Here is a 72,089-nt window from a genome sequence, read left to right as displayed (position 1 = left end):
AATTTCAATAAATTTCAACTCAGATTTTGCCTTTTGTCAAACTATTTCAACTATCATTCTTTTACAAAATCGCCCTACAAGGGCCAACTCTTTTCAAAATTTCTGTTTTACCAATTAGCCCAGATTTTATAAAAATTCCAAAAAGAAGTTGTTGTTTTATCCCTATTTCAATAAAGAAGCAATGTGGGACCCACACTGAGGTGGTGTCACACAGGTTTTTCTTTTGAAAAATTTGAATTTTGAAAAACCCAAAAAATAGGAGCCTTGTCCCCTGGATTGGCGCCACTTGTCTTTTCTCTCTCCTCCCATTTACCTGCCAATTGTCAGTGTGGGGTTCACCTAGAGGTGGCATCACATGTCATTTTCTCTCTCCTTCCATCCTCCGACACGTGTCAGTGTGGGGCCATCTTAAGATGCCGCCACATGTCATTAGACATCCTCTTCATTTTATGCCACGTGTCAGTGTCCACCATCTTCACCCTGTGCCATGTGTCATTCCAAGGTCACCATGAGATGCCACGTGTCATGTGTTGTCCTGTTCACAAAAAGTAGAGCTTGTCTCCCCTGAGGTGGCACCATTTGAATTATGTCTCCTGCAAGTAACACATGTCATCCTCTGCTCTTCTTAGAAAAACCAAATGACACATGTCATTCGCTGCTCTTCTCAGAAAAAGCAAATGACACATGTCATTCTCTGCTCTTCTCAGAAAAAGCAGACTGACACATGTCATTCTCTGCTCTTCTTAGAAAAAGTAGAGGACTTATGTCATTTTCTGCCTCCTTCAGAAAAAGCAACAATTCAAATATTCAAACTCCAGGATGAGGTGGCGCAAATCTTGAACTTCACCTTTTCTATTTTGTCTGAGATGGTGCCACGTGTTCTTTTCCCTCCTTTTCCTCCCTCTTGCCACATGGCATCATAGGAGCCACTCTGAGGAAATGCCACATGTCCATCCTTCATTCCTCCAGAGCCAACCTCCATTTGAAATTCAAATTCACCTTCTGAGGTGGCGCCATTTGAGAAGGCCTCACCAGACAGCTGACACTTGTCTGCCACATGTCCAGACCTCCCTGCATCAGAAAAAGTAGAAAAACTCCCCCTCTGAGGTGGCGCATTTTGCTTCCTCCATTCATGTTCTCCTGCCACATGGCATCGTAGGAGCCACTCTGAGGAAATGCCACATGTCGGCCTCTCCTTTCCTGCAGAAAAGTAGAATTTGAATTCCTCTGAGGTGGCACAGTCTGCTTCCTCCACTCTTGTCCTTCTGACACATGTCAAGAGCATCCAGAGGTGGCGCCACATGGCATGCTCCAATCGTTTCCAGCTTTACACCTCAAATCTCCTTTTGAGGTGGTGCCAATCCAGAGTCCCACTTGGCTTCCTCTCTTTTATTTAATATATTCTTTTTATAAAAATAGCCCCATGAGGTGGCACCACCTGAGGGCTCCCTGCAAAAGCCAAATTCGAATTTCAAACCCCCAGATAGCACCCCCTGAGATGGCGCCACATGGAGGGCTCAGATTGAGCCTGTTTGAAATTCAAATTTTTCAGAAAAATCTATAAAAACAAGGCTCCACGCCCAGCCTAGGGGGACCATCTTTTGAGAACTCCTGTTGGACTTGAAAATTCGACCTAGCCTTCTTGAGAACCCGATTTTTTGCACTTTGGAATTCACGCCCCCTTTGGCTCAGTGAAGAAGGCACGGTGGGACGATTTTGGTGAATCATCCGAAGCTCGGATCGAAGGACGAACGAAGCCCGTAATAGCCGTCCCTTTCAAGAGCTTCAACGCTGCCTAACGAAGCAAGGTGCACCTCTTTTCTTCTTGATTTGATTTCATAATTCGATTCGAGAGTCGTTTGAAGAAAGAGCTCATCCGAGAGATGGATTGAGCTATTCTCATGAAACGGCATATATAAAAATACATGATTATGCTTCCTTGATGATTTTTAACATTCATGCATTTAGATAGATTTAATTTGCATTTTATTTCATTAATTTAACACGTTTCATGAATTAATTAGGATTAATTTAGCATTTATTTCAATTCTGCTCATTTTCAGTAGTTCTCTGTTTTTGTCAGTCAGTCCACACGTCATTTCATGCATTTATTTTTTATTAAAAATCTCAAACAAATCACGGAATGCGTCCTTAGGTGTCCCTAGAATTGTGCCGAAAATTCGGAAGCATTTGAATTTGTTTACTATGGTAAACATTCAAAATGGCAAGTCGGGTTTTGTTACCCGGGATGCGTTTTAAAAATTATTTTCCGACTTGTAAAATCGAGATCTCCCTCATGGGAGATCCGATTTTCGATCCGAAATATGTTATGAACTCGGGAGAATGTCTAGTTTTAACCTGATTTTCTCAAGTGTTTTTTATTTTATTTTATTTTATGTCTGACACAAATCCGATAGTTTGGGACACGTGTCAGAGCCTGATTTGGGCCTCTAAGATTTTGGATCGACTTAGGGCTATGGGTTCTCTTTGTGTGTTGCTCCAAATCCAAAACTGTAAAAAGTGAAAGTTATGTCTGAGGTATCCTCTGTTTGCATCTGAGAGCCTGTGATGTTTAGAACAGTCGTGATACCTGTTTCTGATTTTTCTTGTTAGTCCTCTGTTTTGTGACATTTGTCTGTTCTGTTGATTTAGGCAGAAAAAGTTATATTTTTATCTGTGTTTCTGTTGATCAAATGCCAAAGTCATAAACATAAAAGTTGTCCATGTAGGTGTCATGAGTATCTCTGTTAAATATTAGAAATTTCCATGGCTATTTTCTATTTATTTAGCATTTTATATTAGATTAGGTTGATTTTTACCTCCATCAGAACCAAATCCCTGTTACCGAACTCACCATGGCTCAAATCCCGAGGCTGTAAAAACCAAAAATGTCCCATTTCGGGTCCTTTAGCAGTCTGCAAAATATCAAAAGTTTTCATGGTGTAAATATTGCATTATCAGGTTAAGCATTGCATTTGGTTCGGATCCATAGGCAAAATCCACCATTTTAGGATTTCCTTTAAATTTTAGCATTTAAATCATATCATTTCGTGATTTTTAGCATTCTAGACTGTTTATCAGAGTAAGTAGATGCTTCATACCGAATTTGGTGCAATTTGGAATCCATTTGAGGTTCGGATTAGCCATAATATCAAAACAGGGCCCTGGGGACCCGGATCCAAGTGAAAAACAAGTGAAATTCATTATTTTGGATAAATTGCAAAATGTTAAATTCTGATTTTACAGTCTTAATGTGTTTATCAGCATGTCATCATGTCTCTTACTGCATTTTTTTTATTCAATTTGAATTTCAAAATCTCAATTTTATCAAAATTTCCTTCAAAAACCCTGATTTTAAAGGTATAACTTTAATTTTAGGGGTATTTTGGTCATTTTGACCCCAATTCCGAATTTCAAACTATTTTCCACCGAATTTCCTGCATTTACATCATTTCAAATATCAAGGAAGCATGAGATTAGGGTTTATATCCAATTAAATCCAATAATTTCACAATATTATTGGAAAATCTTGGGAAAACCCACATATTTGAGCTAACCCCATTTCAATTTTGACAGGTACATTCAAAAGAAGGAGCTGAAGCCTGCAAAATTTCCATTTATTTCATTTACTTAGTGATGTAATAATGTAAATTTTGGAATAAGATTTTAATTTCCTGCTTAGACTAGGATGCATATCATATAGTTTAAATTTATGCAATATCCTGCTTATATGATTCATGCATTTTTATTTCAAAAGCACTATGGATGTACATGAATGACACGTGCATCAACTCTTAGGGAGTTGATGAACTCGGTGGAGTCCATATTTACGGCCCTAGTCGGAATATGGACGATACCCAGATCCAACATCTTTCTACTAGTCACATTGAGCCTACACTCTTAGGCTATCTTAAAATCCACATCATATTTCTAATATTTTCAAAGCATTGTGAATTAAATCAATTAAACTCGGAACATATTCATGGCCACAGTCAGAATATGTGAAGGATTTATTTTGACTTAATACACATTTTTCCAACAAATCTCTTAGAAAATCTTTTCAAAGTGCATTCATTCACTCATATCATGTGCATCATGAAATCATTGGTTTTCTCATGATTTTCTCAAGAAAACTTCATTCTCAAGAAAATCGATTTCTCAAGAAACTCTGAGGATTTTCCAAATCGGTTTTTCCAGATCAAAGTTTTCCTGTGATTTTCCTTGAAAATATTATTTTCTTAAGATGCTTTTGAAAAGAATTTCTCATCTTTCTCCAAGATCAAAATCGACTTCCAAGTATTTCAAGGGTAAAATTCCCAGGATTTCAATTTTCCAAGTTTGAATTTCCTTCTCCAATGAGTTATCCTATAAATTTTTCATCGTTTTCTTAAGAAAATTCTCAAAGTCTAAATTTTCCTGAGAAGAGTTTCCCTTTTCAAATGCTCACCTTTTCTCAAGAATCACTTCCATTTTCCCAGGATTTTCGACTATTCATGATTTTCCCACATCTTTATGAGCTTTCTCATGATTTCAAAAACCCCTTTTCTTCTGAGTTTCTTGAGAAATTGACTTTCATCTTTTTCCTGAGAGATTCTTTTCAACTCCAAATATTTTCCAAGCATACATCATGTTTTCCCAAGCTGCATTTTCCAAAATCTCATAGCACATGCCTGAATTCTATGTGCATTTAGGATAGAACACAATTTCAATGATTTTACTAAGTCAAGCATAATTTTGGTCCTTGGTTCGATTACCCCTGTTAAAGGCGGCAGGAACGGTCGAACCTCGTACTGACAGGTCGAGCCCCATCCCATGGATTTTCTCGCAATTTTCAAAACAGAGGCGAGTATTTCAAAACAATTTTCAAAATCCGGTCAAGTTTGAAGCGTGAAATCATTTTCCTCTTTCTCTCTTCCGCAAGGAAGGGAAGACGAGAAAAAATTTGCGACGATAACACGCCCCCCTGCCTCATTTTTTTATTCAGGTAGGGGGTCAGCCCCCCTACTTTTTCGGCAGGGGGGGACCCTGCCTCATTTTTTTTTCGGCAAGGGGTCGCCCCTCCTGCCTTATTTTTTTTTTTCGGCAAGGGGGTGACGTGCTGGGTGGCTTTCGGCGATCGCCGGGTTCCTGAACCACGGCATCACCTTGTGCCTGCTGCTTCGGGGGACGATCACTGCCTTCGGAGACCTCATGCTGCTGTCGTATATCGCTGGCCTACTGACTAGCCGGTCAAACTTGAGGGCGGTCAGGCCGAACAGAGAGGTGGTCAACGCCTGGGAGGCGTTCTGCCTCGCCAAAATCTCGTTCGACTTTGATATTTATTCTAATTTTTCCTTTCGGCAGATGGTGACTTCATTTTAACATAGTGTCTTTTGCAGATTTCTCAACGGATCTCGCTTGTGCCCCACCACTCGTGGTAAGTAAGTGACAAAAACAATGCAAATCGGGTAAATACCCATGGTGATTAAGTGATGCAAGCGCATCACATGTTATTTAATTTATTGGATGCAACACTTTACTGTTCACACACTCACTTAGTTGTTGATATCTAGGACTGTTTTTTTGAAGTTTGGAGATTATGTTGAGCATGATTTTAATTTATGAGAATAGATGTGTTCTTATTTTTAGAGTACGAATTTCATGCTAGGCATGGTAGTAGTTAGCGAGATATTGGAGTGTGTTTGTTGCAGGTACATGTTTGACATTTTTTTGATATGAATGTTTTCGATGTATTGCAATGTTTGATGTGATTATATCCATGCTTGCATGTAGTTACTTTCAATTTGATTATGACTTACATGTAAAATTGTATAATAAAAGCATGCTTCAAATGAATGTATTGTGTTATGAATAGTTTGTACATGAAAGTATTAAGTTATCAATGCACTCATCATAATTCTTGTGATTGTATGACATCATATATTGCATGATAAATTTGATATTTTCTTCATCATACTGATGATTCTCTTTTAACTGGTTAGGATACTATTCGTAACATCATACGATAAAATGACTGCAAACCGTAAATGGATATACCGTAGGATAGTTGACAATGAGTTATCGCATGAATATATGGATGGTGTTGAAAGTTTAATTAAATTTGCAATGGCAAGTGTCAGTACAGTGGATCCTACAGGTCAGATTATGTGTCCCTGCAAGATTTGTAGGAACAATCGATTTGTAGAACCTCATGGCGTTAGACATCACCTATACATGAAGGGTTTTGTGAGCGATTATCAGAATTGGACGTTTCATGGTGAAGAATTTAGAAATAATTTTGATGCACGGGTGAATGTGGTGCACGATAATCCATATATGGATTTGATATTTGATGTCACAGGAAGAGAATTGGGTTCTGCTATGGGTCCTAATGATGTAACAAGTGCAGTAGATGAAGAATCACCAAATGATGCAACTAGTAGATTTTATGATTTACTTAGAGATGCTGATGAGCCACTTTAGAACGGTTGCGAGAGTCACACTGTCTTGTCTGCAGTTCTTCAACTAATGAATTTGAAGTCCGAGTATAATTTGAGTCAATCATGTTTTGACCGTTTGTGCATGATTGTGAAGAGTTTGTTGCCCAAAGATGAGAAATTGCCACAAAATTTCTATCGTGCGAAGGTTATGGTCAACGCTCTAGGTATGTGGTATAAAAAGATAGATGCTTGTCTAAATCACTGCATGTATTTCAAGGATTAGGAAAATAATATATCATGCCCGTCATGTGGGCATCCTCGGTTCAAGCCAAAGATAAGAGGCAATGGTAGCACGAGATCAAAAGAAGTTTCATACAAGTCGCTCAGCTACTTTCCTATCACTCTTAGATTGTAATGATTGTATATGCCTTCAAGGACAGCTAAACACATGAGATGACATGCAAATAAAGTTCGACATGATGAAGACAAGATCACGCATCCTGTTGATGCGGAAGCTTGGAAGCACTTTGATCGTACTCATCAGAACTTCGTAATGAAAGTGAGAAATGTTAGACTCGGTCTATGTACAAATGGATTTAATCCATTTGGGGGTAGATTAACTTCATACTCATGTTGGCCAGTATTTGTAACTTCATACAACCTTCCACCAAGCTTGTGTATGAAGCATCCAAATCTTTTCTTATCTCTATTGATCCCTGGTCTGACCTCACCTGGCCAAAATCTTGATGTATATTTAAGGCCATTGATTGATGAACTAAAAGTATTGTGGGATGACGGTGTTACTACGTATGATGGCCACAAAAAATAAAATTTCAATATGAAGGTCGTTGTTCAATGGACAATTAGTGACTTCCCTGCATATTGTATGTTATCTGGTTGTAGCACACATGGGAGGTTGGCATGTCCGTACTGCATGGAGGATACAAAAACTTTTAAATTGACGCACAAAAGGAAGCCTTGCTGGTTTGAGTGTCATCGTCGATTTCTACCCAGCGACCATCTGTTCCGATGACAAAGGAATGTGTTTCGAGCAGGTACAACTGAAATGGAAGGTCCACCCACAAGATTGTCTGGCATAGAGATTTTAAGAAGATTGTGATACTTTTCAGATGTATTGCAATACTTGATGTGAATGATTTGAATGTATTGTAATACTTGATGTGAATGATTTGAATGTATTGCAATGATATGTGAATGATTTACAGGTATTCCAATGTTTTGAATGATTTGAATGTATTGCAATACTTGATGTGAATGATTTGAATATATTGTAATACTTGATGTGAATGATTTGAATGTATTGCAATGATGTGAATGATTTGCAGATATTCTAATGATTTGAATGTATTACAATACTTGATTTGAATTATTTGAATATATTGAAATGTATTGCATTGATGTGAATGATTTGAAACAATTTGAATGTATTGTATGATATTTTTTATTTGTTAGAATATGGTTCGTGGAGCTTACAGTGGTCGTTCATCCGGTAGTAGCCAGGCTCAACCTTCATCTTCAAGGGCTCCTTTGATAGGTATATCATTTAACTAATTGGATGCTTGATTAGTTGAAATGCGCATTCTGAGAATTTTTAACATATTTTTTTATAGATGATGTTTCGCGTGTACATGACCCACCTACACCAGTTGATCATATAAGTCACGAGCCAACACAGGATGCAGAGTCTTCTCAGTCTGGCACAAGAAGACTCATTCAAATAGTATATATCAATAATCGACTGTAAGTATTTCATTTTCACTTATTGCATATCTTATAAATATTGTATATTGATATTTACTGTGTACCAATTCATGTGCAGCACAAGGTTTGAGCCACAAGAAGTAGTATGCGATATTAGGAATTCACTTCTTCAACATCTGCCAGGACCAGTCGCTCAATGGAAAGAGTATCTAAAAGAGGTGATAGACAGATTGTGGTCCTCATTCACGGTATACAGTCATTCATCATAGTTATTGTGTTTCATATTTAATTTTTTGTTATAGTCATGTCTACTAACTTTCTAAAAATATATATAGGCTTTGAATCGCTTCGCGACTACGATGGAGGAACATGATGCAAGGAAGGTGTGGCAGAAGGTGGTTGTCAATCGATTTGCAGACATGATGCACAATATAAAGACTGCAGGAAAAAAGTATCTGGCAGAATAGATGATCCACTACAGTGGAAGGGCCATGACCCTATTACTGTCAGGAGAGATTATTGGGAGGGAATGTGCGACAATTGGGTGGGGGGTGCATTTCAAAATCGCTCAGCGAAGGCTGCACAAAATCGAGCAAAAATGCCTGTAGCCCATCTACACAAAGGTAGATCTAGGACTTTTAGGAGCCACCTGAAGAAAATGGTAACTCATCATATATATATATATATATATATATATATATATATATATATATATATATATATATTGTCAATTTTATAAGTATTGTTGCAAACCTGTTAACTAAATCTTTTATCATTTCACTTTGAATGAAGCAGAAAAAGGAGGCATTGTACCATACAAGGATGTGTATGTTGAAACACATAAATGTAAGACCATGGGAGAGTTCGTATCAGAGAAGGCGAGAACGACAACAGTATGTATTTATTGTATTAATAATCATTGTAATATATAAGTTATCATAAACATTGTAATTCTTAATTATTAATGCATACTGTAAACATTATTTTGTAAGAGACATATGAGCAACAGATGGTAGAGCGATATGGCGATGACTCTACTCACCATCCATCATTTGATCCTACATCATGGGTGACTGTAGCAGGTGAACGCAAAAAGGGTCGTGTGTTCGGGTTTGGGAGTAATATGAACACCTCACCAGTCGTTGTTTCCTCCAGTCACGGCTCAGAGACTTCTTCCGTCGACATCAGCTCCAAGCATCCTATTTTTTCGGTGATGATGTACGCGAGATCGTTAAGGACACAATGCGTGACTACTTCCATGGAACAATTGCCGACGTTCTTCGAGATGAGTTCAACAGTTTTTTGCAGAACAGGGAAATTTTGATTGCAGGTGCCTCTCAGGTATGAAAGTTTCATGTGATATATTGCATGTTATTAGATTTCATATAACTTTGATTGCCTTAACTTAGGTGCATTGGATATAATTTATTTCAGTAAATTTTGCTTATCAATACTGACCTTTTATATAATATTTTAGTATAATATTTTTACTGCCTTTGAACACATATGAGTACGATAGAATCGCATATATAGTTTTTTACTGCCTTAGAACATATATGAGCATGATAGAATGACATATACAGTTTTTTTACTGCCTTTGAACACATATGAGCATGATAGAATCACAAAAATCATTTTTTTACTGCCTTTAGAATACATATGAGCATGATTGAATCACATATAAAGTTTTTTAACTGCCTTAGAACACATATGAGCATGGTAGAATCACATATACATTTTTTTGCCTGCCTTAGAACACATATGAGCATGATAGAATCACATATACATTTTTTTACTGCCTTAGAGCACATATGAGCATGATAAAATCACATATACAGTTTTTTGTCTGCCTTAGAACACATATAAGCATGATAGAATCACATATAAAGTTTTTTGACTGCCTTACAACACATATGAGCATGATAGAATCACATATACAGTTTTTTTGACTGCCTTAGAACACATATGAGCATGATATAACCACATATACAGTTTTTTGCCTGCCTTAAAACACATATGATCATGATAGAATCACATATAAAGTTTTTTTACTGCCTTAGAACACATATGAGCATGGTAGAATCACATGTAGAGTTTTTTTTACTGCCTTAGAACACATATGAGCATGATATAATCACATATATAGTTTTTTGTCTGCCTTAGAACACATATGAGCATGATAGAATCATATATAAAGTTTTTTGACTGCCTTAGAGCACATATGAGTATGATAGAATCACATATACAGTTTTTTTGACTACCTTACAACACATATGAGCATGATATAATCACATATACAGTTTTTTGCCTGCCTTAAAACACATATGAGCATGATAGAATCACATATAAAGTTTTTTTACTGCCTTAGAACACATATGAGCATGGTAGAATCACATATAGAGTTTTTTTGACTGCCTTAGAACACATATGAGCATGATATAATCACATATATAGTTTTTTGTCTGCCTTAGAACACATATGAACATGATAGAATCACATATAAAGTTTTTTGACTGCCTTAGAGCATATATGAGCATGATAGAATCACATATACAGTTTTTTTTTACTGCCTTAGAGCACATATGAGCATGATTGAACCACATATAAGTTTTTTTTACTGCCTTAAGAACACATATGAGCATGATAGAATCACATATACAGTTTTTTTACTGCCTTAGAACACATATGAGCATGATTGAATCACATATAAAGTTTTTTTACTGCCTTAGAACACATATGAGCATGGTAGAATCACATATACATTTTTTTGACTACCTTAGAGCACATATGAGCATGATTGAATCACATATAGGTTTTTTTTACTGCTTTAAGAGCATATATGAGTATGATAAAATCACATATACAGTTTTTCTTACTGCCTTAGAACACATATGAGCATGATAGAATCATATATACAGTTTTTTTACTGCCTTAGAACACATATGAGGATGATAGAATCACATATAAAGTATAATTTATTTCAATATATTTTGTTTATCAATACTGACCTTTCTTTTCTTGTGTAGGTTGCTGGCGATAATCAACGTAGTGGAGCTGAAGGGACAGATCAAGACAATAAACAAGAGGACGCATAAAATCTTGGCGATGATTAGATTCATGTGTTGAATTTGTTCTACCTTCTTTTTGTTTCAAAAATATAAATGTTGAATTGTAAGTAATTAGAACTTGCGAATTTTAAAGTGGATCGATTAATTGTTTTAGTTTCTTTTTATATGTATTTTGATGTGTGCTTTGTTTTTTATTCACAAGAAATATAAATTATACAGGAAATATAAATTGTATCATGAGAATTTTTTTATCGATATTTAATTTTCAAATATATTTTTTAAAATTTTTTCTTTGTTTGCGACGGATATATCTGTCGCTAATTAATATTACCATTAAATGTAGCGACAGATTAGCGATGACTATAAATACGTCACCAAATCAAAGTCGTTGTATAGTAACGATGGCCTTGCGACGGATGTTGGCATTCGTTATTTCGTCGCAACTTAGCGATGAAACTGGCGACAGATACAGTCCATCGCTACTTAGCAACAGAATGGGTGACAGATATATCCGTCGCTATTTAGCATCAAAAAATTTATGATGAAAGATATCCGTCGCTAATGCATCGCTAATCCATCGCTAAGCTGTTTAGTGACGGATTAACGATGGATTAGCGACGGATTTAGGTCATCACTAATCAACAGGTTTCTTGTAGTGAGGAAGTTGAGGTCCCATGAGCTGAAAAAGATATCTTTGACCGAGCAGGTGAGTGCGATGTTACATCACCAAATCCCACCAAAGCTCAAGGGCCCAGTGACTCTTATTATTTTGCGTGTCATAGGAGACATCACTATTGAGCATATCTTGCTTAACCTTGAGGCAAGTGTGAATATCTTGTCAGGTTTCTTTTATGATAAATTTGAACTAAAAGAGATAAAGCTGACACCTATGGCTCTGTAGTTGACTGACAGATCGATCAAGGTCTTGCGAGGAATTCTTGAAGATTATCTGTTCAAGGTGAAAGACTTCTACTTTTTTGTTGTATTTATCATCTTGGATATGGAGGGAGTGGATGATATGAGGTAGACCCCCATCATTTTAGGTCACCCTTTCCTGGCCACTGCCAATGCGTGCATCAATTGCCGCACAGGTGCAATGGATGTTTCATTCGACAATAGGAAGATGAGGCTAAATATTTTCTACACCACGATGGGCCCTGCGGGCGATGATGCTTCTTTTGAGGTCGATCTCATTCAGGACCTCGTATAAGCGGAGCATGTTTGGACGTTGAGTGATCCATCTCAGGAAGAGGATGAATCACTAGAGGGAGAGAGCCTTGGATTGATTGATAGATGGTCCAGTGAGCTGAATTGGACCTGGCACTTCGACCCACTCCCTGAGTTGGCAGAGAAGCCTGACCGACTTTCATTGAGAGTTCGTCCAAACTTGAGTTAAAACCCTTACCAGCTTCGCTTAAGTATGCCTTTTTTGGCAAGGATGAGACTCTCTCTGTCATCATTTTCACAGACCTGACTGACACGCAGGAGTGTCAGCTTCTTCAGGTTTTGCATAAGCATAAAAGAGATGATTGGATGGTCGGTAGCATATCTGAAGGGGATAGACCCTTCCTTTTGCATACATTAGATTATCATGGATGAGGGTGCTAAGCCCTAAAGAGAGATGTAAAGGAGGGTAAATCCCCATATGAAGGAGGTGGTGAAAAATGAGGTAGTTAAGTGGTTGGATGCAGGGATCATTTATCCCATCTCCGATAGTCAGTGGGTGAGCCTCACCTAGGTTGTTCCTAAGAAGTTTGGGCTCACCGTTATGGTTAACAAGAAAGGAGAAAACATCCCCATGAGTACTACCACGAGGTGGCGAGTGTGTATTGATTACAAGAAGTTGAACAATGCAACATGGAAGGATCACTTCTCGTTGCTGTTCATCGACTAGATTTTGGAGAGACTCACAGGCCAACATTATTTCTGCTTCTTGGATGATTGTTCAGAATACAATCAGGTGGTCGTTCACCCTGAGGACCAGGAGAAGACGACGTTCACCTGTCTGTATGGCACCTTTGCATTTAGGAGAATGCCGTTTGGGCTCTGCAATGCCCTGACAACATTTTAGCGGTGCATGATGGCGATCTTTTCTCATATGGTAGATGATATCCTTGAGATTTTTATGGATGACTTTTAGGTTTATGGCTCTTCATTTGAAGATTGTCTTCAGAAGTTATCAAGAATGTTGAAGTGTTGTATGGAGGCAAATCTTGTGCTCAACTGGGAGAATAGTCATTTTACGGTACAACATGTGATTGTTCTTGGATATATTGTGTCCAAGAAAGGGATCGAGGTCGACAAGGCCAAAGTAGAGTCCATTGCTAAATTATCTCTACTGATCTTAGTACGGCAAGTGCGTTCATTCTTAGAGCATGCATGTTTCTATCGGCGATTTATCAAGAATTTTAGCAAGATTTCTAGACCGTTGCAAAACAAAAGGTCAGTCTTCTTTTATTTAGTTAAATCAGAAAATCCAGCATGTTCTTAATTTGCAAAAAAATCATAAAAAAAAGAAGGAAGAGGGTTCGACCCTCTTCGGGATTTTTGTTTTTGTTTTTTTAAAGAAGAAAGGAAAACCACCACCGGCGGTGGACCGGTCCTTTTGACCCTTTCCCTCTGTGCGCCGGACCATCCGATTTTTGGTGGTCGCAATGCCAAAAAAGAAAACAAATTTTTTTTTAGAGAAAAAGGGTTTGACTCCCTCTTTCCTCTCTCTCTTTTCTAAGGGGCTAGAACCAGGTGGAAGATGTCCAAAGAGTCGTCAGTTGAATACATAAAAAAAAATTGCTCACCTTACAGTCGAAGGTCAAATTGGTCATCGATTTTTTTTTTTAGGGTCACTGTTGATAAGAGGTGTCGTCGGACAGGCTGCCTGCAGCTACGTGCAACGATCATTGAACACCCTGTCCTGTGCAACATCCTACCGCCAGTTGATAGCTGGGTGCCGTCAGATGTTGTGTGCACTTGTCGAAACGTCGACCGATATCGACTCCCTTTTCCGTCTGCAAAGACATCATAAAAAAAAAACAGAAAAGAAGGGAGAAGAAGGTGTGGGTGTCCCTGGACAAACCGGGGGAGGTCGCCGAAAGGTCTCCTGTCGGATAAACTAGCATCACCCGACACTGCCCCGACGATGGGTTTTTCCTCTCCTTTAGAACAAAATGAAACAGAGAACCCTAAATTGGGTTTTCCCCTTTCATTTTTATCGTATACCTTTTTTACTTAAAAATAAAAAAATTAATTTAGACCCAGAATTTTGCAAAAATTCTGATAAAAAGGGATTAGAGGTATAACGACTTTTCTGATATTGCAGAAAAGTGTTTTTTATTTTTTGTTTAACTCAATTTCCTTTGAAGTCTTTCTATTTTTCCATTTTTACTCAAAGAGGGTCCTAACTTTTTAAAATATACAGAAAAGTTGTTTATCTTTTCTAATTAACTCAAAATTTTTATAAAGTGTTCTGTTTTATTGAGTTTTTACAGAACAGGGTCTTTGAACTTTTCTAATATTGCAGAAAAGTTCCCAAACTTTTTGATTAACTCAGAATGTTGCAAAAACATGTTCCTGTGATTTTTGTTTAAACAAAACCTCTCGCATTACTTTCTGAAATTGCAGAAAAGTGACTCTAGGTTTCGAAAAACCACTTGCTACTTATTTTTTATATTAGTTGAAAAACCTTTATTAATTCTATTATTTATTTGTAATTAAGAATATGGCAAATCGAATTGTTATGGTCAAGTTATCGAAAATCAAATAATTAAATAGAATGAATTTTGGAATGTGGAGAAGAAAAATAGAATATCTATTGACACATGACAAGACTATACATATTAAACAATATAGAATCTTCACCAACTGATAAGTCGACCAAAAAAGAGAAGAAAACTCATAACAAGTTTATTGAAGATGACCAACTTGCTCGAGCAACACTTCTAACGTTTATGAAGATGACCTCATCCGAGTGTTTGAGGACTTTGATACTGCGAAGAGAATGATGGATGAAGTTAAGAAGAAGTACGATATGACTTCAGAGACTCATATTCAACTTCTTCTCGAACAGTACAATTCTTGCAGGATGAAAGAGTCGGATAACGTGGTCAATCAAGTGAATCGAATGTTGATAATGTCTAAAGATTTAGCCATAGTAGGAAATGATATTCTCGAGCACATGCAAATCTCTACCATATTAAATAGCCTTCCTTTATCATGGAAAATAGTGTTGATTGCCATGAGATTGCTTTCGCTTTTTGCTATTTAGGGTCAGTTTGCTCGAGAACTAGCAAACGATAAGCATGGGAGAGTTTGATCATGCATAATTTTTGTATTTTAAATACATATTTTTATGCATGATTCATCAAAAAAATGAATTAAAAGCTCATTCTTGTCAATATTTTTGAGAAACTGCTTTAAAGTCGAAAATGAGGAAAAAATGCTAATTTCAACCTTCCCTACGTGTTTTACAGTGTTTTAATTAGTTTAGGAGTTTTGAGTCATATTTTAATTAGTTTAGGATTGAGTCTTTCTGAAAATTAGTTTTTAGTAAGGTAGTTTTTAGAAATTTTGAAAATTAAATAGGAGTTTTTAGAAATGTATTGTTTTAACCTAGATTTTTATTGTAAATAATATTTTTCAAGGTAGAAGGGTCATCCTCCCTTTGGAAAAAATGCAGGTGCTCTTCTCTCCCTCTCCTCTTCGTTTCTTCCCTCTTTTCTTCATTCGATCAGTTCTCCCTCTTCTCTTCCCTTCTTCAATCTCATTTTCATCTTTCTTCGAACCCTTGCTTTCGTTGGTGCCTTCTTGCCTCATCCTTGGAGTACACGTTCAACCATGAGAGCGATCGTTCTACTTCTCAACCCCTCCATCGAAAGTGGCTGCGAGATTTACTTCTTCTCCCTCATCTCTTTACTTTATTATAAGTATTTAGATTTCTTTTGAGTCGTTGTATCCATATAATCATGTTTTAGATTCACATGTAGCATAGAGTAAATTTTTTTGCTGCATCATTACAAGTAGCATAGCGTAAAACTTATTGAGTAGTTTGTTTCTTTTTCTGCGTAGACTGATTTTTTTTTGGAGTATATATTGTTGTAGTTCCATCTACGTGAGAGCATAATCAGGTCTGTCATTGTTGACATGTTCGATTGCTCATTACACAGACGCAATACCGGGCTGATCAAAGTTCAATCACGTCTATACCCCAACTATCTCTTGAGTTCAGATTGTGCACGCTCTACAGAGCATTGTGTTCTTGATCACTGTGTTACAGATCACGCACTTTGACATAATCAACAACACTTGCGTGAATTGAAGATCATGTTTGGTCTATATTTTGCTGCAGACTGTTTCATCAACACAATCACATTTTATAGTTTTCTTTGCTAGGCTAAGTAACTTTTTTTTTTGCAGCATCACCCGATCATGCAAAGCACACACACTCATGCGTGAACAGTTAACATTTATTAATGCCAATCATGCACCAGCGTGATTCACATTAATAAAACAATTATTTTTTTCAGCAAGTATTTCGTAGATATCTAGTTACTTTAGGCTTTTAGTTTGTTATTGCTGCATCTTAGTTAAGTTAGACATTATTTCATTGTTTTACATTAAAAGTAGTAATATGGTTTAATGATTTTTATAGTAGTAGTTAAGTAAGTATTTCCCAATCAAGTAGTTAGATCAGAATTTATTGTTTTATGTCAGTAGACTGGTTTACATTAGGGAGATAGTTTGCTGAATTAATGTCTTGTAGTAATTAGTTTGTTTCAAATTGTTAACATTATAGTTAAATAGTGCACATTTTAGTTGACGTTTTCTTCTTCAGCATTAATTACTTGTTAAAATTAGTTTAATTAGTGAGATTAGATTTCTTGATGCTCATATTTTTAATTAGTTAATTTAAAACTCTAATTAGTTTATATTCAATGTTTTATGTGTGATTTGTAGTTAGTTAGTTTGTTGAACAACTTGTTACATTTTAATTTTAGTTACTTTGTTTCATAGTTAATTGGAAGCCTGATGTATGCAATGCTTTGTACTAGACCTGATTTAAGTTTCGCGGTAAGTCTAGTGAGTAGATATCAAAGTAATCCTGGGCTCTCTTACTGAGAAGCTTTTTTTTTTTTGATATCTAAGAGGAACTAAGGAACTCAAGCTATGTTATCAATCAAATAATTTAAAGGTTATAGGCTATTCAGATGCTGACTTTGTTGGTGATAGAGATGAAGCAAAGTTCACCTCTGGTTGTCTATTCATGTTAGGAGGTAGGGCAATTGCATGGTCATGTAAAAAGCAAAGGTGTGTGCCATAACATACCCAGAAAGCTGAGTATATTGCATTTAACATGGTAGCTACATTTGGTGTGCGGATAAATCATTTCCTAAATGAGTTGAAATTGGATATTCCAAAAGATCCGGTTCAACTATATTATAACAATAAAGCTGCTATAAGACTAATACAAACAAGAGTTGATAGCTCTAAAAGTAAGCATATTGAAGTTAAAATATCAATATATTCATGATATGCTTATGAAAAATAAAATAGCAGTTGATCATATTCTTTCAAGTGACACTACAACAGAGCAGTAGATTAGCGACGACCACCTTCCGTCGCTAATCCGTCGCTAATCCGTCGCTAACCATGTTAGCGACGGATTAGCGACAACGCGGCGACAGTATGCTTACGTCGCGAATATTTCGACGCTAACTGGCGACAGAATAATTCCGTCGCCAAGTCCGTCGCTAATTGCGACGGAATAACGAGCGCTATATTCCGTCGCCAATCCGCCGGTACTAAACGGCGACCACGGCGTGGCGACGGATTTAATTCCGTCGCTAAGCCGTCGCTAGATTAATATGAATAGCGACAGAATCATCCGTCGCTAATCCGTCGCAAAAACGAAAAAAAATCAAAAAAAATTTATTTAAAAATTAATTACGGAGAACTGTACAATTTATATTTCCTGTACAATTTATATTTTCTGTAAATAAAAAACAAACCACACAAAAAAATTCATATAACAAGTATCTATAATAATTAATCGTTCCACCTTAAAACTAAGAAGTTTAATTATTTACAATTCAACAATTACAATTAGGAAAAATAAAAAAAATAGAACTTCTTCAACACAGTCCTCTAATCATCGCCAAGATTTTGTGCGTCTTCTTGTTCATTGTCTTTATCTGTCCCTTCAGCTCCACTACCCTGATTATCGCTAGCAGCCTACACAAGAAAAGAACAGTCAGTATTGATAAACAAAATATAATGAAATAAATTACACACTATATGTGATTCTATCATGTGCTCATGTGTGATCTAAGGCAATAAAAAAACTCTATATGTGATTCTATCATGCTCATATGTGTGCTAAGGCAGTCAAAAAATTGAATATGTGATTATAGCATGTTCATATGTGTTCTAAGGCATATAAAAAAACTCTATATGTGATTCTACCATGCTCAGATGTGCTTTAAGGCAAGCAAAAAACTATATATGTGATTCGATCATGCTCGTATGTGTGCTAAGGCAGTAAAAAAATTGAATATGTGAATATAGCATGCTCATATGTGCTCTAAGGCAGGCAAAGCCAAAAATTTTATATGTGATTCTATCATAAATGATATATAACATGTTCATATGTGTTCTAAGGCAGTTAAAAAACTCTATATGTTATTATAGCATGTTCATATGTGTGCTAAGGCAGTCAAAAAACAGAATATGTGATTATAATATGCTCATATGTGTTCTTAGGCAGTAAAAAAACTGAATATGTGATTATAGCATGCTTATGTGTTCTAATGCAATAAAAAAAACTTTATATGTGATTCTATCATGCTCATATGTGCTCTAAGACAGACAAAAAGTTAAATATATATATATATGTGATTCTATCATGCTCATATGTGTGCTAAGGCAGTAAAAAAATTGAATATGTGATTATAGCATGTTCATATGTGTTCTAAGGCATCTAGAAAAACTCTATATGTGATTCTATCATGCTCAGATGTGCTTTAAGATAGTCAAAAAAACTATATATGTGATTATACCTGAGAGGGACCTGGAATCGAAGATCCCCTATCCTGAACAGCGGCCTTGATCTCATTTCGGAGAAAGGGGGCGACGGTGTATTGGAAGTAGTTATTCAGTGATTCATTAATGATCTCGCGTACATCATCACCGGAAAGAATAGTCGGCTGCTTGGAGCTTATGTCGGCGCAAGAAGTTGGTGAGCCGTAACTGGAAGAACCAATAACTGGTGAAGTGTTCATATTACTCCCAAACCCGAACACGCGACCTTTTTTGGGTTCACCTGCTGCAGTCACCCATGTTGTAGGATCAAATGATGGATGCTGAGTAGCGTCTTCACCATATCGCTCTACCATTTGTTGCTCATATGCCTCCTACAAAATAATGTTTAAAGTATTCATTAATAATTAATGATAACATTATGATGACTTGCATATATATTGCAATGATTATTAATAGAATTAATACATACCGTTGTCGTTCTCGCCTTCTCTGATACGAAGACTCCCGTGGTCTTCCGTTTATGTGTTTCTACAAACACATCCTTATATGGTACACTGCCTCCTTTTTCTGCTTCCTGCGAAGTTAAATGACAAAAGATTTAGTACACAAATTTGCAACTATACTTATAAAATTAATATTATATATTGATGAGTTACCATTTTCTTTAGGTGGCTCCCAAATGTCTTAGATCCACCTGTGTGTAGATGGGCTTCGGGCATCTTCGATCGATTTTGTGAAGCCTTCGCAGAGCGATTTTTAAATGCATCTCCCGCCCACATATCGCACATTTCATCCCAGTAATCTCTCCTGATAGTAATAGGACCATGGCCCTTCCACAGTAATGGATCATCTACTACGCCAGATGCTTTTTTTGCTGCAGTCTTCATAGTGTGCAGCATGTCTGCAAATCGATTGGCAGCCACCTTCTGCCACACCTTCCTTGCATCATTTTCTTCCACCGTAGTTGCAAAGCGATTCGAAGCCTACAAATATTTTCAGAAAGTTAGTAGACATTGCTTAAATAAATTAAATATGAAACACATTAACTATGAGGAACAACTGTATACCATGAATGAGGACCACAATCTGTCTAATACCTCCTTTGGGTACTCTTTCCATTGAGCAACTGGTCCTGGTAGATGTTGAAGAAGTGAATTCCTAATCTCCCGTACTACTTCTTGTGGCTCAAACCTCGTGCTGCACATGAATTGTTACACAGTAAATATCAATATAAAATATTTAAAAGATATGCAATAATTGAAAACAAAATACTTACGGTCGATTATCGATATACACTATTCGAATGAGTCTTCTTGTGCCAGCCTGTGAAGACCCTGTTTCCTGTGTTGGCTGTTGACTTGTGCGATCAACTGGTGTAGGTGGGTCGTATACAGGCGCAACATCATCTGTAAAAAAATACACACCAAGTTCTCAGAATGTGCATTTGAACTAATCAAGCATCTAATTAGTTATATGATATACCTATCACAGGAGCCCGTGAAGATGAAGGTTGAGCCTGGCTACTACTGGATGAGCGACCACTATAACCTCCACGAACCATATTCTAACAAATAACATATGTCATACAATACATTCAAATAATTCACATCAAGTATTACAATGCATTCAAGTCATTCACATCAAGCATTGCAATGCATTCAAATAATTCAAATCATTGACATCAAGTATTGCACTAATTCAAATCATTCGTTAATTGCATAAATTATAATACATTCAGATAAATTACAATGCATTTGAATCATTCGTATCAAGTATTACAATACATTGAAATAAAATTTTTAATCATTCACACCAAGTATTGCAATACAACTCACATCAAGTATTACAATGCATTTAAATAGAGGTTTGTAGTATAAGATTTTTTTCACTAGCTTGAGAATTCTTCCTCGTCACTAGTTTGACTTTCTTCTTCTTCTTCTTCTTCTTCTTCTTCTTCTTCTTCTTCTTCTTCTTCATTGTTTGCCCATCCACTTGGTACATCATTTGGATCACATTCCTCTATGAATGTTTCATCAGCTAATGGAGATATGACATGCATATCATGCGCAACATCGTGACCATAAGCGAAGTCACAGACATCATCTGATTGATAGTAATCACTGTCTTCAGCTAACTCATCTTCTTGTAACTGATCATACTCGGGGTATAGTTTGGATTTCACCTTGCAAACTGCCCACCATTCATTTCTATCTGACTTTTTTATACTCGGATATGAAGTATAATAAACTTGTTGAGCTTGCGAGGCTAATATGAATGGTTCATATGTTCCAAACCTGGATTTATGATTCACCTCCACAATGCCTGAAGCTTTGTCGAGTCTTGTTGCAGTTGGATCAAACCAATGACACTTGAATACCGTAACCCTGTTATTCATGCCTAAGTAAGTCAACTCCATTATTTCCTCTATAACACCGTAGTAATCATGTTCATTTTCACCGTAGCTGCTACCCTTGACACACACGCCACTATTTATCATTGATTTGTTTATACCGTAGTCTTTTGTATGGAATCGATAACCATTTACGATATACCCGTTGTAGCATTGCACAACTTTGGTCGGACCATTTTCTAAATCACATATTCCTTGATCTTTAACATCACCATGGCGAACCTACGCACAGACATAAACAATTATTGTGATCACGATCAATTAAGTAACTTAGTGTTGTTTATAAGTACAAAATTTATGTTAGCTTCTTTACCAACTGTTTCAACCACTCCACAAACTTAGTTTCACGTTCTTTTTGTACTTCTGCATTAGTGAGATGTGAAACATTGCTTTGCAACTCCAGATCAAATCGTCTGCAAACCACAAATACTTATATTACCGAGCCATGTATCCACATATAGAACATAAAAGGATTTATAATTGAGTTGCATATACATATACTTACTCGATGTATGGGTCGATCGCTGAACAATTAAAAAGAATATAGATGTGTGCTGCATCTTGCTCTCGATCTGTCAATAGCCTTGATCGGCAACTACCAAATGCATGCCCAAGTCGTTGAAATATCGACAGCTTGTCAGCTATAGTTACTTGTTCTCCATCATCGTTACGGGGCGGGCATGTGTAACGTGTTGAAATATGAGGTTCGAAGTACATAGATGAGAAATTTGAAATCTCTTCTAAAGTGTACGCCTCACAAATAGAGCCTTCTACTCTTGCTTTATTACGAACCTTTTTTTTTAGGTCGAACATGCATCTGACAAGAATATACATTTCAAATTTTAAATATCTGTCATTAAAGAGACAAATATAAAAAAACATATACCTTTCAAATGGGTACATCCATCGATATTGCACAGGGCCACCAACCCTTAGTTCATATGGCAAATGTATGATCAAATGTTCCATAACATCGAAAAATGCTGGCGTAAATATCTTTTCTAACAGACAAACAGTGGTGATGACAGAGTCCTCGAGATTCTTTACATCTGATACAATGACCTCCGATGCGCACAATGTTCTGAAAAATCCGCTCAACTCAGACAATACCCCCCATATAGGTTTGTCTAACATATCATGGAATGCTAGGGGTATCAATCGTTGCATAAAGATATGACAATCATGGCTCTTCAACCCATATAACTGTCCATCGTCAATCTTCACAGCCCGAGCAATGTTAGAGACATATCCATCTGGAAATCTCAGTTGTCTCAACCATTGACATACATGTTTTATTTGATCAGGTCCGAGCACGTACTTCGCCTTTGGTTTCAGTACTTTGCCATTATACTCTTTGAGTTCCAATTCTGGTCTTTTACATATTAATTTTAAATCCATACGGGCCTTCGGATTATCCTTCGTTTTTCCTTTAATATTCATTACTATATTGAACACATTATCAAACACATTTTTCTCTACATGCATCACATCCAAATTATGTCGTATCAATAGGGTCGGCCAATACGGTAGTTCCCAAAAAATAGATTTTTTCGTCCAATTGTGTTCCTTCCCAAATCCACGGAAGGGTGTAGGACTGCGGGCATCTGTTAATACATCTGGAAAGTATCGCAATCTTCTTAAAATCTCTATGCCAGACAATCTTGAGGATGGACCTTCCATTTCAGTTGTGCCTGCTGTAAATGCATTCTTTTGACGTCGGAACGGATGATCGCTGGGTAGAAATCGACGATGGCAATCAAACCAGCAAGGCTTCCTTCCATGCCTCAATCTAAAAGCTTTGGAATCCTCCATGCAGTACGGACAAGCCAACCTCCCATGTGTGCTCCAACCAGATAACATACCATATGCAGGGAAGTCACTGATTGTCCATAGAACAACGGCCTTCATGTTGAAATTTTGTTTTTTGTGGGCATCATACGTGGTAACACCGTCATCCCACAGCACTTTTAATTCATCAATCAATGGCCAGGTGAGGTCGGACCAGGGATCAACAGAGACAAGAAAAGATTTGGACGTTTCATACACAAGCTTGGTGGAAGGTTGTATGGAGTTACAAATACTGGCCAGCATGAGTATGGAGTTGATCTACCCCCAAATGGATTAAATCCATCTGTACATAGACCGAGTCTAACATTTCGCACTTCCATTGCGAAGTTCTGATGAGTACGATCAAAGTGCTTCCAAGCTTCAGCGTCAACAGGATGCGTGATCTTGTTTTCATCGTGTTGAACTTTATTTGCATGCCATCTCATGTGTTTAGCTGTCTTTGAAGACATATACAATCGCTGCAATCTAGGAGTGATAGGAAAGTAGCGGAGCGACTTGTATGAAACTTCCTTTGATCTCGTGCTACCATTGCCTCTTGTCTTTGGCTTGAACCGAGGATGCCCACATGACGGGCATGATATGTCGTTTTCCTGCTCCTTGAAATACAACATGCAGTGATTTGGACAAGCATCAATCTTTTTGTAACCCATACCTAGAGCGTTGACCATAACTTTCGCACGATAGAAATTTTGTGGCAATTTCTCATCTTTAGGCAACATACTCTTCACAATCATGCACAAACGGTCAAAACATGATTGACTCAAATTATACTCGGACTTCAAATTCATTAGTTGAAGAACTGCAGACAAGATAGTGTGACTCTCACAACCGTTCCAAAGTGGCTCATCAGCATCTTTAAGTAAATCATAAAATCTACTAGCTGCATCGTTTGGTGATTCTTCATCTACGGCAGTTCTTACATCACTAGAACTCATAGCAGAACCCAGTTCTGTTCCTGCAGCATCAAATATCAAATCCGTATATGGATTATCGTGCACCACATTCACCCGTGCATCAAAATCGTTTCTAAATTCTTCTCCATGAAACGTCCAGTTCTGATAATCACTCACAAAACCCTTCCTGTATAGGTGATGTCTAACGCCATGAGGTTCTACAAATCGATTATTCTTACAAATCTTGCAGGGACACCTAATCCGACCTGTGAGATCTACCGTACTGACACTTGCCGTTGCAAATTGAATAAAACTGTCGACACCATCCATATATTCATGCGATAACTCATTGTCCACTATCCTACGGTACATCCATTCACGGTTTGCAGTCATTCTGTCGTATGATGTTACGAATAGTATCCTAACCAGTTAAAAGAGAACCATCAAAATGCTATGATGAAGAAAATATCAAATTTATCATGCAATATATGATGTCATACAATCACAAGAATTATGATGCATGCATTGATAACTTAATATTTTCATGTGCAAACTATTCATGACACGATACATTCATTTGAAGCATGCTTTCAGTATACAATTTCACATGGAAGACATAATCAAATTGAAAGTAACTACATGTAAGCATGGATACAATCACATCAAACATTGCAATACATCGAAATAATTCATATCAAACAAATGTCAAACATGTACCTGCAGCAAACACACTTCAATATCCCACTAACTACTACCACGCATAGCATGGACTCCGTACTCCAAAAATAAGAACACTTCCATATTCATACATTAAAATCATGCTCAGCATGATCTCCGAACTCCAACAAAGCAGTCCTAGATATCAACAACTAAGTGAGTGTGTGAACAATAAAGTGTTACATTCAATAAATTAAATAACATGTGATGCGCTTGCCTCACTTACTCACCACGAGTATTTACCCGATTTGCATTGTTTTTGTCACTTACTTACCACGGGTGGCGGGGCACAAGCGAGTTCCGTTGAGAAATCTGCACAAAAAAACAATTTTTTAAAATGAAGTCACCACGGAAAAAAAACTGTTCTGACAAGGGGTCGACTCCCCTGCTGTTCCGACAGGGGGTCGACCCCCTGCCCGGGTCGACCCCCTACCGGAAAGGCAAGGGGCAAGGGTCCTCTGCCGAAAAATGCAGGGGGTTAACCCCCTTCCGGAAAACGCGGGGGTTAACCCTCTGCCGGAAAACGCGGGGGTTAACCCCCTCCGTTTTCTGGAAGGGGGTTAACCCCCTGTGAACCGGGAGGGGGTTAACCCCCTGCCGGAAACGGGAGGGGGTTAACCCCCTGTGAACCGGGAGGGGGTTAACCCCCTGCCGGAAATGGCAGGGGGTTAACCCCCTGCGTGAAAATGGGGGTTAACCCCCTGCGTGAACCGGAAGGGGGTTAACCCCCTGCCGAAAACGGCAGGGGGTTAACCCCTTACGTCAAAACGGGGGTTAACCCCCTGCCGGAAACGACAGGGGGTTAACCCCCTGTGTGAACCGGGAGGGGGTTAACCCCCTGCCAGAAACGGCAGGGGGTTAACCCCCTGCGTGAAAATGGGGGTTAACCCCCTGCCGGAAACGGCAGGGGGTTAACCCCCTATGTGAACCGGGAGGGGGTTAACCCCCTGCCAGAAACGGTAGGGGGTTAACCCCCTGTGTGAAAACGGGGGTTAACCCCCTGCCGGAAACGGCAGGGGGTTAACCCCCTGTGTGAACCGGGAGGGGGTTAACCCCCTGCGTGAACCGGGAGGGGGTTAACCCCCTGCCGTTTCCGGCAGGGGGTTAACCCCCTGCGTTTTCCGGCAGGGGGTTAACCCCTTGCCGGAAACGGGAGGGGGAGGGCGTTACCTTTCTCCGGGCGGCGAACGGTGGGACCAGCGGACGGTGGGACCGGCGGACGGTGGGACCGGCGAACGGCGGGACCGGCGAACGGCGGGACCGGTGAACGGCGGGAGCGGGACCGGCGCAGGAGCAGCGAAAGAAGAAAAGGAAAACCTGGTTGGGATTAGGGTTATTCGAAAGTTAGCGACGGATTAATTCCGTCGCTAAGCCAACGTAAAATCAAATTCGCGAAAATAGCGACGGATTATATTCTGTCGCCACATCCGTCGCTAGTTAGCGACGGACTAGTTTCCGTCGCTAACGTCGTCGGTAAATGGTGCGATCGTACCGACAAAACAATCTGTCGCAACATCCGTCGCTAATTAGCGACGGACTAGGCGACGGACTATCTTCCGTCGCTACTTTCATAAGATTCAGTGATAATAGCGACGAATATTTGTCGTTCGCCAATCCGTCGCTAACTAGCGACGGAATCTTTCCGTCGCTAACGTCCGTCGCTAACAACCTATTTTCTTGTAGTGTGACATGGTAGCAGACCTGCTAACCAAGGCAGTCACTGGGAATGTTTTCACTAGACATATAAGTCAGATGGGACTTAGATATGTCTAAGTGGTAAATGAGAGTAAAGATTACTCAGAAAGTGTGTATGCAAGGTTCCGGTTGAGAACAAGCATATAAACACAATGACAGTAAAGATTACTTGAAAAATATATATACAAGGTTCCGATTGAGAACAAACATATAAACACAGAAAATCCCTTATGGCCAAGTGGGAGATGTAAGGTTGTGTGGCCATAAGGTGACTCTTGGGGGCTTTCCAACCGTCACAATATTCAAATTCAAGAGACGTGCCTCTTGAGGAATGAAGGGATTTCTCCCAGGGGTTATATATGTCCAAAAACTAGAACTCTTCACTAAGTATAAAATGCAGTGAAAGAATATGATTAAAAAGGTATGAATGACATACAAGAAATCATACATGAATGTTTGTGAATGAGTTGAGAGTTTGGACGGCGAAGTCTTCATCCCGCTGCAAATCCGGTGTTGTAGAGTTTGATTTTTTTACACCTACTAGAAACCAATTTCAGATCAAAAATGTCATAAAATGAGTCTGGACTCGGATCTGGATGTGAACAAAACTTTTAATAAATTTTTTTTTTTTTCATAAGGAACGGAGAAACCACCTCCAATATCAGAGGCCTAGTCGTTTAAGCCTGATGTACTTACTGTTGCTTTTTCGGCAGTGTAAACCTGTGGTGCACCCCTATACCCAAAAGAGTCGCCATGCTTCGACAGGCGTAAGGGGCATTATACCATTCCCCTCTCTGATGTGCAAAGGGCCAACTTCCGTTAAAATAATTTATTTGGCACAACTGCTTTTTTTTTTGCTGCAAATAAACAAGTAAGCCCTAGATATTGGCAATAGGGATGTCTCTCATCAAGGAGCACGGTGCACATAAGCTATTATATGAAAACATCATTTTGCTAAGCACGAGAAAGCAAGCTTGTACTTTAAACGAGAGCAATTAGCTAATTATTTATGTCCTTGAAACCAGCAAAAGCAATGGGTTGAAACTTTAAGACGGGGAAGGGAGGTTCTAAAGCCGATGTGTGCTGCTGGTGAACAAACAAGCACTAAAACCTAAAATGATTGGTGCGAGCTGTCCACAGATAGATTCTAGTATGTAACCGAGGAAGTTGCATGGTTTGTTTGGTAGGGATCACATGTTAGACCACAAATTTTTAAAGTAAAACTGATACGTTTTTTTATTTATGAAATTTCGGTATGGTGCGAACTGTTGACTTTGCTTTCATCAACCGTGTCCACTTCCATTAGTCTTGACGGTCTCCCGTTGACGATCGGCGACCAGTTACGTTGCTAGATGGGCACCTTTTAGTGGCACTTATTCCTCCAAAGCGGACCTTGCACCTGGAACGCCAGACGTCACAGATGAGTTGTAAGAGGAAAGGGAGTTAGCCCGGAGTGATGCTAAATTAAATTCTAAGTGATTTTAATCAGACAAGCAACAAGAGAACCAACATTAGACACAATGACTGGTAGGTTATCACCAACAAACATGAAGATTTATCAAAGTCGAATATGGGACTGATGAGGTTGGTCTTGATCTTTGTTACGTAAGCCTAATTTTAAGGAGCTTTTTTTTTTTTTGGATAATTCAAAGAAAAAAAAAACACATCACTGACTTGCATTGGCTAGCCTCCAGTCGGTAAAACCCTTGAGTAGGGATGGCAGTGGACCGAGGGGGGACAAAGTGGAGTCATCTCAAAATTATGCCCTCCATCCCTGCACAGGTTTTGATTTTAACCTCCATCCCTGGTCTAAACGAGGCGGGGCGAGACCCCATTTCCCCTCGGTCCACTGGCATCCTTAAAGAGTATTTTAACATTTTACTAATGGAGATCTAGGATGAGGCGGGGCAGAAAAAAACGCATGTCCATCCCGTCCTCCATCCTCAGTCCAAACAGGACGAAGCAGGGTGGGACCACGTTTTCCCCCGGTCCACTGCCATCCCTACCCTTGAAGTCCCCCCCCCCCCCCCTAAGCACCGAGGAGTGCACCTACCTGTGGGTTTTAAACTTGTGACGTTTGGTGACGCAAGTCACCTCTGCCAGATGAGCTAACCCTTATGGGCATAATTGTAGGGAGTTTAATATAATGAAAACTACCAAAAAGTGCAATATTATGATAACCTAGCGATATTTAATAAATTGATGAATTATTGGAAATATCAAAATTATGAATTTAATATCCAATTGGATGGGTTGGTACAATGTGGAAGTCAATGCACTATCTAATACGCTCACGTCCCTTATTCAAAGTCTTCTCCCAACCCTACGACCCAAGTTTGTTAGGGGTATTGAAATTCTGATATCACACATTTTTGTCAAGTAAACGAATACTGCGAGATTTGTATTGTACCACTAACACACACACCTTTTCACAATGTATTTCACATCTTTTTCCGGGTCAAGAATCTCTCTCATTTACTTGGGGTCCACCAATTGTTTACCAGATTAGGAAGTGGTTGGGCAGTGGGACCAAAGACTTGTGTTTCTTGGGAGAGATTCGGTTTGGATGTGGAGCGGTTTGCACTCCGAGACTCAGCCTATTTCGAACCGGTTTGGATGGGCTTTTTTAACCTTCCTATGACTTGCCCAATCAATGGTAACCAAAGTGATATCATCAAAAAAATAATTGTATCGCTCAATTATTTTTTTACGTTTACATGTAACTCACCCCCACAAGTTTCCACCATGCCCATATTAAATTTGATTTTTGCCACGATAGAGACAAAATAGCAATTTTAAAAATATGTTTGGGTAGTTTTTAATTATACATTTTCAAACACTTACGGAGGTATCTCTTATGCGTACCGTAACTTCAAATCTATCACACGGACACGTGACACGTTATTTTTTGGTCATTTTTCATTAAGAGTGGCATACAAGTGGACACGACCACATAACCCAATAATCACAATGACACACGATTTTACACGGTTCGGATCTGAATGATCTTACATCCACTGTGAGCTTCACCACAACACTCACGCAGTGAAGGGGGGTCCTCTATTGATTTATTTATATTGGTGTACAACAGTGGCCATTTACAATGGCTCTCAACACTATATTTGAACAAGGATAAACGTTTTGGAAGAGTCCTTAGAGAACCTCCTTTGATTCGAATTAGTCTCAGTGGAACTTGGACTCTTGATGGGCGTCTCCTCCTTGATCCACTCTCTTAATAGGATTTGATTTCTTGGACTCTTTTTTGGAAGACTGATCTTCTGTACTTCTCTTGATTATAGATCTGGATCTGTTTAATCAGATCCATTATAAGAAAAGCCATACTCGGACCCGATAAGAACTACACCAACCAAACCCGGATCATACCCGGTAAAACCATATTTTTTTTTATCATTTTTGCATTGAAAAATTGCAGGTCTTAATTGGAACTCGGGTCAGGTCTAGGTAAACTAAGCCCCACAAACCATGAAAATCCTGATAATGTTGGAATTTTAAGAAATAACCTATTTCCAATCAATATGTGTGTGTCACACATCCACATCGAGGATTTCTTAATATTTGGCCAAAAAATTAAACCTCATTTATCCAAATGTTCTTTATACCTTGCATCTTGCCGAGAAAAACCAAGAACGAGTGTGTGAATATTAGGGTAAGCAGTCATTTGGATCCGGGGTCTGATAGTGCAGTATCGAAATCCAAGGCCCGATCTGATCTGATATATTTGGGACAAGTATTTGGTAATTGCGGCCCCCCCTTTGGAGAAAGAAATTTACACGCAGCACATAAGCTGGGCCCACAGCAAATGGATAAGCTCTAATCATGTGGCCCTGGGGCACACATCTCTATGCAACATCTTTGAACCATCCCGACCGTCCAATATTTTGCCCACACACAGGCTGCTGCAAAGGTGACAGATGTTTTAAATGGCAAATTCCCTTAAAAATATCGTTCTTGTTTTTAACTTGTTTTATATGTAAAATATTGGCGATAAATAGAAAACAATAAACGTGAGAAATCGTATATTTTGGAACTACTCAGATACTTGGGCCGTTTAAAATTACAATTCTAAATATAACCTTTTGCCAAGATTTTTCAAAATATCGGCTACAAGAAAGTAAACTGAAGTATCTCTGTGACAAGTTTCCAGCCCAGCGGGCAATGCTTCCCGGTGAGTAGGGATGGCAGTGGACTGGGGGAAAATGGGGCCCGCCCCACCTTGCCCCGTTTGAACCGGGGATGAAGGGCATGAAATGGGGATAGAGGTTAAAATCAAAACCCGTGCGGGGATGGAGGCGAGGATGGACTTATGCTTTTTCCCGCCCTGCCCCATCCCCATCCCTATCCCTGCCTTGGGTCATCCCAAATTCTTGTAAGGGATGGCAATGGATCGAGGAAAAACGGGCACTGCCCTGCCTCGCCCCCATTTGGACAGGGGATGGAGGACATAAAACAGGGATCGAAGTTAAAATCCAAACCCGCGAGGGAATGGAGGTCCAGATTTTGAGACAGGGCGGAGGTGAAGACCTTGTCCCTGCCCTCCCCCGCCCCAGTCCATTGCTATCCCTACTGCTGAGACACAGGCAGATGGAACGATCCGGTTCCATCAGGAAAAACCAAGACAGTAGATCTCGTCTCGGTTGAAGGAAAAATAACCGATACAGTGGGAACGTTACGCCGAGTCTTCTCTCTCTAGCCATCACCGTTTCGTAACCCGCCGTTAGACACCAATCCACCGCCGATTTCGAGGACTGGAGGGAACCCGACCTGGGCGGTCGTTGCTCGTCCAGTGGGCCCCACTCACCCAACCACGGGGCCCACAATCCTGGTGGTACTCGACGTAAGTTCAACGTGCGTTGCGGGGTGATTTCGTCAACCTGAAACACTTTGTGACGACGCTGTCTCCACGTGTCAGTAATTCAGCGGCTGTCACGACGTACCCTCTCAGAGGCTGGCCGGCAGGTTACTGCCTGAACCGGTCGACGGACGTCTACTGCCCTAAGGTGTTTTTTGTTTGACAAGCAATTTAACCACGGTTAAAGAAGGGTTTTATAGCCCATTTGACCTCTCTCTCGATTTTCCAATACCCAACAAAAATTCATTTTATTTAATTACTTAAAAAGAAAGTTATTGTAACGCGCCCTCCTATCCTGGAAAGCTATTCTCTCTCTCTCTCTCTCAATAGATAAATTTCAAAAAATTCACATAACTTATCAGATATTATAAGGAAGTACTCAATTTTCTGCTACTACTTAAAACCCTTTCTTACAGGATGTCAAAAGTTAGGATATGAGTTGGGTGTTTAACCAAATCTAAATCCGTTTATAAGTTTTTTTTTGAAAGGCAAGCTGGGTTAGGCAGACCCTTACCAGTTATACAATGATACTATTGGGATTCGAACCTGCAACCTCCAACACAAGGTGAAGTGCACTAGCTGCTCTTACCAAACAAGCGAAGCTCCGGTTGGTAAATCCTTTTACTTACACTACAAGAAAATCGTGGATTAGCGACGGCTTATATCCATCGTTAATCCGTCGCTAAACTGTTTAGCGACGGATTAACGATGGATAGAGACTATTGTGAATTTTTGCTCGCTAATTAGCGAAAAAACTTATTTGTCATTAATTCCGTCGCTAATTTGCGACAGATTAGCGACAAACATTATCCATCGCTAAAATAAAATAAAAAATAAAAAAAAATGATTTTTGTCGGGCAGTATTCCGGCAACAATAAGCCGGACTTATACCGCACCCGACAGGCATTGCACAGAATGATCGCTCTGCCTCGTCGCCGGACTTGTATCGTCATCCGTGAACCGGTGTTCTCCGGCATCGCCGTCCTCCGTGAACCGGCGTCGTCGTCCTCCGTGAACCGGCGTTGTCGTCCTCCGTGAACCGATGCTCTCCGGCGCCGTCCTCCATGAACCGACGTCCTCCAGCGATCGTCGACCGTCCTCCGGCATCGCCGTCCTCTGTGAACCGGTGCTCTCCGGCGTCGCCGTCCTCCATGAACCGGCACTGTCATCTTCCGTGAACCGGCGTCGCCATCATCCTCCGTGAACCAGCGTCGCCGTCCTCCATGAACCGGCACCGTCATCTTTCGTGAACCGGCGTCGCCATCATCCTCCGTGAACCAGCGTCGCTGTCCTCCATGAACCGGCATCATCGTCCTTCGTGAACCGGCACCGACGTCCTCCAGCATCGCCGTCCTTCACTCTCCAACACGCTCTCTGACGTCGCCGTCCTCCGAAGAAGTCGGTTTAAATCGAGCGCGGTCGATTTAAATTTCGAACGGGGAGAGAGAGAAAATTTCACGCTCGGTTTAAATCGGAAATTAGCGAGGGAATTTTTCTGTTGCTAATTAGATTTAGCGAGGGAATTTTTTCATCGCGAATCCATCGCTAATTAGCGACAGAAAAATTTCCTCGCTAAATCCCTCGCTAAAATGTTTTTCTTGTATTGAGAATTAGCGACAAAACAATTGTTGTCGTTAATCCGTCGTTAATTAGCGACAGATTAGCTAGAAAAAACTTTCATCGCTAATCTGTCGCTACTTAGCGACGAATTCATGAAGAAAGTTTTCTCTAGCTAATCCATCGCTAATTTGTGACAGAAAAAATCCTTCGCAAATTTCTATCGCTTTTTCTTGTAGTGTTAGTTGTTGTAGAGTAAGCATCATATTCTAATTTGGTATGCAATTTCAAATTTGAATATAAATTGAAGGTGATCGGGCAAATTGCTAAGTTCATTGATAAAACACTCATCCTATGGGTCAGACTTGGTTTGGGTCTTGCATTATTAACTCTATTCTTATCAGATTTAGATTCTAATCAAAGTTAGAATTGATAAGGAAATTTTGAATCCAGATCCAGTTTGCTGACGAGTTTTATATGCATTCGGTTGGATTATCAGACAGATTTCTTTTTTATTAGGATTCAGATTTGAATTCAAAGAAAAGGTACATACCAAGAATTGGATTATTAATCGTAAGGTGCTTGCTTTACCACTTCCGACTAATTAGATTTAAATTCGTTCGGATATCCAACCCAAACATTTTCATTGACAACGCTAGTTAAAGTCTAAACTTTTTGGCTTTAATACTAGACATTTTTCTAAAATTCTATAAAGATAGGCTGGGCTTGTTGTAATAATTTAAACGTTAAGCTGATTTTGTAAATAGACGACAAGTTTGGAAGTTTGTGCAAATTACTCTACAAAATAAAATCCCAGAAAATTTCTGTCAAAGCTTTCTATTGGCAAATTTGTTTTATCGATCTTTTAAATTACGTGCAAATAATAATTTCCTTTTATACATCTAATCTCTTCTGGCACTTGCTCTATAAGAACAGGAGTTTCATTGTCCTTATTCTCATCTCTCCCACCATCCTCCTCGTTTCTCTGAAGTCTGAACCAAATCCTTTCTTTCGTTTCCTGTGGCGTCAGGATGTCTCTTCTTTCTGATCTCATCAACCTCAACCTCTCAGACTCGACAGAGAAGATCATAGCTGAATACATATGGTATTTTTTTGGATTTTTTTTTGTGTGGTTGTTGAACTTGGGTGTCTGTGATTACAGTAGATGTATATGTTTTCCATACCTTTTTCTTCTTCATTTTGATCTTTTGCTATGTGGGTTTTGTGAAACAGGATTGGTGGATCTTTTTTTTTTGTGTGGTTGTTGAACTTGGGTGTCTGTGATTACAGTAGATGTATATGTTTTCCATACCTTTTTCTTCTTCATTTTGATCTTTTGCTATGTGGGTTTTGTGAAACAGGATTGGTGGATCTGGGATGGATATGAGAAGCAAGGCCAGGGTGAGTGGTTTTCATTCTGAATGTGTACTTTTTGTGTTCTATAGACATGATCTCTTCTTTTTATCAGTTGGGTTTCTGTGTTTTTGGTTGGTTGGTCTTTGTTAATGTTTTTCTCACTCATTGATGTGTTGACAGACTCTTCCTGGGCCAGTGACTGATCCACACAAGCTCCCAAAGTGGAACTATGATGGCTCAAGCACGAATCAAGCTCCTGGTGAGGACAGTGAGGTCATCCTCTAGTGAGTATTCACACCCATAACTGTGTTTTTCACATCCCGTGTTTTTTCTTCTTTTTTTCAGCCCTCTCATGCGAATCTTTTTTTGTTTGTGCTTTTGCTATTTAGTCCTCAGGCCATCTTCAGGGATCCATTTAGGAGGGGAAACAACATCTTGGTACTCTTCTTGTTCTTGTTTATTTTCTCTAGTGATGATTATGATGATGGTGGTATGGTGATGTGGATGATTGTCATGATCATGACCATGATGGGTTTTCTTTCTTTGTTTGTGAAGGTTATGTGTGATACATACACACCAGCAGGAGAGGCAATTCCCACAAACAAGAGGTGTAAAGCTGCCGAGATCTTCAATCATCCAGATGTTCTAGCTGAAGTGCCATGGTAATGATTTTCTTTCCCGAAGGAAATCTCTCTCTCTCTCTCTCTCTCTCTCTCTCTCTCTCTCTATATATATATATATATATATATATATCAAGGGTTTGCTTTGTTCCCTTTCCATCCGGCAAAGTGGGTGTGTTTTTTACAGCAACCTTGTTAACAAACGAAGGAAATCTTTTGATTTACTGATGGTTAATTTGGCTGGCAAATTTTTGATGTGCTTTTATCTTCTTTTCTTTTTCCCGCTCTTGTTTTTTTCTGCATTTTGGGGTTTTTGCTACTATATTCCAATGTCTATGGTTTCAGGTATGGTATTGAGCAGGAATACACTCTCCTTCAGAAGGATGTTAAGTGGCCCATCGGATGGCCTGTTGGTGGCTACCCTGGCCCTCAGGTATTCATATCTCAGAGCACCATTGCAGCTATTGTCCACCTTCTCTACCGTCAACCATCATCATCGATGTCGCCGTCATCGTCACCACCACCAATCTACACTTTTACCCCCACCACCAACACCACCATCGTCATCATCATCATCATCATTATCATCATCATCATCATCATCATCATCATCATCATCATCATCATTGTCATCATTTATCTTCATCATTATTCATCACGACCATCACCATTTATTGCCAGCACCATACCACCATCTCCATCACCACCTTCATCAATTCACTGCTTCCACCACCGCAACCACCACCACTACTTTATCCATCATCATAATCACCAACATAAGCATCTCCATCGCCATCAATGATAGATGCCAAACCATTACCTCATCTTGCTTGGTTAGGTGTGATTCTTATCACGACCCATCAAGTCTGCTAATCGTGATGAGCATCAGTTGTAGACTTGTATGCAATTCAGTACCGGTTAACATATAAAGTAAAAGGGCCTTTGTGGTTCCATTTTTTAGTCCAGTTATGGGATTTACACCCTGTATGTGTACCGATTTAGAAGTAGGCTCTGTTCTGTACAGAAAATAAATCAGGGAACACATGATTCTAACAAATTGCACCGTATTACATATAGATCTAACTTATATAATGTGTTCTGTGGATAAGGGACCCTATTACTGTGCTGCTGGAGCTGACAAAGCTTTTGGTCGTGACATTGTTGACTCACATTACAAAGCATGCCTATATGCTGGAGTCAACATTAGTGGCATCAATGGTGAAGTTATGCCTGGACAGGTCAATCTCTATCTCCACATGATTTATCTAGCTTGCTTTCAAGTTTGTTTCATCAAGACTCTTAAATCTCAAATAGTTGCTTACTCTGTTTCTGCTTTCCTAGTCTTGTTTTTCATTTTTAGATTTGTGTTTTTGTATTAACAGTGGGAGTTCCAAGTTGGTCCTGCTGTTGGTATTTCTGCTGGAGATGAGCTATGGGTTGCTCGCTACATTCTTGAGGTATCCAGAATTGCTTTTGGGATTAAGTTATGGGTTTTCCTTTTTTTTTTAATGTCTGATGTTCATATTTTCCTCTGCAATGTGCTTATGCACGCTCTTTTTCTTTGATAAAACAGAGGATCACAGAAATTGCTGGAGTTGTTCTCTCTTTTGACCCAAAACCTATTCCGGTAATTCAAATATCCCTTGTCTGTTTGCATTGATTGTTTTGTTTCTTTTTTGTTTGCTATCAAACATACATAGGGTAATCACAAAATGAAATTGTAAAAGTCTCATATTGGTGCATAAGTATTTGCATTACTTGTTTCTTTTAAGCATTCTACTGATAGTGTCGATTAATCACAACTTTTGATTTTAGATCTTTCATTTTTGTATTTTCTCTACATTGCCTGAAATGTAAACTTTTTTTGTTTTTAGATTTCTGGGCCTTTTGTTGATGTGAAAGAGATAGCATTGTTGTATAAACATTTGCTATTTTAGTTTTCATTCATCAGTAGTTGTGTTAAATTCTCTCTTTGATGAAAAACAGGGTGACTGGAACGGTGCTGGTGCTCATACCAACTACAGGTGAGCTTTTTCTCACTCATCATACAAAAGCTACGACTCCATTTTATGCCTAGTCATGAATTCCATATTATCAATGTTGTGTTTGGTGTCCGAATATTCATAATTGCCAACTATCCAATTCTTGTCTTTGCCACCAGCCTTTGTTAGCAATTTTCTGCTCAGCAGGAAATCCATAGGAAAGCATTTTCTCGATATTGTACAATACTCTCTTTATATTTTTACTTGCTTTCACAGAAAAATAAAGTGCTCTCTCTTTTTTCTCAATATCATTCAAAATGATATGATTATTTGTTTCCTTAGTACAAAGTCAATGAGAAGCGATGGTGGAATCGATGTCATCAAGGAGGCTATCAGGAAACTAGGCTTGAGACACAAAGAGCACATTTCTGCCTATGGTGAGGGTAATGAAAGGCGACTGACAGGGCGCCATGAGACAGCAGATATCAACACTTTCTCATGGGTAAGCAACTAAGCTTGTGTGTGCAATTAAAAAAAGTTGGTTGCTGATTCATTATCAACTAGAAGCTTTCATTCTTATCTTTGTTTTGTGCCTGCTGATTCATCCACTAGTTGAACATTTTCCTCCCTTTTTTGTTTCTTTTTCCTTTAATTGTAGGGCGTTGCAAATCGTGGTGCCTCCATCCGTGTTGGCCGTGACACTGAAAAAGCAGGAAAAGGTGAGGTCTTTTGAAGTAATGCGTCAATAAATATGCTTTGGTTAGAGAGGTGCCTTTGGTTGGTGGCTTATGTTTGCTCTGATTTCAACTCTACCACCTTGTGTTAGGTATCTTAGAAAGTTGGTTTAGCATGCTTGAAAAGGCTAGGAATGCCCGATAGATATTTGCACAAGTTTTACATGCCAATCTAAGGGAAAGACTCTGTCACCATGTGCTGTTCATGGTTGGGCCACTGCTTTGGTAGTCTTGTGGCCCACCATCTCACCAAGCATGTGCATCCACTGTTACTACTAGGAATTGTTGATGCATTACAGGCCAATGAAGACACTGCTAAATTGCTAATGGATAACATTCCCAAGAGAACAATAGAGTTTTTCTTAGAAATCTGTGCTTTATTTGATTATTTATATAGGTCTACTGATCTTAAGTTCTTAACTGTCTTAACTAGTGTGCTACACACACATACACACGGACGCATGCACGAGCACACACACACATGAGAGAGAGAGGGGTTATTTTAAAAGAAAAAAAAAAACCTTTTTCCTTTTGAATCCAGTTGTGGTATTGGGTTAAGAATTAACTTTCTTTAAGCAATGTTGCCGAAATCAATTTCTGATCTGAAAAGTTTCATTTCTCAAAAAGATTCAGAAAATCAGCCTGAATCTGATTTTGAATGGTCTATTGAAAATTTGATTTAAAAAAATAAAGAATCATAGAAATCTAAAACTTACAATAAAAAAATTCAAAAATTTGTTTAAAAAATTAAAATACAGAAATGAAGACAATGGTGATTAAGAGGTTCAATCAAATTCTAAAATACACGTTTAATACTCAAAAAATACAATAGCAAACAAATATCATAATAATGATAAGATATTAAAAAAGAAAAAAGAAAGCCGGTTCAGGCTGATTTTCAATTAAATCAGTGAGGTGCCAGTGCCATTTCATTTTGACAACATTGTCTTTAAGGGAATTTTTCGTGTTATTTTGGTTGATTTTTTTCCACGTATGGCCTTTTAAAACTTTTTTTTTTATACAGAATACTGACAGCATCTTTGTCCTGTGCAGAAAAGAATAACGTGGATCTTGTTTTGTTGTGCTTTGACAGGCTATTTCGAGGACAGGAGGCCCGCCTCTAACATGGACCCTTATGTGGTCACCTCCATGATTGCTGAAACAACCATCCTCTGGAAACCTTGAAGCAAAAAAAGGAGGAGATGATGAAGAATGATGGTGGTTGATTATGACACATTTTTTAATCATTCTTGTTGGTTTCTGCTCTAGTAGGCTCTTCTACTTCTTATATTTAGCCCTTCTACAAATTGTCTGGTTTGTGCCACATTGGCTTTTATCACTTGGTAAGGAACTTGGTGTCTTGTGCTTTTTCTATGGGATGGAAGCTGCATTTAGTGGTGGTGTTTAGATGTAACTTTCTGTGCTCATTAAAGGGAAATTGAATAACATGGGAAATAATCAATGAACTCTGTTATCTTTTTCTCTCTGTTTTGTTGGTTTTGAAGAAGAGGTGGCCCACTGCATTTTCAAAGCTTTGTTCTTTTGGTTTTGGGGGGAATTGCCGATCAAAGCACTGTGTATTGGTTTTGCTGGTCTTGCAAGGGTCGTTTGATTCGCTGGACAATCCTGTGTGGGGACATCACTGTCCCCTGACGGGGTTGTATCACATTTGAAACTGGCACCCGAGGCACAAAATGCGTCCCAAGGTATGTGGTTTAGGGGGTGTTTGTTTTGCAGACGGGGAAAGACAAAGACATCTAATGATACTTTTGGAAATAGCAACATAAAATTATTAAAATACCAAAAAAAAACAAACTAGCGAACTTGTTAAAAATACAAGATGGGTGTTTTGGCGAAGCAGGTTATATGTCCCCCCCCCCCCCCCGAACAGGGCCGGTACTCCATCTCATGTTCGGGTGTTCTCAAAGAGCGTCATGTATAAGATGCAGACCGGCATATATCGTCATGTGTGTCTGCATCATATTGCATCGTAATTTGGTGCCGTCGCAAAGACTTAAGTACTTTTTACCGCCATTCTCTTCCTCTTTTTCGAACGGACATAGATGCCCTCTATCTAAAAAACTGAATCGGTGGTTCGTGAAAAGGACAAAACTGCCCTTCATCGTTATCGCGCCAAAATGTTTCACAAAGTTTGCATATGCAGCAAGTTGTATGTTGTAGGATTTAAATAGTTCAAAACAATCTATTCTCGCCCTAAGCAGAAAACTCTACCGGAGCATACTTTGCTTTCATCTGTGTACAACATAGCATCCTTTCCTTTGTTTCAGAGCATCTGTTTCCGTCTTATGCGCAGTCGCAGCATCGTTGCCACCTTCTGTTGCGTATTAGTTGTTACTGGTGCTTACTCTATAGTTGGAATATTCAAAATCCTATCGTTTCGGTGAGTTTCGTGAAAGGTTTCGTTATTCAATATGAAGGTTGCTTCTTATAAAAGGATTTGTAAGTTGGATAAATCTTATAACGATGTGTACTTATGAACCCAAATATGAATCGCTTTTTAATTATGATGATCGTTTACTGTGTTGTGCAGGTTAGCAATGTATGTGGATCATCAGAGAAGAGATGTCGCGTCGTTCTATGGTTTGTGTATTAGAGAAGTGATCCGACAGTCTCATCTATCTAAGGTTCTTGAGAGGTACCAAAATATACTTAAGATTGAGAACGATGAAGACAGGAGGAATGCCTTGGAATTGTATTATGCGGAGGATTATCCCTCAGATATTGAGGCTGCGGACCAAAGGAAGAATGCTGAAGAATGAAAGATGCAGAAGAAGGATGACGAAGAGAAGGCAAAGCAAATAAATACGGAGGAAAATAAAAAGAGAAGGCGGAGGAAGATGACAGAGCAGAGGGAAAGGCAAAAAAAAAATGAGGAAGACTGACAAAGGTATTTTAACAAGCTAATGATGGAGGCAAGGGCAGAATTGGATAAGGGGAACTTGGAGAATAAAGCAAGGCGAAACAAGACAAAGCTACTGAAGGAGGCGGAGGAGAGGCAAAGGCAAATGAATAAGGAGGAGGAAGAGAATGAACAGAATAAGCCTCAAGATGAGAAAAAAAAGGAAAGGCGAAGGAGAGAGAAGGAGTTTGAGGAAGGTAAGGAAATACAAAGGCAAGAGAAGGAGGATGAGGAAGAGAAAGAAAGGCGGCGGAAGGAGAAGGAGGTGGAGGAAGAAAAAGCAAGAGAAATGAAGAAGCAGGATGATGAAGTACAGGAAAGAAGGAAACAAGAATTGAAAGAGAAAGAAAGGCGGTGAAAGGAGAAGGAGGAGGAGGAAGAAAAGGAAAGAGAAAGGAAGAAGTAAGAGGATGAAGTGCAGGAAAGTAGGAAGCAAGACTTGGAAGAGAAAGAAAGGCGGCGGAAGGAGGAGGAGGAAGAAAATGAAAGAGAAAGGAAGAAGCAGGAGGAAGAGGAAGAAAATGAAAGAGAAAGAAAGAAGCAGGAGGAGGAAGTGTAGGAAAGAAGAAAACAATATTTAAAAGACAAAGAAAGGCGGCAGAAGGAGGAGGACGAGAAAAAGGAGAGAGAAATGAAGGAGAAGGAGGAGAAAAAGGAGAGAGAAAGGAAGGAGAAGGAGGACGAGGAAAGGAAGGAGAGAGAAAGGAAGGAGAAGGAGGAGGCGATAAAGGAGAGAGAAAGGAAGAAGAAGGCGGAGAAAAAGGAGAGAGAAAGGAAGGAGAAGGAGGACGAGCAAAGGAATGAGAGAGAAAGGAAGGAGAAGGAGCACGAAAAAAGGAAAAAGAGAATAAGAAAGGAGAAGGAAGACGAGAAAAAGAAGGAGAGAGAAAGGAAGGCGATGGTGGAGCCGGTAGAAAATGAAAGGGAAAGACAGTTGGAGGCAGTGGACCCACCAGAAAGGCTTAGGTTGGAGGGAGAACAGGAGTAAAAAGCGACCAAGGTAAATAAATTCGTCCTGTCTTTAAAGATTTAATAATATGTTTAACGATTTTGGTATAACGATTATTGTGTTAGGTATTAATATGTATAGTGATTACTGTGATAGTCTGTGTGCAACCAATATTATTTATAGCGATTAGTAGAATATTATTTATAAGTACAAATAGACCTAATTTATAATTGGTAGGAATAATATGTTATTTTGTATTACAGGAAAAGTAGAGCACCAAGTGAAAAGCTCGGAGGTCGGTGTCAATGGCCTGTAGTTCTGTCGTGGTATGGTCAGCTAAGTGCATATCAGAAGGACCGATTACGAAATATGCACTTTGGTGCCCTTTTTGACCAGCAATATTTTGAAACTTGCTGGAATACCATGACCCACCTGGTAAATAAGTGGAATGATAAGACCAACACATGTCAGTTTGATTCTTTTGAGATCACCATGACTCTAGAAGATATAGCGAGGATCACTGGCCTTAAGTGCGATGGCAGTGTTGTCCTAATACAACATTCAAACTATAACACAAAGAAAAAATGCACGACCCTTTTAGGAATGTTGATGGACCAATGTAGTCAATATATTTCTGGTGGAATGAAGTTCACATCAATGAAAGTCTCATTTTTCCGTAATAAATGGGAAGGCCGCTCCGCTACTTGTGCATCTGAAACAACTGACCAAGAGTTGCGCGGCTTCCTTCTTTATTTTTTGGTCTTACATTATTTTTCGATTGTTCTGGTTCGAGAATAAGTTTCATGTGGCTGCAGTACATGGCAGACTTAGACGAAATTGACAACTATGCCTGAGGTGCCGCTATGCTCGCACACTTGTACAATCAACTCTACCGTGCGAGTAATGGTACGAAAACAGTTGGGGGATTTTGGTCATTTGTTCAGGTATTTGTTGATTGCATACTTAGTAATTGTAGACTAATTTCATTGAAGGTTGTAGTGTATCTAATAATAATTTTTTTGTTAGACTTGGGCGTGGAAAACATATTATCCCATTGCGTCCACGTGGTGCCCCTGCGAGTTGTGGTTTTCCAAAGATCGGTCGCTGGGCTAGAATAAACGTCACAATTCATAATGCTAAGTCCATTTTAGATGGGTTGCAAATGAATGAGGTAAACGTTCTAAAATTATTTACAATCGTGTCAGCATTTATCATTGAGTATTATAAATCGTTGTAATGTTTAACATTCTTAAGTAATCATCGTTGCAGGATTGTCTTCCGTAGTACATATCGTTGTCGCCATATCATGCTTAAGTAAATTGTAATATATTTGTCACTCGTTATTAAAAAGAATTACCAATGTACAGGTTTTGTGGAGACCTTATGGAGATGGGGAGGACGATGACCAAGACGTTGTTGCAGACGCTGCTAGATTATCTGACCGTGATTTATGATTGTTTTGCAATTATGAAGCCGAGTTGTAGCATGGTAGTCGAGTTCTCCTACAATCTGGCTTGGGGCAGTCTATCCCAAATATGCCTTTGGAAGTGAGAAGGAAGATGAATAGTGGTGGGTGCAGGAACGTGAATTGGCGCGAACGCTACAGGGACGAATTATTCATTTGGAACTCAGATGGTGTATGTGCCGTATCGTATGATTCTAACAGACGACAATTTGATCCCTTCTATTTCGAAAGCTATTGGGAACCAATGCGCCAAAATCTGTCGATTGATAAAATTGGGAACCCATGCATCCCAACTGCCCCCTCTCATGTTGCAGCCCAGCCTCTACAACCAAAACATCGTCTTTCTTTGGTTACAACAACGATTCCCTCAGTAACAAAGCTTGATGAAGAGCGAACACTTGCTACAAAAGAGAACATTGTCTCTGCCGCAAGGTTCGATCTTATGAAGAGGAAGAATAAGAAATTAAGGACATAAATTAGTAATATGGGGATACAATTGAACTCAGTGGTAGAGATGATGACCAGCTTTTTTAGTAAGATGGACGCAACCCAGAGGCCACCTAGGATAGACAGTCCACCAATAAAAATAGAGAGACAAGTGTATGATATTTCATCTGATTCGTCAAGTGCCTAGTAATAAACCCTCGACATTCTTTTTTATCACGATAGCTATTTGTTGTAATTGTATAATTAATTGTCGTAACTTGACATTCTTTTATTGTTTAATTCTTAATTATTACATGTAACAGACATGTTTCGATTGTGGATCTCATAAATAAATAAACTTTAATTGAAAATAGATGTCTGTTATTCAGAATGCGTGACATTGACTAAGGTCGCCATCGTTATGATAGAGCATTTTTGCCCAGCAATCGCTGTATTTGTCTCTGCCTCGATAATACATCGCAAAAAGGATTTGCGATGTAGGCCGTCAATAATAATTTAACGAGTTCTGACGGCGTAAATGATATCAGTGAATAGCGATAAGAAAAGTTTGATGCTCAGAAATCACTACTGATGATCATAAGTAAATTGTAAGTAAATTGCAATGGCGCAATAGGATTTTGGCTAGCCAAAATCGGTACGATATTGTTCCCTGTCAGAAATCGCTCATTTGCGGGGACACCTGCAATGCAAACCGCGAAATAGGATTGCAATTCATGAGGTCAACAATGCAAACGGCAATGGCTTGTCCCTTTGTAAATGTTGTAAGTCAACAAGGATTTGCAGTGTTAAATGATACTAGTATAAAGCGATAATGAACGTTTGTTGTTAAAAAACCGACAAGGGCTAAGATATGTGGCATGAATATATCGATGTATCCATGTTTGATAATCAATTCAATAATCGTCAAAGATTATTCATACCTGGAAAACAGGTTTGTTCGGGTCGGGTCAATCTCTCACTCAACCATTGTTATAATATGAAGTCGAAACAATGGTTTTTTAATTATTTAAAACCCAATCATTTAAGTTGCGGGTTGTTTTCGATAAAGGGCGGTATTCGAAATGACATTTTTTTAATTACTTAAAACACAATCATTTAATTTGCGGGTTGTTTTCGAAAAAGGGCGGCATGGGAAAAGTCGTATTTTTAATTATTTAAAACACAATCATTTAATTTGCAGGGATTTATCGAACAAGGGCGGCATGTGAAAAGACGTATTATTAAATATTTAAAATACAATCATTTAATTTACGGGCGGTTTTCGAAAAAGGACGGCATGTCAAAGGACGTTTCATTTATATTTGACTGACGACGTCGATTCCGTATCTGCGTTGCAAAGGTGACATCGATATCTTCGTGCAGACATAACGCCGAAGAAGAGGACGATGAGAGCAATACGACCAGACATGGTGCCAAAGAAGAGGACAATGAGAGCAGTACGACCAGGCATGGCGCCAAAGGAGAGGATGATTGGAGCAATACGACCAGGCATGGCGCCAAAGGAGAGCACGATGGGAGCAATACGACCAGACACGACGCCGAAGAAGAAGACAACCACTTCCACATAACCAGCTGTAGCGCTTAAGACATATATTTTTTGAACTTCCTGACCGGTTTAGTCAACATTTGCCTTTTCACGTCATATTTTGGCTTGTGTTGTTTACTGTAGAAAATAATTTCAATGTCGAATTCTGAATACTACGCTCATGGTGCACTCAGTGCAACATCCACGGACAAGGGTGGGCGGCAACGCCCTAACGAGGTCGTAGATGACATCGAGCAGATGCAAGATGAATTTGCAGACGGGAACACTATCAGTAATTTTGTACGTATGTAACCACTATCATTTTCTAGGTCTTCGGTTTGTATGTTCTGAAGTTCATAAATTTTTGCAACCAGACAATGTATGATTTTGTCAATTATATTCAAAGCAACGAAACGAGCAATACAGTATGCATCAGCACCCCTTATTTCATGGTATGTTTTGTCTGCCATTGTTTTATTTGCTTTTTTGACTTAGTTACTTTTCATGGTGGTTAAACCTTACTATTTCGTGCAACATATGTACGTCCGGCGAAAGCCATATACCAGTGGATTTCTAGATGCACTATCTTGTTGGAACAACGGTGATGAGTTCGTAGACTTTTTGAATTTTGAAAAGGTAAGTGAACAAACCTCTTCTCCAAGGTTTAGTCGTTACATCCCCACCATGATATGTCTATGGAATTATAAATTATTGTATCGATTCGCAGATTTCACTTCCTACGCTGTGGCAAAATCCAGAACATTGGGTCTTATACGAGATAAATTTTATGGAAAAACAACTATGGTGCTACAATTCATTGGACTGCCACAATGGTGTAGAACATGACACTATGCATTTGGTAAGCTTCTGCCCATAGGTGAATCGTAGTTATTTGAGGTGGACCAGACTGTATTATATTTTCCCTTTATCACAGGCGGGATTCCTAAACGACTATGTGGGTCTCGACATTGCTGAGTGGATGTTGCTCTGTGCTGACGATGCTCCTGTACAAAGTAATGGGGTCGATTATGGCATATTCGTAATGAAGCATATTGAAGCAATATACAAAGGAGAAGAACATTTTTTCGACGATGTATGAGCTTTGTATCCGTTGTTATTGGGGATTCCTGTTATATATTGGTTTCACATTACATATTTTTGTTGCAGGAAGATATACCAGAATTACGCGAGGAAATATATGGAAATTTGATTGAGTTTAAAAAGAACGGGAGACAAAACATGTAATGTGAAACCTATCGATTGCTCTCTTTGTACAACCTAACGAGCTCCGCCATCACCGTTCTCGCCCAACTCCGGCAGTGCAGTAGCAACATGGTGAAGAGCGGTCGTTCCTCTCCCTCGCGAGGAGGAGGTTTCAGAGGAGCGGTCGTTCCGGTGACGGGGGTTCATCTAACACAATCGAAGAGACAGCCACAGAGAGATAGAGACAAACTGGAGATATCTAGGAAAAGAACTTCCGGTAGTCAAATTTTGTAGGACTACAAATTTTATAAATCTGGCTCCGTTGAGATATAATTTGAACATTACAAAACACTCTTGTAAATCGTTATACGGCTTCATCTACGAAAACTAAATCATATCGAGAAATAGTTTTGTTTTGTATGCGCTTAACAAATGCTAGTAATGATGCTCTTAGGTATTGTACAGCGAAAGATATTTTGTTGTTGTTCTGAAATCGTTGTATAGCTCGCATTACGTGAACGAAAGGCCCGGAAATAGATTTTCGCGATTTGTGGTCCACAAAGGCACGTAATGTTCGCTTTGAACAAATAACGAAGTATTTATCCATAAAAAAGGTTTGTTCTCAGAAATCGCTGTGTTGCTGAACTTGCGAGAATGAAATCGTAATATATATGCCCCATCGTGAATGAATGTAGTGCATGACTAGATGAGAGTGACTCGCGTCGACCAATGTCGAGGTGTAAATCCGTAATGTACACCTAAGGCGATTTGTTGGGACGCGTGTGGATGAAGTTCTGGATTTATATAAGAACAAAAAGTATTTCTACATTCAAACTCACACGCTACGTGCTATCGTGATTTAAACTACCAAGTCCAATCACATTGATTAGTTTTGAGAATAGCTCTCTGACATGCCATTCTTCAATTTCATTAATGCGGAGGGTATTTTATTTGAGATTTGTTCTTTGTTTATTAAAATTGTCGTATTTATTTGAAAACTGGCAGACGGTGATAGGACGTTTCATTAGTATTTGAATGACCCATCACACAGGTTAAGGATGTGTTCCACTATGCTTCGCGAATAAGGAACCGACAAACTGACAATTCCTGCAAAAAATGACTTGTTCTTGAATCGAGTGTATAGGCGGATTCGACACAGTTGTGTTATCCGTGCAGACTCTTTTCATATGTATGCAATATCATAATTAAAGGAAAAGTCATTTTAAATTCAAAAAAATTTCAAATTCTTACACAAGATTTCATGGTAGTAGTAGTGAGGATGACGTTAGACCACCATTTGTCAACAGAAAACCCGTCTTATCGTTGTGTACTATTTGTAATTATGGAAATGACATTAATGACTCTTGTTCACCGCATTCATCTTGAATCTCTTCAGCGATTTTCATTCTGTGTGTGTCAGCAATAAGGCGATGTTTAAACATCAAACATTTCATAACGATGTTGAAAATTATTATTTCGAACATTAGAAGGCTTCTTTCATTGCATACATCGCAATCTAAATCTGCGACTGTCAATCATGCAGGTTGGGCACCGTTGGTCATTGCCTTTTAGATCCTCGTGGCGGCGTGGTTAGTTTCGCCTCCGCAATTAGAGAGGACGTCAATTTTTGGCAGTTCTTTGCGGAATCCAGGCATATCAACCTGCAAAAACAAATTCTAATGTGGAACCAATAGACATGCATTTAATCACTAATAACAGAGGCCAAAAAATGGCATACAGTGTCGAAACAGGGTTCTACACCATTGTATATCGCTTCAATGTACTTCATTACAAATACGCCGCAATCAATGTCATTATTTTGTAAAGGAGCATGGTATGTCGTGCGATAGATCCACTCGCTAATGTCGACTCCCAAAATGGCTTTGACGAAACCGATCTGAGAATAATGCGATCGAAAGTAAATTCATGACCCCAGTACACGACACGATACTCATATAGATGAAATCTTACAAGATGGGAAATGTCAAGCCATAAACCACTGTCAACTTCCAACGAATTGTAACACCATAGTTGTTTTTCGTGTAAATCCATCACGTATAAGACCCAATGCTTTTCAGCATTCCAGAGTGTAGGAATCAATATCTGCAAATGGATCGTAAAAAATGATGTTAGCACTATTATGCTGTGACCTTGCACTCTAGGGGTGTTTACTTACTTTTTCATTAGACAAAAGGTCTCAGCAATGATTACCGTTAACCCAATAAGGTAGGCCGTCTTTAAATCCATTGGAGTATGGCAAACGACGTAAGATAGTCTGCAAACCAAAACCTTATTAACAACAATGTTAACATACAAATCAACTGGATTAAATCAATAACCAAAAGCAACATAAAATACAACTGATATACCATGAAATACGGGCTGACGATGCTTATAGTCTTGCTTGGCGCGTTGCTTTTAATATAACTGACGAAATTGGATATAGTTTGTTTGCAACAAATATGTTGTTGTTAACGTACGTACACATGACTTACGTATATAGACAACTCCTACTACTTTCATACGAACAAAATTACTGATCATGTTGCACTGTGTGAATTCATTGTGCATTCTTTTGATGTCCTGCAGGAGTGATTGACTAAGTTCTCGCCCAACTTCGTTGGTGGATGTTCTACTGAAATGAACAAGGACATTGCAAGGTACAGTATTGAAATTACAGTATAGAGTACACAACACAAAGTGCAAATACGGCATGGAGACATATTTTGATGAAAATGGAGACGATGTGTTCCAAATATCATACTGATTCGCCATTCAGGTACCGTCGGTTTGACTATTGCTGGTTCACGAAGTAGAAGATAATCATATCGTCCAGTGCTTGTGCGACTATATATGAGCCAAAAGATCTACTGCTCAACCACCGTGATAAATGAATAATGTACGATTAATCAAAAAACTTACGATATATCCTTTGTTGTCCGTACGCAATGCATAATGGAAAACAATTGTGGTGTTACATTCAAAGTTGTTTGTGACTGGTTTCCCTCCTTATTCAATTCCGCAGCAGAATTCCAAGCGCGCCGCTTGATCATGTTGAGTAGGGGTGGCAATCGTGTCGGGTTGGCGGGTCGACCCAATGGGTTGACGGGTCATCATACCTCAACCCGAACCCGACCCGTTTATTAAACGGGTCGGTTGTGGCAAACACGAACCCGACCCGTTTAATAAACGGGTAACCCGACACGACCCGCCAACCCATTTAATAAATGGGTTGGGTCGGGTAAACGGGTTCTCAGGTTCGCGGGTCAGGTTGACGGGTCGGGTTGATGGGTTGACGGGTCGGGTTGGCAGGTTGACGGGTCGGGTTGGCGGGTTGGCAGACGGGTTGGCAGGTCGGGTTGGCAGGTTGGCGGGTCGACCCACCCGCCTAACCCGTTTATTAAACAGATCAGCCGGGTTGGCGGGTTGGCATACCCCCAACCCGAACCCGACCTGTTTAATAAACGGGTTACGCGGGTCGACCCGTTTATTAAACGGGTTGGCTTAAGCCCAACCCGAACCCACCTAAGAGGCGGGTTGGCGGGTCTTGTCAGAAATTGCCACCCCTAATATTGAGGTTGTCCTTCCTATTCACTGGACAACGATTTGTAGTAGTGATCATCAGTTGAATGACGATTTGTAGTAGTGATCTGTCTGTGTCTATGAACTCAACTCCTTTTGCATCCTTTGTTGTCCTCTCCTCTTTAACAGCCACAACTATCTTTTGATACTTGTCAACAAGTCGCTGGTAGAAGGATGGCACACCCATCGCTGGATAGTTTATGCTGTGAGCCAAACAACGATTTGTAGCTTCTGCAGGAAGTCGATTCATGGCATCACTGAATGGCGATTTGTGGTTATCGTTTAATAGCGATTTGTGACATCGCAGCATAGTGATTTGCGATTGTCCTTCGAATGTCAATCTAAGCGGGCTGAGAAGGGTTGTTTAAGTAAGCTTTTTTGAGTCATTGATCAAGGTTGTGATTCATTTTATGATCTGAGTAAGCTTTCACCTGCGTTTTTTCAGGTAGGTGGTTACACAATGTTGGACTTGAGTAATGATAATCAAAGGAAATCATTTTATGATCTGAGTTTTTTTGGTTGATTTAAACAAATTCTTTATTTATTGAATTGTGATTTACATCCAATAAATAGAATGTGTCCCAACATAGCTGCCAATCTACTTCTAACATTGAAATAGAAAATATAAGACACATACTACAAGTTTCACAGGAAACACAAACCTCCTCCCAACATTGATTATATACCAAAAGACTTCTAAAGCGCAATTTACGATAAATAAAATAATAATCAATTTTACAAGATGTTTATATGCACAAGTACAAAGAAAAAGAAGGGCACTCGTAGCTTGTGAACATGACACTATCTTGGAAGTAGATTGGCAGCTATGTTGGGACACATTCTATTTATTGGATGTAAATCGCAATTCAATAAATAAAGGACTTGTTTAAATCAACCAAAAAAACTCAGATCATAAAATGATTTCATTTTATTATCATTACACAAGTCCAACATTGTGCAACCACTTAGCTGGAAAACGCATGTGAAAGCTTTCTTACATCATAAAATGAATCGCAACTTTGATCAATGCCCCAAAAAAGCTTATTGGAACAACCATTCTCAACCCGCTTGGATTGACATTCCAACAATACCCGCAAATCACTATGCTGCAATGCCATAAATCACTATTCAATGATAACCACAAATTGCCATTCAGTGATGTCATGAATCGACTTCCTGCAGAAGCCACAAATCGCTATCTATTGGTTTAAGCAAATCCAACCACGGACCGCAAGTCGTCACTGGCAAATCACTATAAACTCTTAACAAATCCGACAATGTGGAAATCGGGTCATGCAAAGAGGCATGAAAGCTAAATTAATAGCCCACACGAGATTCCTGTGTCCCATACCTCTCTGTCGAATGCATCAGAGCCTGTCATGAAATAGAAAATATAAGACACTGCATTAAGTTTTACAAGAAATGCAAACCTCCTCCCAACATTGATTACATACCAAAAGACTTGTAAAACTGAAACTATCGTTGCTGGAAATCTGGTCGGGAGGAATGAAGGTTTCAACGTTTGGTGTTACTTCTATAGGGTATTGTTGTATGTTGGACATTACACGAGTTAGATATTGACAAGCTTCACGTAATGGAAAGCAATATAATGTCTTACATACCTGTTCATTCGAAGGGCTTTGTTGTTTTTTATTACAGCTTGATTGTTTCTTAGTCCTTTTCTTGCCAACCAATTCTACTTCACCCTTTGCCCTCCGACGACTGCGATCAGAGGCCGGTTTTCTTTTCATACCCTTCGCTTCATAAATATGTCCATCATAATCAACAACGTTCACTACTGACTTGTTGAAGATAATGTTTATGCTTTGGCGCAACTTCTCAGGAGTGTCGAGCGAAACATGATTTTCACCTACGTTGTTCGATCCCATTATCTTCGACTGGTATTCATTCGCTGCAATGGACTTAAGGTGAATTAACTTCAAGTTTTCAAGTAACTGCATTGAAGCTTTTCTCACGCATACATAGCCTTCTTCACTTCTCGATGCCAAATCAACAACATGCATAAATGACCTACACAGTTGTTGGTAACGGGAGGCTATGTGGCACTTCTCGTCAACAACAGATTTACTCATATTGTCTATAGCAATGGTTTCAATCTTTGCACGTCTCTTTCATCTTCGCATTACGTAAGACTCAGGTATTTCTTGTATCTTCTCTTGATTGAGTGCCTTTAATGCATGACAACATAAAATACCTTTGAATTCATACATTTTGCATAAACATTCAACTCTTTTGTTGTCAACATTGTACGTGACATGTGCTTCTTGCCTTTCGTGATGCTTTTTGCCCTGCCATAAAATATGGTATTTGTGCATATTCTCGGTTTGCACGAGTTCTTCTATTTTGCAATTCATGACATGTAACACCTCTTTCTTGATTCATTCAAATACAGTTAGTGTATACAGAGCTGCAGGTCGCATCAATATTTTCATGCCAAAAGTTAGAGGTCGTGAGTTGAAGCATTTCATGCCTTGTTCAAGCTCATTCTATCTTAGACTGTCTATAAATAATTCATATTGTTCCATGAAACGAAACATTTTCAAACATGAATACAAGATTTTCTTCAGTGTGGCATGCATAGATTTAGCTCTTTGTGTGCTTATCATACCAACACAAAAGTATTGTCTTCCATATGCCAATGCCTACTTCTCTTTTTCTGCATATAAATTTTGTAACTACAGACAATCTTGAAGGTCGTATGTCTGAATCATTTCCTCCCAATCAGACATAAAGGTGATCTCGTCTATGCTCTCAAGCACACGCCTAGTAAACTTTTTGTCAAACCCTGTTTTCTGATTAAATATGTGTCCTATGTTCTTTGCTGCATTTTGAAAGATATGCCACAAACATAGGCGATGATGTGCATCTGGCCACACGTGAAGCACTGCAGCCACAATTGCGTGATCACCATCTGTAAGTACAGCTTCAGGTTGCTTCCCGTTCATTGCCTGTGTAAATACTCTGAATAACCACTCAAAGTTTTCCTTGGTCTGGTCATACAAAAACACCCCGCCTAATATACAACTTTGTGCATAATGGTTCACTCTGACAAACTGCGCAAATGACCATTGTTCAGTATTAATCTTTACTGTAGTATCAAATACAAGCACATCATTGAAGCATTCATAATCTACTCTTGACTTTGAATCTGCCCAAAACATATTCACAGCATATCCATCTTCGTCCACTTGCATTGCACTAAAGAAATCATGTTCATTGCTTGATTTATTCTGTAAGTAATCAACCAAAGAACATATTTCTCCTTTCTTCATGTTATCTGTCCTCTTCCTTCTCAAGTGGTTTCTTAGATCCAAAGGTATGAATGACACATTATCGCAAGCACCGTCGATGTGGGCAAACAAATTGTATGTCTTCTTTGGTGCAATGTCGGCGCTATCGGCTATTTCAGCCATTGCAGCATGCGCTACAGTTACTTTACGATATGACCTTAGCATAGGAGTCATAAATGATGCAGATAAATCATGATTATGATCACTGATTAAAGTACGAACTACAAATTTCCCATTCGGATGTCTTCTCAAAACCATTCTCGCTTGACATCCACATCTTGATTCTGGCATGCTTCTTGTTGGATTTCCCATTGATTTCTTCCAACCTTGCTTGGAACAAACATACGTCTTTCTAACCAAGACACCCAGTGCATTTTTGGACCAAGAAAACCTTCTCACACTGAAGCCAACCTTTAAGGCATAATCATTGTAAAATTTATATGTAGCTTTCTCGTTATTAAACTGCATTCCTTCTACAGGAACAGAGTCAAGTGTAATTTCATGTACATTCCCAGTTCCTACACTTTTATTATGTGTACTGACATCAAAATCTACCTCATTATTGAATTGCATTTCCACTACTGAAACATTCAAGTCTAGTGTGCTTTCATTTACGTTCCCGGTGCCTACTCTTTTATTATGTGTACTGTCATGGTAATCTACCTCATTATTGAATTACATTTCTTCTACTGGAACATTCAAGTCAAGAGTGGGTCTAATGCCTGCACCTTTTTTTTCATGTGGATCATTAGCGCAAATGTTTAATTCTTCAGTTGCGTCATTAGTATAGATGTTCAATTCTCCAGATCTTTCAATTGATTGAGCTACATCATCTTTATTACTACCTGATGATAAGCTCAACAAAGTTTTAAGCAATATATCAATTGGTGTTTGCAGCAAAATAACAAACAAATCGATATTAACTAACAAAAATATATCTCAAAAAAAATGGGAGTATGTTACTAATACAGGGGTTTGAGATACAATGCATGTAATGAGTGAATGTATGATACCTGATGGGGTAGAGGCCCTTCCTAGCATTTGTAAACAAGCATTCTTGTCAACAGGTCCCAACGTCTTACAAATATCGATAAGTTTCCAACCATTGTAAGAACAAGATCTACCTGCAATAACCAAACAATGCCTTAATGGCACACAAGACGACATGCCTTCTTCATCGATAGCATGATGAGATGGAAAGCTACTCACGCCGCCTTAATGGCACTGGTTGGAATGTTTATGCATCATTGCTTTCTTCCATAATGCCTAACAACAACGAAAAAGAAGAGAAGAAAGTGAAATTTTTTGTAAGCAATATATCAATTTGTGTTAGCAAGCGCATACGTTTACTGCGATTTAATCAGGATGCATATAACAATGGATATCGATAAGGTTAAGCAAGTCAAAGCAACGATTTAATGAATGACAGTATCCAAGCAAGTGCGGTTTGATATTTGCTTATACTAAGCATCGAGTTGTCACTTACCATGCCAATAAAAGATACATGTCATACATGTGTGTTGACGATAACGCTCTCATTATATCCACGATGTTATAAAGCGAGTTCAATAGAAATCGCTGACAGAGCAGCGGTATGAATGCGAAAATCGCCCCCGCAATCGTGTAACGATGTGTTTCTGCGCACACATACGTTTTCAAAGTCTGTGTACAAATATCTTAGAAATACATATTACAAAACATATAATATCTTACAAAGCGATATGAATATCGAATAATATATTGAAAATCGATACGACAGTTCAGCATAATAACTTACAACTCGACAATACAAAACCATAATATCTAAAAGGTCGATAAATATATCGCACAATAAATTACAAATTGATACGAAAGAAATCGAGCAAAATAGCAAACAAATCGATATTAACTAACAAAGATATATCTCACAAAAACATGAGTATGTTACTAATATAAGGGTTTGAGATACAATGCGTGTAATGAGTGAATGTAGGATACCTGATGGAGTAGAGGTCCTTCCTAGCATTTGTAAACAAACATTCTTGTCAACAGGTCCCAACATCTTACAAATATCGATAAGTTTCCAACCATGCCTTAATGACACACAAGACGACATGCCTTCTTCATCGATAGCATGATGAGATGAAAAGCTACTCACGCCGCCTTAATGACACTGGTTGGAATGTTTGTGCATCATTGCTTTATTCCATAATGCCTAACGACAGCAAAAAATGAAGAGAAGACACGAGAATGTTTTGTAACACAAGGCATGCACGAGAAGGCGACAATGTGTTGTAAAACAGGATAAAAAACAAGGCGGAAACCTCGACTGGAGACGAAGGCAAAGTTTGGGTTGATAATGGGAGCTACTGTTACAACAGATGGTGCAAGAGTTTCATGAATAGGGAACGTCTCCACTTTAAATAGTTAACATCAAACTTTCTGGATGGAGGAGTTTTTTGTCCTTTGCTCGAACCGTATTTTCCCAACTTTTGAATGGAGGATATTTTTGTCATTTCCTCGAACCATCATTTCAGAGCAAGAAAAGCAAGTAAGGGTGATTAAGTCTTTGCAACAGCACCGGAGTTCGATGCAAAGTTATGTCATCATACACGGGAATACGAGCCCCATGTGCCTAAATACGTGGTGCTCATTCGACCCCCCGAACACAGACGTGGGATTCAGTGAATCATCGGGGGCGAACATACACCACCCTCCCGTGTTTTGGTATCACCTAACTCAACAACAATGATCTTAACATATGTTTTTTTAGAAAATGACTATACTATAGGGCTGATTTGACACATTTTTTGAGATGCCTTATAATTTTTTATATTATTTTTATTTTTAAAATTGCAAATATTTACATTTAAACTTTTTATTTAGATTTAAAATTACTTTTTTTACTATTTGCACATGCGAATTTTTTATATATGTAATTTTTTTTCTAAAATATATGCTTTTTTTTCATAACAATCTTTCTTCTTAAATATTTAATGTTGAAAACTTGTGTTTTTATAGTTGTTGAAAAGTTGAGACATATGACTATAACTTTTATGTTTTTAATCTAAATTTAAAACCTTTGTAGGGTTTTTTTTAGTTTCAAAACCGAAACGGAAACAATCGAACAATATATCGTTAAATAACGTTTTGACCCATAAAATGAAGAATTTTAGAAAAATACACACAAAAAAGAAGTTAGACAAATACATTTTCAACGACACTTGATTCATTAGAAAACAACGAACGAGCGTTGAAATGCAACTCTAACAATGTTCCTTAAATAAGAGAAGAACATGTGCGGTTGTTCCTTTTCTATTTATTCTATGATATTTTTTGGCTACATGCATTAGAAATCTGGAAAAACAATAATAAAAAAAAAAGATAGATTACGACATTAGTTTTCCAACTCCACCAAGATCACTTTTATCTTATGAGTAGTTGGATAACAATGTCCTTTGAAAGATACATTGTTCAATATAAGCATCGAAAGGAAGTATGCATAAAATATAAGTGAGGATGAGGAAGTGCTTATAAAATGTGAAAGTCCGTAAAAAATGAGGAAGTCCACATAAAAATAAGTGTGAACATCTTATTAAACTCAAACTTTAAAACTTCGCAAATATCTGACTATGTTCGCATATACCTCAAAAGTTTGCATAAAAATAAGTGCAAATATTTTGCTTAACTTAAAAAATCGCATGTATTTAATAGGAAATCGCATGTTTAGAAGAAAAATCACATATATAAAAGGAACTTTGCATATATTTATGAGAAAATCACATGTATAAGAAGAACTTCACATATATTTAAGAGGAAATCACATGTTTAGGAGGAACTCCACATATATAGAAAGAAAATCGTATATATTTTTTGCAAAACAGTCTCTGTTAATTGATCTGTATCTCTCTGATCCGATGTAAAAAAAACTTGCATTTTTATAGTCATTGAAAAGATAAAACACAAGTCTGTAACTTTTTTGTTTTGAGTCAATCAAAAACCCCTTTAGGGTTCTCTTTTTTTAGTTTCAACATTACAATAGAAGTATGCTCTGCAGATTAGAATAGTCAAACAATCTATATTCTAAAGAATATTTTTTTTCAGCTACTTATCAGAACAAGGTGATCTTGGTGGTATTAAAAAGTTAATGCCTTGATCTCTTTTTTTTCTATTTTTTTTTATTTTCAACATAGTTGGCTACAAAAAAGTATAGAACTGACATAAAAGGTGCAACCACACTTGTTCAAGTATGCGGAACATACTTCTATTCTAATTTTGAAACTTAGAAAAAGGAACTCTAAAGGAGATTTCGGTTTTGACTAAAAACAAAAAAGTTATAGGCGTGTGTCTCATATTTTCAATGACTAAAAATGCAAGTTTTTGACGTCGGATCAAAGAGATACAAATATGAGAACAAAGAATATTCTGCATAAAACAATCATATATTTGAAAAGAAATTCACATATATTTAGGAAGTTTGCATGTGCGAAAGGTAAAAAAGACTTTTTAAAGCTGGATATTTTGAACATAAGAAGAATAGCGAAAATTGCAAGGCATTTCAAAAAATGTGTCAAATTAGCCGTACAGAGCCTAATTGCACTTGATCTAGAGTGGATAAGAGCATGCTAGTAGCAATTTTTTTTGATAATCTAAGGGAAAAACTCCCCCGTCACTGACTGCTCATTGGTTGTACTTTGGTTGGTAAAACCTTTGAGGTCTCCCCTGCCCACCGGAGAGTACACTTAGCTTTGACCTTGCGGCAAGGACCACCACCCCTGGGTTTCAAACTTCCGATGTCCCGTCAACTTGGTGACATTCACAAGTTGCCCCTACCAGATGAGCAGAGACTTTGTGACACTTTAAAAACATGTTAAGACTTCATTCAAATTCATTCAGTTGGTCTTGTTTCAACGGTTAACTGTAATTTCCTTCATCTAGAATTTGAAAAAAATATTTTTAGTGCAGCATGTTTTTTTCCAAGATTAGCAGATGATCGCTAAGCAAAATATTCATGCACTCGTATCACCATTCTCATTGAGACGAAATCAACATGCTTATTGTTAAAGAGTAGGAAGATTGACTAATTGAGAGACGGGAGTAATTGAAATCACATTAGGCTAAAAAGACCTTTTTGAACAACACAATTCCCCCCACGCAACTTGATTATCCAACTACCCACATTCAAGCCCTTTGGGATTAAGAGTGCCTGTACAAAAATAAGCTCCGGTTCCAGCATCCCGTTTAGGATATACTATCTAACCGAACAACAAATTATCCACCTGCGCATTAACTGCTCGAGACAAGAACTTCATGCAGATTGGTGGTTTCACCTTGGCCAAAGATAGTACAGATGCAGGCAATGTCCATATCCCATCCCCACATATCAACCCTGATGCAACTGCGGGGCCGTATGCCGTTGCCTTCGCCTTGTCGATGCGCTCCCACACATACAGAATCAAGCTCCCTAAGCACATGTCGATCGTGAAGTAGCCCCCTATGTAGAACGGGATCGCCATGGCCATTGGGATCGGCACGTATTTGGCCCACTTCTTGGGCAGGAACATGTTCTTGACCAGGTTGATCACGATGGCAGCTGCAAAGAAGATACAGCACAGCTGAAAGCAGTGGGCAGGCAATGCAGAGAAACCCTCTACTCCAAGTATGGCAATGTTCCGATAGAGCGCCGCGTATGGTGCGTGGTACTCGCTGTGAGGGGACCCGACCTTGAAGGCCTTGTAGAAGAGCCAGAACACGCTTGGTGCAATCACACAGCCCATAGCAGTTCCAACAACTTGGCTAACAAACATGGCCCTTGGAGAGGCTAGCGTCAGATACCCAGTCTTGAAGTCCTGCATCAGGTCGGACGCAGTCGAGACGATGCTCATCATCACACCACAAGCAGCCAAGCCAGCAAGAACGCCACCATGATGCGAACCGGCCCAGGCACCAATAATGAAGATGGCCAGCTTCCCGTAGGTGGAGGCAAGGCTCCAGTCAGTGAGACCACAGCCATATGCATTACAGAAGCCTAGCCCCGGTGCAATGATATAAGCCACAAGGACATAGTACCTGTCAAAAAATTGAAGCTTTGTTTGTATCAATAAAGCAATCACTGTAAATGTGTATCTTTTCTCACTCATTTCTCTCCTAGAAACATGCCAAGATATAACTGTTAGTCTCAGTTTCTCTCTCTCTCAAAAAAAGCTGTTAGTCTCAGTTCTATGAAGACCTGTGTTTTTAGCTCTGAGCGGGTTTGATATGTAGAAGATGATTTGTACATTATGGGCATTTTCACACATCATCTGAATCATGACCAGGTTCAGTACTGCACAAAATAAGTATTCTGAGTTTCATGGTTATGGCTCCTAAGTTCTGGTTGGAAACGAATTCACATGATTCACGATGCCAACCTGGTATATGATGCATACTATGGGTTTGTAAACTGAAGGTTTGGACCACAGATATGCAAGAGAATGCAAGCAGAATTTTCTTAATAGCCTAGTGTATATTTAATATTCGAACGATAATATATTCCAAATATTTAATGCAGAATTTGTTAATGGAGGGTATGGAGGCTCTGGGTATCATCACTTGTTGACATATACTTAAATGTGTGTGTTTGTGCATGCACTCATGGAGAGAGAGAGAGAGAGAGAGCACTAACCATTTCAACTGAGGGAAGATTTTGGGGAGGACAGGGGTAGCAATCGCCATGATAGCAACATAGCCACCGATAGCGTAGTGAAAAGGAATGCTGTCTCTCATGAAGAACTCATTGCGACGCTGCTCATCATAACTGATGGCATGCGGTGAGGCCGCACCAGCCTCAGGGATTATGGCAGTGTCCTTCCTCTTCATCTGCTTATAGAATGCCATTGCAGTGCAAAGCAAGACACTCACAAAATTGTAGAGACCATCACCGAGGATCAAGGCAATGGAAATGAAGATCTAGAAAAATAGCAAATGCATCACTAAAGTTGTGAACATCATTTACATAAACAAATAAGAGACATAAGAAAGAAAGAAAGAAAGAAAACCTTGTATCCATTAAGGCTATGAAGGGAACTTTTTGGCAACTCTGCAGAATACCAGTGCCCTGCCTTCTTGTCAATCAGAGGCCACATGACTCCCCATGAAAGAATTGCACCTAAAAGCAGAGAGATGTTCACAATATACGGGCATATCATCCCAGCACCAACATAAGTTGAAGAGAAATCAAAGTAAAACCTGCGGTTTCATTAAATCAAACTGTCAACTTGAATCATCTAAAATGCTCATAGAAAATTGGCATGAGTTAAGAAGATACAAGGTGTGCCGTCCTAAATATGACATACATCCTACATTGCCGAAGATAACCAGACATCTACTCATAGACATGCTAAGGAGATAAGAGAAACAGGAAAACATGATTGCCCACAATCAGAAGCTACTTTTAACAAGTGGAGATCAGTTTCACAAGTTAGTTTTCAAGGTATCCCCGTGGTGAAGAAAGATGTCAAAGACGAATCGTCAGTCATGGCCATCCGAGTCCTGCTGTTTCCAAGGACGGTCCAGCTTTAGTTTCTGGTGGGATCTAATGAACAAAGATTTTGTGTGCTAACACCACTTCAATACACAATTTGGTGGATTACTATTGTCATAATTAAGGCCAAGCTCATACAAAATGCTAAGACTGTTCTTGACCAATTTATATATTTGAAAAGCGCACACCCAGTCACCAATTTTAGAAGTCAAGTTTTATTTTCTTTTGAGGTTAAGGAATATTAAGAGGACTACCTGTTGGTAAAAGCTTTGAGACCAAATGTAGGGAAGCTTCCAAACCCACAGTTGTCGCCACCAGTGTAGAACCATTGGAAGAAGCCCCACAAAAAGCTAAAAGAGAAAAATCTTCCAAGCACACTCACCTGCTTCCTGTACAAAACACAATAAATAAAATTATATGAAAAAGAACCGCACCTAAACACACTATTAGTGATCGAATCTAAAAGAATACTAAGAATCACTTAGCAGAAGCTTAAAGGCACGCAGACCATAGTATCAATCCTTGTTGTTCACAATACACTCATTAATATGGGAGGGTAGTGTATGTTCTCCCCCGATGATTCACTGAATCCCACGTCTGTGTTCGGGGGTTTGAATGAGCACCACATATACAAGCACATGGGGCTCGTATTCCCGTGTATGTTGACATCACTTAGCATTGGAGTCTGGTGTGGTTGTAAAGACTTAAGTACCCTTTCTTGCTATTCTTTTCATAAAACGACGGTTTGAAAAAATGACAAAAATACCCTTCATTCAAAAAAGAAAAAATAAACGGTTTAAAAAAAGGACAAACATGTCCTCCATCCAGAAAGTCAAAGATGATGTTGACTCTTCAAAGTCTACACAGCGAAACGAACCTTAATCATTTCGCCGATAGTGATCCGGCGAAACGATGGTGAGCCGACGATCTGATGGTGAGCCGGTGATCCGATGGTCATCCGGCAAAACGAACCTAAGCCATAAAAAATGTCTGTTTGAACTTTTTATCGTCATCTTATTCTTCTTTCTTCTCCGTAAAACACTGTAAAACCCTCTCTCTCTCTAGAGAAAAAATCAAGGGAAGCAAAAAGTTCCCCCTGGAGAAGGCCATAAACATCAACTCTCTCACTCTCTCTCCCTTTTCTTTCTACTTCTGTGCACATCCAGCAGACGATCCTACATTGCTCCATCAAACACTGATTGACCTGCACACTGACTGTAGCATCATTCAATTTGATGAGTTGTGGAGCCTGATTCATAAATTTTGCCCTTACAGGAGGGGGTTTGGGGGCTCCTCCCAACGTGGGTAGCATCATTCAACTTGATGAGTTGTGGATCCGGATTTAGAGTTTTTGCCCTTACAGGAAGGGGGTCCGGGGGCTCTCCCCCGGCGCGGGTCCCTTTTTTAACTATCGAAAAAGAGCAATAAAGTGTTTTCTTTCCCATGATTTTTCTATTTTTCTTTTTCTGTTTCTTTCCCATGATTTTTTCAATGACTCACCTACAGCGATTTTTAGTATTGTCGGGTCTCCAACGAGCCCCACAACGATTTATAGTGTTGCCCGGTCTTCCAACAACGATTTGTAGTATTGTCGGACTTTCCTACAACAATTTGTAGTATTTTCGAGTCTCCAACGAGCCCAACAACGATTTATAGTGTTATCCGGCCTTCCAATAGCAATTTGTAGTATTGACGGGCCTTCGTACAATGATTTGTAGTGTTTTGGGATCTCCAATAAGTCCCACAACGATTTATAGTGTTATTCAGTCTTTCAACAATGATTTGTAGTATTGTCGAGCCTTCCTACAACGATTTATAGTGTTTTCAGGTCTCCAACGAGCCTAACAACGATTTATAGTGTTATTTGGTCTTCCAACAACGATTTGTAGTATTGACAAGCCTTCCTACAACGATTTGTAGTGTTTTCGGGTCTTCAATAAGCCCCACAACGATTTATAGTGTTATATGGTCTTTCAACAACGATTTGTAGTGTCTTCCGCAAATCATTATAGCGATTTGTAGTGTTTTTGGGTTGCACAACACAAAATAATAGGGATCTAGTTTTTAGTTAAAATAAGGAATGAAATGACCATAAAAATCGCTGAAAATTTACATGAATAAACTAGGCTTAATAATGAAGACACCATTTTTTACGAATTTGGAATATGAACTTTGGTTAGGGAGATATGACCATGACAAGTTGGTCCTAATTCGGGTAGCGATTTACAGTGATTTGCTTACTGAATAACGCTACAAATCGCTATAGTGATTTGCGGAAGACATTACAAATAACTTTATTGCTCTTTTTCGATAGTTAAAAGAGAGAAAGAAAATAAAAAAATTATACAAGGCTCCAAAAAAAATTGGTTCGGGGGGCGCTCCCCCCCGCCAGAGGCGGCCCCCCTGGACCCCACCCGCTAACCGCGCCGGGGGGGAGCCCCCGAACCCCCCTCCTATAAGGGCAAAAACTCTAAATAAGGCTCCACAACTCATCAAGTTAAATTAAACGATGCTACCCACACTGGAAGGAGCCCCCAAACCCTCCTTCTGTAAGGGAAAAAACTCTTAATCAGGCTCCACAACTCATTAAGTTGAATGATGCTATCCATGCTTGGAGGAGCCCCCAACCCCCCCCCCCCCCCCCTCTCCTGTAAGGGCAAAAACTTTGAATCAGGCTCCACAACTCTTCAAGTTGAATGATGCTACCCACGTTGGGAGAAGCCCCCAGACCCCTCTTCTGTAAGGGTAAAAACTCTGAATCGGGATCCACAACTCATTTAGTTGAATGATGCTACACACGCTAAGAGGAGCCCCCAAACCCTCCTTCTGTAAGGGTAAAAACTCTGAATCAGGCTCCACAACAGTCAATGTGTAGGTCAGTCGGTGCTTGATGGAGCAATGTAGGATCTTCTGCTGGATGTGCACAGAAGCAGAAAGAGAAAGGAGAGAGAGAGTGAGAGGGTTGATGTTCATGGCCTCCTTCAGGGGAGATTTCTTTCTCGGATAATCCTGCAGTGTAGAGGTTGGGTCTTAAATAATCATCTTCGGGGCACTTAAGTCTTTACAACCACTCCTTTTCTAGAATCGTCATTTTTTTTTGGCACCAATGGAGGAGAGGGTACTTAAGTCTTTGCAATCACATCAAACTCCAACGCTAATTAATGCTGACAAACATGGGGATACGAGACACACATGCTTAAATACGTGGTGCTTTTTGGGACCCCCGAGCATGAGATGCCCTGTTCGGGGGATAGCATATAACCTGCTTCGCATTAATATGATTAAGATCATTGACAAGTTCTTAAACGAGAATAAAAAATGCTATTTCTATCCATACTTTTTGTGGCCAGGTCAGACTAAGCAAAGCATCAGTATGAATCAACAACTGTTCCATCACTTTCAGTCATTCCAATTGTTTCATCACACATGCAAAAACGCCCAAGGAGGGTTGGCGTAGTGGGGTGGAGCCTTGGCCTTTAGATGGGCGGTCAAGGTTAATTAGATCTCTTTGGGTGTTTCCCCTCTGCACAAGCTAACACTCAGCATGCGAAGCAGGTTATATGTCCCCCCCCCCCCCCGAACAGGGCATCTCATGTTCGGGGGTCCCAAAAAGCACCACATATTTAAGCATGTGCATCTCGTATCCCCATGTTTGTCAGCATTAATTAACATTGGAGTTTGATGCGATTGCAAAGACTTAAGTACCCTCTCCTTCATTGGTGCCAAAAAAAATATTGATTCTAGAAAAAGAGTGATTGTAAAGACTTAAGTGCCCCGAAGATGATTATTTAAGACCCAGACTCTGCACTGCAGGATTATTCGAGAAAGAAATCTCTCCTGGAGAAGGCCATAAACATCAACCCTCTCACTCTCTCTCTCTTCCTTCTCTTTCTGCTTCTGTGCACATCTAGCAAAAGATCCTACATTGCTCCATCAAGCACCGACTGACCTGCATATTGACTGTTGTAGAGACTGATTCGGAGTTTTTACCCTTATAGGAGGAGGGTTTGGGGGCTCCTCCCAGCGTGGGTAGCATCATTCAACTAAATGAGTTATAGATCCTGATTCAGAGTTTTTACCCTTACAGCAGAGGGGTATGGGGGCTCCTCCCAGCGTGGGTAGCATCATTCAACTTGAAGAGTTGTGGAGTCTGATTCAGAGTTTTTACTCTTACAGAATGGGCGTATGAGGGCTCCTCCCAGCGTGGGTAGCATAATTCAACTTGATGAGTTGTGGAGCTTGATTTAGAGTTTTTGCCCTTATAGGAGGAGGGTTTGGGGGCTCCTCCCAGTGTGGATAACATTGTTCAACTTGATTCATTGTGGAGCCTGATTCAGAGTTTTTGCCCTTACAGGAGAGGGGTTTGGGGGCTCCTCCCAGTGTGGGTAGCATCGTTCAACTTGATTTGTTGTAGAGCCTGATTTAGAGTTTTTACCCTTACAGGTAGGGGTGGCAATTTCTGACACGACCCACCCACCCGACCCGCCAACCCGCCTCTTAGGCGGGTTCGGGTTGGGCTTAAGCCAACCCGTTTAATAAACGGGTCGACCCGCGTAACCCGTTTATTAAACAGGTCAGGTTCGGGTTGGGGGTATGCCAATCCGCCAACCCGGCTGACCCGTTTAATAAACGGGTTAGGCGGGTGGGTCAACCCGTCAACCCGTCTGCCCGACCCGTCAACCCGACTCGCCAACCTGCCTACCTGCCAACCCGATCTGCCAACCTGACCCGCGAACCTGAAAACCTGTTTACCCGACCCAACCCAACCCATTTATTAAATGGGTTGGCGGGTCGTGTCGGGTTACCCGTTTATTAAACGGGTCGGGTTCGTGTTTGCCACAACCGACCCGTTTAATAAACAGGTCGGGTTCGGGTTGAGGTATGCTGACACGCCAACCCGACCCGCCAACTCGACCCGATTGCCACCCCTACTTACAGGAGTGGGTCCGGGGGCTCCCACCCGACACGGGTCCCGGGTGTCGTGGTCAAAAAATGCACAGGGTGTCGTGGTGAGAAAGACATATGTTTGTTCCAAGCAAGGTTGGAAAAAATCAATGGAAAATACAACAAGGAGCATGCCAGAATCAAGATGTGGATGTCAAGCGAGAATAGTGTTGTGCAACTCAAATAACATAGAATAATAGGGGTCTGGTTTTTAGTTAAAATGGGAAATGAAATGACAAAAGAAATCGCTGAAAATTTATAGGAATAAACTAAACTCAATAACGAAGACACCACTTTTTATAGATTTGGAATATGACCTCTAGTTAGAGAGATATGGCCCTGACAAGTTGGTCCTAATTCGGGTAGCGATTTACAGTGATTTGCTTACTGAATAACAATACAAATCGCTATAGTGATTTGCGAAAGACACTACAAATCGCTATAGTGAGATCCAACAACACTATATATCGCTGTAGGGCTTGTTGAAGACCCCAAAATACTATAAATCGCTATAGTGATTTGCGGAAGACACTACAAATCGCTATAGTGAGATTCAACAACACTATATATCGTTGTGGGGCTCGTTGAAGACCCAAAACACTATAAATCACTATAGTGATTTGCGAAAGACACTATAAATCATTGTTGAAAAGCCGAATAACACTATAAATGGTTATGGATCTCGTTGGAGACCCGAAAATAGTATAAATCGCTATAGGAAAGCTCGATAATACTACAAATCGTTGTTGAAAGGCCCCAAAAAATTTTGGTCCGGAGGGTGCTGCCCCCCGAGCCCCCCCCCCGCCAGGGGCGCCCCCTCTGGACCCCCGCCCGCTGACCGCGCAGCGGGATTCGTGCCGGGGGGAGCCCCCAGACCCCCCTCCTGTATGGGCAAAGACTCTAAATCAGGCTCTGCAACTCATCAAGTTGAATGATGTTACCCACGCTGGGAGGAGCCCCCAAACCCCCTCCTGTAAGGGCAAAAACTATGAATCAGGCTCCACAACTTATCAAGTTGAACGATGCTACAGTCAGTGTGCAGGTCAGTCGGTGTTTGATGGAGCAATGTAAAGAGAGAAGGGAGAGAGAGTGAGAGGGTTGATGTTCATGGCCTTCTCTAGGGGGAACTCTTTGTCTCCCTTGATTTCTTCTCTAGAGAGAAAGAGGGTTTTACAGTGTTTTACGGAGAAGGAAGTAGAAGAAGATGACAATGAAAAGTTTAAACAGACATTTTTGATGGCTCAGGTTTGTTTCGTCGGATGAGCATCGGATCGCCGGCTCACCATCGGATCGTCGACTCACCATCGTTTCACCGGATCACCATCGGTGAAACGATTAAGGTTCGTTTCGCTGTGTAGACTTTGAAGAGTCAACATCATCCTCGACTTTCTGAATGGAGGACATGTTTGTCCTTTTTTTGAACTGTTTGTTTTTTCTTTTTGAATGAAGGGCATTTTTGTCATTTTTTCAAACCATCGCTTTATGAGAAGAATAGCAAGAAAGGGTACTTAAGTCTTTGCAACCACACCAGACTCTAATGCTAAGTGATGTCAACATACACGGGAATACGAGCCCCATGCGCTTGTATACGTGGTGCTCATTCAAACCCCCGAACACAGACGTGGGATTCAGTGAATCATCGGGGGAGAACATACACCACCCTTTCCTCAGCATGGGCCTCCGGGGTGGGGGTTCTCGGCTTCTAGCTTCGGAGTTTTATGCCGCAGGCACAAGAACCGTAGGTATGGCAGGCTGAACCAGTGCGATCAGGTCTTCGTGCATCCGGATGCAGTTTCTTCGAGTTATAAATGAAAAAAAAAACACATGACAAAACCATATGTTTTTTCTACAAGGAATAGTTTGGTAAATACTTAGCAAGTTTGGCTCCGTGAGGAGTGTGGAAGCCGTTGATGAGAAAAGCAGTAGCAGTGCCACTCGGATATGTCAATTTGTAGTCGATAACCATGACCTGCAAAAATAATAAATAAAATTAGTGCATGCACAGAAGTAGAACGGAATATTTGAAAAAAGAAAAAAATTGGAGATCATGCATGAATGTTGGGTTGGGGGTGATTTTGTGAGGTTTACCTTCCTAAGGGGCACCACGGAGAAGAGGCCTACAAAACTGACAACGAAGAGGAAGCCAATCATCCATCCTAGGCCCGGTTCCTTTGTGTTGAAAGCGTCATTGCCTTCGGGTGATTGAGAGGCAACAACTTCGCTCATCCCAAACAAATAGCTTCCAAACCCGCCTGGCCAACGTCCACAAAGCTTATTCAGATATAGAATTGATTGGAACAGCAAGTGATCTTATCGATAGTGGAGCTAGTGCCTCCTTTTCTTAGAGGAATGGGAAAAGACTTACAACTCTCTCTCTCTCTCTCTCTCTCTCTCTCTCTCTCTCTCTCTCTATATATATATATATATATATATATATATATATATATATATATATATATATATATATATATATATATATATATATATATATATATATATATATATATATATACACCTTTATGCGAGCTTAGCCTAGTTCAACCACTTGATCAAGCTCGGCTCGTTTATACATATCGAGCCTGGACTTGTGTTCAAGCTCGATTCATTTATGTTCATGGACAAGCTTGAGCTGAGCTTAAAAAAGTCAAGCTCAAGCTAGCTCTGTTGGTTGTGCATCCCTATTGCAGCAAGGGACACCTTCCATAGGTTTCTAACTGTGGTCAACAAACCACAGTCTTCCCCTAACCAGGAAGGGAAAGCCCCTATGAGCGATTCTGAAAACTCTTTGTGTAATTACAGGATTATTGAAATCTTATTTGTTTAACTCAGCAATAGAAGTGATAGTTAAGAAAATAAGTATCAATAACAATAACCTTGTTTACGGCAGGCTTCCATGAACTCCACAATTAAGGATGTCAATGGATCCGATTTAATTTATCCGATATCTAACCAAATCGGACCCACTTAGTAGGATTTGGTAAGCCAAAACTATAACCGATTATAAGCAGATGCGGATATGATTTTGATTATAACCGTTAAAAAGGATTTTTTTTCTTCTAATATAACATTATTTTTCGCTTAAGAAGAACATCTAAAAATATTAGAACGTTTCACCAATGTTGTTAGTATCGTAGCGAACCCACCTGAATCGGCCAATTCGTTTGGTATCGGTATGAAACAAGGCTGATTCGTTTTAAAAAAAAAAAACGCTAACAAATCATTAAAAATAATTTTAATATTTAATAACACGTGTCAACCCTGCGTTAAAAAGTGGCCCGTTCAGATTGAGATCGATTCAGATCAGAATCCGAATCGGCTGATTCTATGAATCGTTTTGGAAACCGATTCAGGGCCGACTACCTCTGCCTTCAAAGAAACTAAGACTTTGGGAATCCGGTCCTCCTAGCCGCTAGCGGACAGAGGAGGGCCAATTTTACCGTTGATCGAACTCAAAACAAGAGAATCTCCCGCTTTCTCTTAAGAACCAGGCTTTAGATCAATCCGCTCAAATCCAAAAGAGGCAAAAAGAAAACCAGCAAAAATTCGATCTTTACCGTCAATTACGAAGGCTTCCACTTGCCACTAGCGGCTACCAGGGAACATGGAGAGAAAGACAAACAGTAAAGAAACTTAGAAAAGTGCACTCTTTCCCACAAAACAGCGAACTTTTGCCGCTGCTCACCGTTAGCGGCTAGCTGGAGAAGCATAGAGAGAGAGAGAGTGTGTGTGTGTGTGTGTGTGTGTGTGTGTGAGGGAGATGCTCACCGCTGAAGGCGATGCCGGAGCAGGCGACGACGCACGTCTGGATGACGGTGTTCTCCTGCCTGGTGAAGGGCTGCCTCAGGAGGCCCGTCTTATGGAGGAGCTTGGTCCACGTCTTGATGAAGAAGAAGCCGAGCAGCCCCGCCGCCACGTTCAGCGAAGGGATGATCCCCGTGGTGAGGTTGAGCTTCATCACTATCACGCAGAACATCACGCCGAGCACGAAGCTCACCGCGAACGCCCTGAAGGTGAGCTGCTCCTGCCACGGCGGCACCGTCTCCTTCTCGAACACCTGCTCGACTGAGAGCACCCCCGCAGCTCGCTCCTTCTCCTCCGGCCGGTGCCCCTCTTCCTCCATTGCCACAGAGAGAGAAAGCGGCTGGGGATAATAGATCTAGCGGGGTTTTCCGGCGGAAGACCACAGAGGCCGAAGTTGGGAGGTCGGAAGGAGGAAAGGCGGAGAATGGGGCAAATATACGGAGGGAGGAGAAGGGGGGAGGGGAGAATTACAGTTAGGATCCCAAAAAGGAGGAGGGGTCGGCAGAGGGGAGGGGCTCTCCTGGTTGAGATTGCCCCGAGTTGGAGAGGAGAGGGAGTCTTATATTAGCGGGTGGTTGTGGCCCGCCGGCCCCGCCCTGTGGGGGGACTCACGGTATATCCATGAAGAGGGGTGGTAAAAAAAAAAGAGGGATCACGGGGAAGGAGTTATGCTTTGGCCCCTGGACTTGATATTATTTACAGAATGATCCGATTTGTCATTTTTATGCAGCAGCAGCTGCAGGGTTGCAACTGAATCGGATATGGTCGGTTATCCGATCCGAGTTCGACATGTTACATCAGGATTTGGATCCCTTAAGTAAGACCTGAATATGCATTGGGGTCTGTTCAATCAGATTACCTTCGGATTCTGGTCTGGAATTGATCCGGATAAAAATCCGATCCTGTTGCATTTTTTTTGCAGGTAAATAACTTGTTTATTCTATATTCCCGGATCTAGTATTATCACTTGAATTTCGGACATGGATTCAATCTTACCTCATTGGATCTGATTCGGATCAAAATCTAGATTCAGATCTACAATTTGCATTTTGAATTCCAATTCAGGTTCGGCAGAATGCGGCTGGAATCAAACCCCATTGCACCCCTAACGGCAGTCCAACTGGTCGAGTACCTGAACCTGCCCAAATAATAAAGTGTCGGGTTTGGGTTTTGTCCGGTCACAAAATAAAATCTCAAACCCATATTTGTATAATTTTAGAAGTTTACTTTTACTTAAAATACATATAAAAACTTTGGTGGGATCTGGTATTGGACAAAAAGGCCAGGTCAGGTTGAATACCCTGCAAAAATCATAAGCTAAGCCTGGTTCGCATATTGCTCGGATCGGGTTCAGATTAACATTTTTTATGCCCATACCCCAGAATTCAGGTTCAGGTGCGGTATGCAGTATAGACCTGACCCGTTGACGGCCCTAATCATCCTCAAATTTGTTTTACTATTTTATGTTCATTCTCTAAACCCAAACCATGGATCTGGGTAATGAAGCACTAATATCTGGATCCAAACCGTATACAATTCCTAGTCCAGGCCAAACTGCCTGCCAGTATGGACCAAATGCGCTTCCGACAACTTCATTGGAGGCAAGCCTTTTTGTAAAACAGCGCCTACTTGATTTGCTTTGAAAGAATCTGCATGAGGTTGGATTCGGGACCGAACTAGTTCCTATTAAGAGATAAGATGTAGACTTGACCCACCTGGGTCTGATATGGACCTGACCCATTAGAGGCTTAGGTATGGTGACGCACTGACGCTTGCATTTGGACGTGTTTGATTACCTTAGGAACGAGCATCAACGTTGGATCTGGCATGGGTCCCACGAAAGATCAGAGGTCGAAACAAGCGATTTCATATTGGGGATCTGAGATCCCACTTACCATTGTAGATCCCCATTTTCTCTCCCAACCAGCGGTGGGTCCTTGGATCTCACATCATTCCTTTGAAAAAATACCACACTCTGACTCCACAAGGGGCTTCGCTCATCCGGTTGACGGGATGCCATGAGCTTGAAACCCACAGGTTGCATCCTTTGCTGTAAGGTCGAAGCTGGGTATACTCTCCCGTGGGTAACGGTCAACAATTGTGGGGTTTTCCCTTGGCCTAGCCAAAAAAAAAAAATGTGACTGAGAAATTCAAACACACACTTAGGGTGTGTTTGAGTCCCTCGGATATCATATGCAAAAGATTTTGGCTAGAGATCCGATCTGATCCCCACATCAAGGCTTAAAATCTGTGGATTCAAACACACACTTAGGTCGGAACATGGTGTGGGTACGTCGATCTCTTCGGAAATCCGTGGTAATCAATTGTGCTCTTAATTCTCTCATGCTTCCGCCATGACTCGAGGGAATCCACTAGATTTTAGTCATGTTTTCTCGGGAAACATCCTACTGAGTTTTGTACCGTTTTCCCATATAAATCATGGCCGATTTAGTTACGGTTTGTGATCCGTACGTCTCATGAAACGTGATCAAGTTCATGAACTTCAAGGCTTTTTTATG

At 39.7% G+C, this 72,089-nt stretch overlaps 2 protein-coding genes across 2 annotated transcripts; one reads left to right on the top strand and one right to left on the bottom strand.

The window, feature by feature from the left end:
• Nucleotides 1–34,158: 34,158 nt before the first annotated feature.
• Nucleotides 34,159–39,388, top strand: LOC149818183 (glutamine synthetase cytosolic isozyme 1). Its single transcript, XM_089984141.1, has 13 exons — nucleotides 34,159–34,335; nucleotides 34,592–34,631; nucleotides 34,767–34,870; nucleotides 34,976–35,024; nucleotides 35,142–35,248; nucleotides 35,552–35,639; nucleotides 36,316–36,444; nucleotides 36,589–36,663; nucleotides 36,780–36,833; nucleotides 37,193–37,230; nucleotides 37,531–37,690; nucleotides 37,847–37,907; nucleotides 39,016–39,388. The coding sequence occupies exons 1-13, from the start codon at nucleotides 34,262–34,264 to the stop codon at nucleotides 39,105–39,107; spliced, it is 1,071 nt and encodes a 356-aa protein (XP_089840267.1). The 5' UTR covers nucleotides 34,159–34,261; the 3' UTR covers nucleotides 39,108–39,388.
• Nucleotides 39,389–58,387: 18,999 nt separating this feature from the next.
• On the bottom strand, nucleotides 58,388–70,109 carry LOC149818182 (putative metal-nicotianamine transporter YSL7). The gene is made up of 7 exons (XM_089984251.1): nucleotides 69,535–70,109; nucleotides 67,858–68,021; nucleotides 67,641–67,738; nucleotides 61,080–61,214; nucleotides 60,341–60,530; nucleotides 59,968–60,251; nucleotides 58,388–59,372 (listed from the first exon to the last, which is right to left on the bottom strand). The coding sequence occupies exons 1-7, from the start codon at nucleotides 69,887–69,889 to the stop codon at nucleotides 58,559–58,561; spliced, it is 2,040 nt and encodes a 679-aa protein (XP_089840377.1). The 5' UTR covers nucleotides 69,890–70,109; the 3' UTR covers nucleotides 58,388–58,558.
• Nucleotides 70,110–72,089: the final 1,980 nt, after the last annotated feature.

The sequence above is a fragment of the Nuphar pumila genome, chromosome 13, assembly GCF_984573655.1.
Source record: "Nuphar pumila chromosome 13, dmNupPumi1.hap1.1, whole genome shotgun sequence".
In the NCBI taxonomy this organism is placed as follows: Eukaryota; Viridiplantae; Streptophyta; class Magnoliopsida; order Nymphaeales; family Nymphaeaceae; genus Nuphar; species Nuphar pumila.
The sequence above is the reverse complement of the archived record's forward strand: the minus strand, read 5'-3'. Positions and strand labels throughout refer to the sequence as shown.

What these genes read in the sequence shown, in the direction of transcription:
- LOC149818183 (XM_089984141.1), top strand. Translation starts at nt 34,262, where the DNA reads ATGTCTCTTCTTTCTGATCTCATCAACCTCAACCTCTCAGACTCGACA. An exon ending in ATATGAGAAGCAAGGCCAGG is followed by an intron (nt 34,632 to 34,766) that starts GTGAGTGGTTTT and finishes ATGTGTTGACAG; the next exon opens with ACTCTTCCTGGGCCAGTGAC. An exon ending in GTGGCTACCCTGGCCCTCAG is followed by an intron (nt 35,640 to 36,315) that starts GTATTCATATCT and finishes TCTGTGGATAAG; the next exon opens with GGACCCTATTACTGTGCTGC.
- LOC149818182 (XM_089984251.1), bottom strand. Translation starts at nt 69,889, where the DNA reads ATGGAGGAAGAGGGGCACCGGCCGGAGGAGAAGGAGCGAGCTGCGGGG. An exon ending in CTCCGGCATCGCCTTCAGCG is followed by an intron (nt 68,022 to 69,534) that starts GTGAGCATCTCC and finishes GACGTTGGCCAG; the next exon opens with GCGGGTTTGGAAGCTATTTG. An exon ending in CCGTGGTGCCCCTTAGGAAG is followed by an intron (nt 67,739 to 67,857) that starts GTAAACCTCACA and finishes TTATTTTTGCAG; the next exon opens with GTCATGGTTATCGACTACAA.